The sequence below is a fragment of the Theropithecus gelada genome, chromosome 8 (genome assembly GCF_003255815.1).
Source record: "Theropithecus gelada isolate Dixy chromosome 8, Tgel_1.0, whole genome shotgun sequence".
NCBI lineage: Eukaryota > Metazoa > Chordata > Mammalia > Primates > Cercopithecidae > Theropithecus > Theropithecus gelada.
Window position 1 is genome coordinate 47718033 of NC_037676.1, and position 72089 is coordinate 47790121.

Here is a 72089-nt window from a genome sequence, read left to right on the forward strand (position 1 = left end):
CTTCTTTCTTGTTTTTTTCAGAGAATATTTCCTGTTTCACTACAGTCCTCAAAGCGATCCCAAATATCCTATTGCAGATTCCAAGATAAACGTGTTAACAAACGGCTCAGTGAAAAGAATGGTGTAACTCTGTGAGATGAAGTCACACATCACAAAGCAGTTTCTCAAAACACTTCTTTCTAGTTTTTATCTGGGGTATTTCCTTTGTCACCATAGGCCTCAATGCACTCTCAAATATCCCTTTGAAGATTCCATGAAAAAAAGTTAGCAAACTGCTACATGAATAGAAACGCATATCTCTGTGATATGATTTCACACATCACAAAGTAGTTTCTCAGAAAGCTTCTTTCTAGTTTTTGTCAGAGGATATTTCTTTTGTCACCATAGGCTTCATTGCAATCCAAAATATCCCTTCTCAGATTCCCCAAAAGCCATGCTACCAAACTGCTCCATGAAGAGAATCCTGTAACTCTGTGAGATGAATTCTCACATCACAAAGCAGTTCATCAGAAAGCTTCTTTCTAGTTGTTATCTGAGGATATTTCCTTTGTCACCGTAGGCTTCAATGCGCTCCCAAATATCCCGTTGCAGATTCCAAGAAAACACTGATAGCAAACTGCTCAGTGAAAAGAACAGTGTAACTCTGTGTGATGAATTCACACATCAGAAAGCAATTTCTCAGAAGGCCTCTTTTTGGTTTTTATCTGAGGATATTTTCTTTATCATCTGAGGCTTCAAGGCACTCCCATAGATCCTGTTGCATATTCCACAAGAACGGTGTTAGCAAACTATACCATGAAAAGAAATGTGTAACTCTAAGAGAGGAATTCATACCACACAAACCAGTTTCTCAGAAAGCTTCTTTCTAGTTTTTATATGAGGATATTTCCTTTGTCATCGTGAAATTCAATACGCTCCCAAATAACCTCTTGCAGATTCCCCAAAATCAGTGTTAGGAAACTACAACACAAAAAGAAATATGTAACTCTGTGAGATGAATTAACACAGCACAAACCGGTTTCTCAGAAAGCTTATTTCTTGTTTTTAACTGAGGATATTTCCTTTGTCACCATACACTTCAATGCACTCCCAAATATTCCATTGCAGATCCCAGGAAAACAGTGTTAGCAACCTTCTCAATGGAAAGAGCAAAGTAACTTTGTGAGATGAATTCACACATCACAAAGCAGTTTCTCAGAAAGTTTCTTTCTACTTTTTATGGGAGGATATTTCTTTTGTCACCAGAGTCTCATTCATTATGCAATCCAAAGTATCCTTTCTCAGATTCCAAAAAACAGTCCTACCAAACTGCTCCATAAAAGGAATCGCGTAACTCAGTGAGAAGAATTCACACATCACAAAACTGTTTCTCAGAAAACTTCTTTTTAGTTTTATCAGAGAATATTTCCTTTCTCACCTTAGGTCTCAAAGCGATGCCGAATATCCCACAGCAGATTCAAAGAAAAACGTGTGAAAAAATTGCTCAATGAAAAGAATGGTGTAACTGTGTGAGATGAATTCACACATCACAAAGCAGTCTCTTAGAAATTTTCTTTCTAGCTTTTATCTGAGGATATTTCCTTTGTCACCATAGTCTTCAATGCACTCTCAAATATCCGTTTGCGGATTCTACGAAAACAGTGTTAGCAAACTGCTCCATGAATGGAAACGTGTAACTCTGTGAAATGATTTCACACATCACAAAGAAGTTTCTCAGAAAATTTCTTTCTACTTTTTACCGGAGAATATTTCCTTTGTCACCATTGACTTCAATGCGCTCACAAATATCCTACTGCAGTTTCCATGAAAACAGTATTAGCAAACTGTTCCATGAAAATAATGGTGTAACTCTTTGAGATGCATTCACACATCACAAAGCAGTTTCTCATAAAGCTTCTTTCTAGTTTTCATAGGAGGATATTTCATTTTTCACAATAGGAGTAATACACTCCCAAATTTCCTCTTGCAGATTCCACGAAAACAGTGTTAGCAAACTGCTCCATGAAAAGACAGGTGTACCTCTGTGAGATAAATTGACACATCACAAATCAATTTCTCAGGAATCCTCTTTTTGGTTTTTATCTGAGGATATTTCCCTTGTCATCATAGGCTTCAAGGCGCTGTCACAGATCCTGTTGCAGACTCCATGAGAACGTTGTTAGCAATCTACTCCATGAAAAGAAATATGTAATGCTGAGACATGAATTCATACATCACAAACCAGTTTCTCAGAAAGCTTCTTTCTAGTTTTTATCAGAGGATATTTCCTTTGTCACCATAGGCTTCATTGCAATCCAAAATATCCCTTCTCAGATTCTCCAAAAGCAGTGCTACCAAACTGCTCCATGAAGAGAATCCTGTAACTCTGTGAGATGGAGTCACACACCACAAAGCAGTTTCTCAGAAAGCTTCTTTTTTTTTTTTTTGAGACGGAGTCTCGCTCTGTCACCCAGGCTGGAGTGCAGTGGCCGGATCTCTGCTCACTGCAAGCTCCGCCTCCCGGGTTTAGGCCATTCTCCTGGCTCAGCCTCCCGAGTAGCGGGGACTACAGGCACTCGCCACCTCGCCTGGCTAGTTTTTTGTATTTTTTAGTAGAGACGGGGTTTCACCGTATTAGCCAGGATGGTCTCGATCTCCTGACCTCGTGATCCGCCCGTCTCGGCCTCCCAAAGTGCTGGGATTACAGGCTTGAGCCACCGCGCCCGGCCAGAAAGCTTCTTTCTAGTTGTTATCTGAGGGTATTTTCTTTGTCACCATAGTCTTCAATGTGCTCCCAATATCCTACTGCTGATTCCAGGAAATCAGTGTTAGCAAACTGCTCCATGAAAATAATGGTGTAACTCTTTGAGATGCATTCACATATCACAAAGCAGTTTCTCAGAAAGCTTCTTTCTAGTTTTCATTGGAGGATATTTCCTTTTTCACAATAGGCGTAATACACTCATAAATATCCTCTTGCAGTTTCCACGAAAACAGTGTTAGCAAACAGCTCCATGAAAAGAGAGGTGTATCTCTGTGAGATGAAATAACACATTACAAAGATGTTTCTCAGAGGGTTTCTGTCTAGTTTTTATCTGAGCATGTTTCCTCTGTCACCATAGGCTTCAATGCGCTCCCAAATATCCCATTGCAGATTCCAAGAAAACAGTGTTAGCAAACTGCTCAGTGAAAAGAACAGTGTAACTCTGTGTGATGAAATCACACATCACAAGGCAATTTCTCAGAAAGCTTCTTTTTGGTTTTTATCTAAGGCTATTTCCTTTGTCACCATAGCCTTCAAGGGGTACCCATAGATCCTGTTGCAGATTCCAGGAGATTGTTGCTAGCAAATATGCCATGAAAAGAAATGTGTATCTCTGACAGATGAATTCATACATCACAAACTAGTTTTTCAGAAAGCTTCTTTCTGTTTTTTATATGAAGATATTTCCTTTGTCACCATGAGCTTCAATGCACTCCCAAATATCCTCTTGCAGATTCCACGAAAACGGTGTTAGGAAACTTCAACAAGAAAAGAAATGTGTAACTCTGTGAGATGAATTAACACAGCACAAACTGGTTTCTCAGAAATCTTATTTCTTGTTTTTAACTGAGGATATTTTCTGTGTCATCATACGCTTCAATGCACTCCCAAATATTCCATACCAGATCCCAAGAAAACAGTGTTAGCAAACTGCTCAAGGAAAAGAACAATGTAACTTTGAGAGATGAATTCACACATCACAAAGCAGTTTCTCAGAAAACTTCTTTCTAGTTTTTTTGGGAGGGTATTTCCTTTGTCACCATAGTCTTCAATGTGATCCAAAATATCCCTTCACAGATTCCCCAAAAAGAGTGCTATCAAACTGCCCCATGAAAAGAATCATGTAACTCAGTGAGATGAATTAACACATCACAAAACTGTTTCTCAGAAAGATTCTTTCAAGTTTTTATCAGAGAATATTTCCTTTTTCACCATAGGACTCAAAGCGATCCTGAATATCCCATTGCAGATTCCAGGAAAAACGTGTTAACAAACTTCTCAAAGAAAAGACTGGTGTAATTGTGTGAGATGTATTCACACATCACAAATCAGTTTATCAAAAAGATTCTTTCTAGTTTTTGTCTGAGGATATTTCCTTTGTCACAGTGAGCTTCAATGTGCTCCCAAATATTCCATTGCAGAACCCAAGAACAGTCTTAGGAAACAATTCAATGAAAAGAACAGTGCAACTCTGTGACATGAATTCGCACATCACAAAGCAGTTTCTCACAAGGCTTCTTTCTAGTTTTCATTGGAGGATATTTCCATTTTCACAAAGGGCATATTAAGCTCCCAAATTTCCTCTTGCAGATTCCACGAAAATAGTGTTAGAAAACTGCTCCATGAAAAGACAGGTGTATGTCTCTGAGAGGAATTCAAACATTACAAAGAATCTTCTCAGAGGGCTTCATTCTAGTTTTTATCTGAGGATATATCGTTTGTCACCATAGACTTCAATGCCCTGATAAATATCCTTGCAGATTCCAAGAAAACAATGTTAGCAAACTCCTCAGTGAAAAATACACTGTAACTCTGTGAGATGAATTCACACATCACACAGCAATTTCTCAGAAAGCCTGTTTTCGATTTTTATCTGAGGATATTTCCCTTGTCATCATAGGCTTCAAGGCGCTCCTAAAGATCCTGTTGCAGATTCCACAAGACTATTGTTAGCAAACTACTGCATGAAAAGAAATGTGTAACTCTTGGAGGTGAATTCATACATCACAAACCAGTTTCTCAGAAAGCTTCTTTCTAGTTTTTATATGAGGATATTTCCTTTGTCACCATGAGCTTTAATGCACTCCCAAATATCCCACTGCAGATCCCAAGAAAACAGTGTTAGGAAACTGCTCAATGAAAAGAACAGTGTAACTCTGTGGCATGAATTCACACATCACAAAGAAGTTTCTCAGACAGCTTCTTTCTAGTTTTTATCTGAGGATAATTCCTTTGTCAACTAAATAAGCCTCAATGCGCTCGCAAATATAAATTTGCAGATTCCACAAATATAGTGTTAACAAACAGCTCAATGGAAAGAAAGGTGTAACTGTGGGAGATGAATTCACACATCACAAAGCAGTTTCCCAGAAGGCTTCTTTTTGCTTTTTACCTGATCATATTTCCCTTATCACTGTAGGCTTCAAGGCACACCCAAACATCCTATTGCAGATTCCACAAAAACGGTGTTAGGAAACTTCAACAAGAAAAGAAATGTGTAACTCTATGAAATGAATTCACACATGACAAAGAGGTTTCTCAGAAATGCTCTTTCTTGTTTTTAACTGAGGATATTTCCTTTGTCACCATACACTTCAAAGTGCTCCCAAATATTCCATAGAAGATCCCAAGAAAACAGTGTTAACAAACTGTTCTATGACAGGAACAATGTAACTTTGTGAGGTGAATTCACACATCAATAACCAGTTTCTAAGAAAACTTTCTAGTTTTTATGGGAGGATATTTCCTTTGTCACTGTAGTTTTCAATGCCATCCAAAATATACCTTCTCAGATTCCCTCAAAAGAGTGCTACCAAACTGCTACATGAAAAGGATTGTGTAGCTCAGTGAGATGAATTCTCACATTGCAAAGCTGTTTCTCAGAAAGCTTCTTTCTAGTTTTTATCAGAGAATATTTCCTTTGTCACCATAGGCCTCAAAGCGATCCTGAATATCCCATTGCAGATTACAAGAAAAACCTGTTAACAACCTGCTCAATGAAAAATATGGCATATTATGCCTATTGTGAAAAAGGAAATATCCTCTGAAGAAACCTAGAAAGAAGCTTTCTGAGAAACTGCTTTGTGATGTGTGAATGCATCTCAAAGAGTTACATCATCATTTTCGTGGAGCAGTTTGCTAAGACTGTTTTTCTGGAATCGGCAGTAGGATATTGGGAGTGCATTGAAGCCTATGGGTGACAAAGGAAATATCCTCAGATAATAACTAGAAAGAAGGTTTCTGAGAAACTTCTTTGTGATGTGTGAATTCGTCTCACAGTTACACGTTTCTATTCATGGAGCAGTGTGTTAACATTGTTTTCGTGGAATCTGCAAAGGGATATTTGAGAGTGCATTGAGGCCTATGGTGACAAACGAAATATCCTCAAATAAAAACTAGAAAGAAGCTTTCTGAGAAACTGCTTTGTGATATGTGAATTCATCTCACAAAGCTACAACATTCTTTTCATGGCGCAGTTTTTTCACACGTTTTTCTTGGTATCTGCAATGGGACATTCGAGATCGCTTTGAGGCCTATGGTAAAAAGGGAAATATTCTCTGATAAAAACTAGAAAGAAGCTTTCTGAGAAACAGCTTTGTGATTTGTGAATTCATTTCACTGAGTTACATGATACTTTTCATGGAGCAGTTTGGTAACGCTCTTTTTAGGGAATCTGTGAAGGGATATTTTGGATCACATTGAAGACTATAGTGACAAAGGAAATATCCTCCCATAAAAACTAGAAAGAAGCTTTCTGAGAAACTGCATCGTGGTGTGTGAATTCATCTCACAGAGTTACACCATTCTTCTCATTGAAAAGTTTGTTAACACATTTTTCTTGGAATCTGCAATGGGATATTCGGGAGCGCTTTGAGGCCTATGATGAAAAAGGAAATATTCTCAGATAAACCCAGAAAGAAGCTCTCTGAGAAACAGCTTTGTAATGTGTGAATTCATCTCACAGCTGTACACCATTCTTTTCATTGAACAGTTTGCTGACACTACTTTCTTGAATTTGCAAAGGTATGTTCACGAGCGCCTTGAGTCCTATGGTGAAAAAGGAAATATCCTCAGTTAAAAACCAGAAAGAAGTTTTCTGAGAAGCCAGTTTGTGCTGTGTTAATTCATCTCACAGAGTTACACATTTCTTTTCATGGAGCAGTTTGCTAACACCGTTTTCGTTTTATCTACAAGACAATATTTGGGAACACTTTGAAGCCTATGGTGGCAAAGGAAAAATCCTCAGAGAAAAACTAGAAAGATGATTTCTGAGAAACTACTTTATCATGTGTAAATTCATCTCACAGAGTTACACGTTTGCTCTCTTGTTGAAGTTACCTAACACCATTTTCATGGAATCTACAATAGGATATTTGAGTGAACATTGAAGCCTATGGTGACAAGGGAAATATCAGGTGAAAACCAAAAAGAATCTTTCTGGGAAACTGCTTTGTGATGTGTGAATTCATCTCCCACAGTTACACCTTTCTTTTCATTCAGCACTTTACTAACATTATTTTTGTGGTATCTGCGAAGGTATATATGTGAGCACATTGAGGTCTATTCAGGTGAAAAAGGAACTTTTCTCAGATAAAAACTAGAAAGAAGCTGTCTGAGAAACTTCTTTGTGATGTGTGAATTCATGTCACAGAGTTCCACAGTTCTTTTCTTTGAGCAGTTTTCTAACACTGTTTTCTTGGAATCTTTCATGGGGTATTTGGGAGTGAATTGAAGCTCATGGTGATAAAGGAACTATCATCATATAAAAACTATAAAGAAGCTTTCTGAGAAACTGCTTTGTGATGGGTGAATTCATCACACAGAGTTACACCTTTCTTTTCATTGTGCAGTTTGGTAACACTGTTTTTGGGGAAACTGCAAAGGGATTTTGGGAGCCCATAGAGGTCTATGGTGAAAAAGGAAATATCTTCAGGTAAAAACTGAAGAGAAGGTTTTTGAGAAACTGTTTTGTGGTGTGTGCATTCACCTCATAGAGGTAAACCAATCTGTCAATCAAGCAGTTTGGCATCACTGCTTTTGTAGTGTCTGAGAAGGGATATTTGGGAGTGCATTGAGACTGATGGTGGAATAGTAAATACGTACAGATAAAAACTAGAAAGAAGCTTTCTGAGAGACTGTTATGTGATGGGTGAATTCATCTCACAGAGTTAAATCTTTCTTTTCATGGAGCAGTTTGGTAACACTGTTTTTGTGGTATATGCAAATGGATATTCGGGAGCAGATAGTGGCCAATGTGGAAAAAGGAAATATCTTCAGGTAAAAAGTGGAGAGAATGATTCTGATAACTCCTTTGTGATGTGTGCATTCATCTCATAGTGGTAAAACTTTCTGTTGTGAAAGCACTTTGGCATCACTGTTTTCATGATGTCTGAGAAGGGATATTTGGGAACGCATGCAAGCCGATGGTGGAAAAGGAAATATCCTGAGATAAAAACTAGAAGGAAGGTTTCTGAGAAATTTCTTTGTGATGGCTGAATTCATCACACAGAGTTACAACTTTGTTTTCTTTCAGTAGTTTGGTAGCACTGTTTTTATGGAATCTACAAAGGGACATTCAGAAACTCCTAGAGGCCTACAGTGGAAAAACAAATAACTTCAGATAAAAACTAGAGATAAACTTTGGAGAAACGGTTTTGTGATGTTTGTATTCATGTCAAAGTGTTTAACATTTTTGTTGATTGAGCAGTTCGGCATTACTGTATTTGTGGTATCTGAGAGGAGTTATTTTTGAGCACATTGAACCCTATGGTGAAAGAGGAAATGTCCTCAGATTTAAATTAAAAAGAAACTTTTTGAGAAATTGCTTTGTGATGGGTGAATTCATCTCACAGAGTTACACCTTTCTTTTCATTGAGTAGTTTGGTAACAGTTTTTGTGGAATCTGAAAAGGGATATTCGGGAGTGCATAGAGTTCAATGGCAAAAAAGGAATTATATTCAGGTAAAAATGGAGGGAAGCTTTCTGAGAAACTCCTTTGTTATGTGTGAATTCCTCTCATAGAGATAAACGTTTCTGTTGTGGGAGAACTTTGACATCACTGTTTGTGTGGTGTCTGAGAAGGGATATGTTTGAGCACATTGAAGCCTATGGAGGAAAAGGAAATATCTTCAGATAAAAACTAGAAGGAAACTTTCTGAGTAGTTGTTTGTGATGTGTGAATTAATCTCATAAAGTTACACCTTTCTTTTCATGGAGCAGTTTGCTAACACTGCGTTCATGAAATCTGCAAAGGAATATTTGGGAGTGCACTGAGGACTATAGTGAACAAGGAAATATTCTCAGATAAAAACTAGAAAGAAGCTTTCTGAGAAACTGCTCTGTGATTTGTGAATTCATCTCACAGAGTTACACAATCCTTTCCATGGAGCAGTTTGGTAGCACTGTTTTGGGGAAATCTAAGAAGGGATATTTTAGATATCATTGAAGCCTATGATGACAAAGGAAATATCCTCAGATAAAATCTAGAAGGAAACTTTCTGAGAAAGTTCTTTGTGATGTGTGAATTCATCTCACAGAGTTACACCATTCTTTACATTGACAAGTTTGCTAACACTGTTTTTTGGAATCTGCGATGAGATACTTGGGATCACATTGAGGAATATGGTGAAAAAGGAAATATCCTCAGATAAAAACTAGAAAGAAGCTTTCTGAGAAACAGTTTTATGATGTGTGAATTCATCTCACAGAGTTACACCTTTCGTTTCCTGGAGCACTTTGCTAACACTGTTTTCTTGGAATCTGCAATGGGATATTCCAGAGCCCTTTGATACCTATAGTGAAAAGTGAACTTTCCTCAGATAAAAACTAGAAAGATGCCTCCTGAAAAACAACTTTGTGATGTGTGAATTCGTCTTACAGAGTTTCACCATTCTTTTCATTGAGCAGTTTGATAACACTGTTTTCATGCAATCTGCAATAGGATATTTTGGAGTGTATTGAAGCCTATGGTGACAAAGGAAATATCCACAGATAAAAGTCCAAAAAGAAGCTTTCTGTGAAACTGTGTTGTGAGGTGTGAACTCATCTCACAGAGTTACACTGTTCTTTTCCTTGAGAAGTTTGCAAACACTCTTTTCATTCAATCTGCTATGGGATACTGGGGAGTGAATTGATTAATATGGTGAAATAGGAAATATACTCCAATAAAAACTAGAAAGATGTTTTCTGAGAATCATCTTTGAGATAAGTGAGTTCATATCACAGAGTTACCCTATTCTCTTCATGTAACAGTTTGGTAGCACTGTTTTTGGGGAATCTGAGAAAGGATATTTTGGGTCATATTGACGCCTATGGTGACAAAGGAAATATCCTCAATTAAAAACTAGAAAGAAGATTTCTGAGAAACTACTTCATCATGGGTGAATTCTTCTCACAGAGCTACACTGTTGTTTTCATTGATCAGGTTTGATAACACTATTTTTGTGGAATCTGCAATAGGATATTTGGGATTGCATTGAAGCCTATGGTGAAAAAGGAAATATTCTCCAACAAAAACCAAAAAGAACGTTTCTGAGAAACAGCTTTGTGATGTGTGAATTCATCTTACAGATTTACACCTTTATATTTAGGGAGCAGTGTACTAACACTATTTTTGTGGAATCTGCAAAGGGATATTCACAAGCACATTGATGCAAATGGTGAAAAAAGAAATATTCTCAGATAAAAACTAGAAAGAAGCTTTCTGGAAAGTTCTTTATGATGTGTGAATTCATCTCACGGAGTTACACCTTTCTTTTGAAGGAGCATCTTGCTAACACTGTTTTCACAGAATCTGCAAAGGGATATTTGGGAGTGTATTGAGGCATATAGTGAAAAAGGAAATATCCTCAGATAAAAACTAGAAAGAAGCTTTGTGAGAAACTGCTTTGTGATGTGTGAATTCATATCACAGAGTAACACTGTTCTTTTCATTGACCAGTTTGCTAACACTGTTTTCTTGGAACCTGCAATGGGATATTTGATAGTGCATTGTAGCTTATGGCGACAAAGGAAATATCCTCATTATAAAACTAGAAAGAAGCATTCTGAGAAACCGCTTTGTGACGTGATAAATCATCTCACAGAGTTTACGATTTTTTTCATGGAGTAGTTTGGTAGCACTGTTTTTGGGGAATCTGCAAAGGGATATTTTGGATCACATTGAAGTCTATGGTGACTAAGGAAATATCCTCAGGTAAAAACTAGAAATAAGCTTTCTGAGAAACTTGTTACTGATGTGTGAATTCAACTCACAGAGATACAACTTTCTCTTCATGGAACAGTTTTCCAGCAGTGTTTTCAGGGAATCTGAGAAGGGATCTTTTGAATTGCATTGAAGCTTATGGTGACAAAGGAAATATCCTCAGATAATAACTAGAAAGAAGCTTTCCGAGAAACTGCTTTGTGTTGTGTGAATGCATCTCACAGAGTTACACTGTTCTTTGCATTGAGCAGTTTGCTAACACTGTTTTCTTGGAATCAGCAATGGAATATTTCAGAGCATCTTGAAGCTTATGGTGACAAAGCAAATATTCTCATGCAAAAACTAGAAAAAAGCATTCTGAGAAATGCCTTTGTGATGTGCTAGTTCATCTCACAGGTTTATATGATTCCTTTAATGGAGCCGTTTGGTAGCACTCATTTGGGGAGTCTGAGAACGGATATTTTCGATTACATTGAAACCTATGGTTACTAAGGAAACATCCTCAGATAAAAAATTGAAAGAAGCTTTCTGAGAAAGTTCTTTGTGATGTGTGATTTCATCTTACAGAGTTACAACTTTCTTTCCATGGAGCAGCTTGCTAACACTGTTATTGTGAAATCAGCAAAGGGATATTTGGGAGCACGTTGAAGCCTATGGTGACAAAGGAAATATCCTCAGATAAAAACTAGAAATAAACTTTCTAAGAAAGTTCTTCGTGATGTGTAAATTCATCTCACAGTGTTACACCTTTCTTTTCATGGAGCAGTTTGCTAATATCATTCTTGTGGGATCTGCAAAAGGATATTTGGGAGCACATTGAGGCCTATAATGAAAAAGGAAATGTCCTCAGATAAAAACTAGAAAGAAGCTCTGAGAAACTCCTTTGTGATGTTTGAATTCATCTTACAGAGTTACACCGTTCTTTTCATTGAGCTGTTTGCTAAGAATATTTTCTTGGAATATGCAATAGGATATTTGGGAACGCATTGAAGCCTGTGGTGAAAAAGGAAATATCCTCACATAAAAACAAAAAAGATGCTTTCTGAGAACCTGCTTTGTGTTGGATGAATTCATCTCACAGAGTTACACTGTTCTTTTCATTGAACAGTTTGTTAAAACTTTTCTTGGAATCTGCAATGGGATATTTTTGAGTGCATTGAAGCTTTGGATGACAAAGGAAATATCCTAAGACAAGAGCTGAAAAAAAGCTTTCTGAGGAATTGCTTTACGATTTTTGAGTTCATCTCATAGAGTTACACGATTCTTTTCATGGAGCAGTTTGATCACACTGTTTTTGTGGAATCTGCAATGTGGAAAAAGGAAATATCCTTGGATTTAAACTAGAAGGAAGTGGATGGTGAAATAGGAAATCCCCTCAGATAAAAACTAGAAAGAAGCTTTCTGAGAAATTTCTTTGTGATGGGTGAATTCATCACACAGAGTTACACCTTTGTTTTCTTTGAGTAGTTTTGTTTTTATGAAATCTGCAAAGGGATATTTTGCAGTGTTTTTATGTTTTTATGGAATCTGCAGAGGGATATTCAGAAGCTCCTAGAGGCCTACGGTGAAAAATGAAATAAGTTCAGATAAAAACTGGAGAGAATCTTTGTGAGAAACGGTTTTTTGATGGGTCTGTTCATCTCATAGAGTTTGTCCTTCTTTTTTATTGACCAACTCTTCATCACTGTTTTTGTGGTATCTGAGAAGAGACATTTGGGAGTACATTGAAGCCTATGGTAAAAAAGGAAATATCCTCAGATTTAAACTAGAAAGAAACTTTCTGAGAAACTGCTTTGTGGAGGGTGAATTCATCTCACAGCATTCCATCATTCTTTTCATTGCGTAGCTTGGTAGCACTGTTTTTGTGGAATCTGCAGTGGAATATTTGGGAGCGCATAGAGGCCTAAGGTGAGAAAAGAAAATTCTTCAGGTAAAAACTGGAGAGAAGCTTTCAAAGAAACTCTTTTGTGATGTGTGCATTCGTCTCATAGAGCTAAACGTTTCTGTTGAAGGAGCACTTTGGCACCACTTTTTTTGTGGTGTCAGAGAAGGGATATTTGGGAGGGTATTGAAGCCTATAGTGGAAACGGAAATATCCTCAGGTAAAAGCTAGACAGAAGGTTCCTGAGAAACTGCTTTGTGATGGGTCAATTTATCTCACAGTTACATCATTCTTTTCATGGAGCAGTTCTTTAGCACTCTTTTTGTGGAATCTACAGAGGGATATTTAGGAGTGCATAGAGGCCTGAGGTGAAAAAATAAAATTCTTCAGGTAACAACTGGAGAGAAGCTTTCAAAGAAACTCTTTTGTGATGTGTGCATTCGTCTCATAGAGCTAAACGTTTCTGTTGAAGGAGCACTTTGGCATCACTTTTTTTGTGGTGTCAGAGAAGGGATATTTGGGAGGGTATTGAAGCCTATAGTGGCAAAGAAATATCCTCAGATAAAAACCAAAAAGAAGCCTTCTGAGAAACTGTTTTTTGATATGTGAACTCATCTCACAGAGTTACACCGTTCTCTTCTTCGAGCAGTTTGCTCACACTGTATTCTTGAAATCTGCAATGGGATATTTCGAAGTGCATTGATGCTGAAGGTGACAAAGGAAATATACTCATATAAAAACTAGAAATAAACTCTCTGAGAAACTGCTTTGTGATGTGTTAATTCATCTTCCAGTGTTACATGATACTTTCATGGATCAGTTTGGTAGCAATGTTTTTGTGGTGTCTGCGTAGGGGTATTTGGGAGTGCATAGAAGTCGACGGTGGAAAAGGAAATATCCTGAGATGAAAATTACAAAGAAGCTTTCTGAGAAATTTCTTTGGGATGGGTGAATTCATCACACCAAGTTACACTGTTGTTTTCTTTGAGCAATTTGCTAGCACTGTTTTAAAGGGATATTCGGGAGTTCCTAGAGACCTACAATGAAAAAGGAAATAACCACATAAAAACTGGAGAGAAGATTTTTGAGTAAGGGTTTTATGATGGGTGTATTCATCACATAGAGTTTAACCTTTTTGTTGATTGATCAGTTCAGCATCACTGTTTTGTGGTATTTGAGAGCAGATATTTGGGAGCACATTGAAGCCTATGTGCTTCAAAAGGAAATATCCTCAGATTAAAACTAGAAAGAAGCTTTATGAGAAACTGCTTTGTGATGGGTGAATTCATCTCACAGAATTACACCTTTCCTTTCATTGAGCCATTTGGTAACACTGTTTTTGTGGACTCTGCAAAGGGATATTCGGGAGTGCCCAGAGTCCAGTGGTGAGAAAGGACATATTTTCAGGTTAAAAACTGGGAAGAAGCTTTCTGAGAATCTCCTTTGTGATGTGTGCATTCATCTCATAGAGCTAAACGTTTCTGTTGAGGGAGCACTTTGGTATCACTGTTTTAGTGCTGCCTGAGAAGGGGCATTTGAGAGCACATTGAAGCCTCTGTTGGAAAAGGAAATATTCTTAGATAAAAATTAGAAAGAAGCTTCCTGAGAAATCGCTTGGTGATGTCTTAATTCATCTCACAGGGTTACGTGATTATTTTCATGGAGAAGTTTGGTAGCACTGATTTTGGGGAATCTGAGAAGGGATAATTTGGATCACCTTGAAGCCTATGGTGAAAAAGGAAATATACTCAGATAAAAACCAAAATGAAGTTTTCTGAGAAACTGCTTTGTGATAGGTGAATTCATCTCACACAGTTACACTGTTCTTTTCATTGAGGAGTTTGCTAACCCTGTGTTCTTGGAATCTGCAATGGGATATTTTTGAGCACATTGAAACTTAGAGTGACAAAGGAAATATCCTGAGACAAAAACTAGTAAGAAACTTTCTGAGAAACTGTTTTGTGATTTGTGAATTCATCTCACAGAGTTACCTGATTGTTTTCATGGAGCAGTTTGGAAGCACTGTTTAGGGGAATCTGAGAAGGGATATTTTTGATCACATTGAAGCCTATGGTGACAAAGGAAATATCCTCAGATAAAAACTAGAAAGAAGCTTTCTGAGAAGCCTCTTTGTGATATATGTATTCATCTGACAGAGTAACACCTTTCTTTTCATGCGACAGTTTGCTAACACTGTTTTCATGGAATCTGCAAAGGGATATTTGTGAGCACTTTCAGGCCTACAGTGGAAAAGGAAATATCCTCAGATAAAAACTAGAAAGAAACTTTTTGAGAAACTGCTTTGTGATGTATGAATTCATCTCACAGGGTTAAACTGTTATTTTCATTGAGCAGTTTGATAACACTGTTTTCTTGGAATCTGCAATATTTTGGAGCGCATTGAAGTCTATTGTGACAAAGGAAATATACTCCAATCAAAACCAAAAAGAAGCTTTCTGTGAAACTGCTTTGTGATGTGTCATTTCACCTCACACCATCACACATTCCTTCCATTGAGACGTTTGCTAAAACATTTTCCTTCAATCTGCAATGGGATATTCTGGAGTTCATTGAGGAATATGGTGGAAAAGGAAATATCCTCAGATAAAAACTGTAAAGCAGCTTTCTGAGAAACTACTTTGTTATGTGTCAATTCACCTCACAGAGTTACACCATTCTTTTCATGGAGAAGTTTTGTAGCACTGTTTTTGGGGAGTCTGAGAAGGGATATTTTGGATCACATTGAAACCTAAGGTGACTAAGGAAATATCCTCAATTTAAAACTAGAAAGAAGCTTTTGGAGAAACTTCTTTGTGATGTGTGTATTCATCTCACAGAGTAACACCATTCTTTTCATGGAGCAGTTTTCTAACACTGTTTTTGTGTAACCTACAAAGGGATATTTGGGAGCGAATTGAGGTCTATGGTGAAAAAGGAAATATCCTCAGAAAAAAACTAGAAAGAAGCTTTCTAGGAAAATTCTTTGTGATGTGTGAATTCATCTCACAGAGTTACACCAGTCTTTTCATGGAGCAGTTTGGTAGTCCTGTTTTTGGGGAATCTCAGAAGGGATATTTGGAATCGCATCAAAGCCTATGGTTTACAAAGGAAATATCCTCAGATAAAAACTAGAAAGAAGGTTTCTGAGAAAGTTCTTTGTGATGTGTGATTTCACCTCACAGAGTTACACCTTTCTTTTCATGGAGCCGTTTGCTCACACTGTTTTCATGGAATCTGCCAATGGATATTTGGGAGTGAATTTAGACCTATGATGAAAGAGGAAATATCCTCAGATTAAAATCAAACAGAAGCTTTCTATGAAACTGCTTTGTGATGTGTGAATTCATCTCACAGAGTTACCCCATTCTTTTCATTGTGAAGTTTTCTAACCCTTTTGTTGTGCAATCTGCAATGGGATATTCTGGAGAGCGTTGTGGAATATGGAAAAAAAGGAAATATCTGCAGATAAAATCTAGAAAGAAGTGGTCTGAGAAACAGCTTTGTGATGTGTGAATTCATCTCACAGAGTTACAGCATTCTTTTCATGGAACAGTTTGGTAGCACTGTTTTTGGGGAACCTGAGTTGGGATAGTTTGGATTGCATTGAAGCCTAGAGTGATGATGGAAATATAATCAGATAAAAACCAGAAAGAAACTCTCTGAGAAACTTATTTGTGATGTGTATATTCATCTCACAGAGTAACACCTGTCTTTTCATGGAGCTGCTTGCTAACACTGTTTTTGTGCTATCTGCAATAGGATATTTTGGAGTGCATTGAAGCCTTTGGTGGCAAGGGAAATATTCTCAGACAAAAGAAAAAAATAAGCTTTCTGTGAAACTGCTTAGTGATGTGTGAATTCATCTCACAGAGTTACACCTTTATTTTCATGATGCAGTTTGTTAGCACTCTTTTGGGGAATCTGAGAAGGGATATTTTGGATTGCATTGAAGCCTCTAGTGACAAAGGAAATATCCTCAGATAAAAACTAGAAAGGAGCTTTCTGAGAAACTGCTTTGTGATTTATTAATTCATCTCAGAGAGTTACATGATTCTTTTCATGGATCAGTTTTGTAGCACTGTTTTTGGGGAATCAGGGAAGGGTTATTTTCTATTGCAATGAAGCTTATGGTGACAAAGGAAATATCCTCAGATAAAAACCAAAAGAAGATTTCTGTGAAACTTCCTTGTGACGTGTGAATTCAACTCACAGTGTTACACCATTCCTTTCATTGAGAAGTCTGCTAACACTTTTTTCCTGAAATCTGCAATGGTGTATTCGGGAGTGCATTGAGGCCTATTTTGAAAAAAGGAAATATCCTTAGAGAAAAACTAGAAAGAAACTTTCTGAGATATTCTCTGTGATGTGTTAATTAATCTCACAGAGTTACACCTTTCTTTTCATGGAGCAGTTTGCTAACACAGTTTTTGTGGAATCTGCAAAGGGATATTTGGGAGTGCACTGAGGCCTGTACTGAAAAAGGAAATATCCTTATATGAAAACTAGAAAGAAATATTCTGAGAAACTGCTTTGTGCTGTGTGAATTCATCTTACATAATTATACCGTTCTTTTCATTGAGCATTCAGATAACACTGCTTTCATGAGATCTGCAATAAGGTATTTAGGAGTGCATTGAGGCCTATGGTGACAAAGGACATATCCTCAAATGAAAACCAAAAAGAAGATTTCTGTGAAACTTCTTTGTGATGTGTGAATTCATCTCACAGTGTTACACCATTCCTTTCATTGAGAAGTTTTCTAACACTTTTTTCCTGAAATCTGCAGTGGTGTATTCGGGAGTGCATTGAGGCCTATTTTGAAAAAGGAAATATTCTTAGAGAAAAACTAGAAAGAAGCTTTCTGAGAAACAGCTTTGTGGTGTGTGAATTCATCTCACTGAGTTACACCATTATTTTCATGAAGCAGTTTGGTAGCACTGTTTTTGGGTACTCTAAGAAGGGATGATTTTCATCGCGTTGAAGCCTATAGTTACAAAGGAAATATCCTCAGATAAAAACTAGAAAGAGACTTTCTGAGAAATTTATTAGTGATGATTTCATTTCACAGAATTACACAGTTCTTCTAATTGAGAAGTTTACTAACACTTTTCTTCTGGAATCTGCAATGGGATATTTGAGAACACATTGAGGCCTATGGTGAAAATGTAAATATCCTCAGATAAAAACTAGAAAGAAACATTCTGAGAAACCACTTTGTGATGTTTTAATTCATCTCAAAGAGTTACTCAATTCATTTCATGCATCAGTTTGGTAGCTCTGTTTTTGGGGAATCTGAGAAGGGATAATTTGGGTTGCCTTGAAGCCTATAGTGACAAAGAAAACATCCTCAGACAAAAAACAAAAGACAGCTTTCTGAGAAACTGCTTTGTGATGTGTGAACTCATCTCACAGATTTACACGTTTCTTTTCATGGAGTAGTTTGCTAACACTGGTTTTATGTAATCTGCAAAGGGATATTTGCTAGTGCATTGAGGCCTACAGTGAAAAAGGAAATATCCTAATACAAAAAATAGAAAGAATCTTTCTGAGGAACTGCGTTGTGATTTGTGAAGTCATCTCACAGCGTTTCCTGATACTTTTCAAGGAGCAGTTTGGTAGCATGTTTTTGGGGAATCTGAGAAGGGATATTTTGGATTGCATTGAAGCCTATGGTGACAAAGGAAATAGAGCAGATAAAAACTATAAAGAAGCTTTCTGAGAAACTTATACATGAAGTGTGTATTCACCTCACAGAGTAACACCTTTCTTTTCATGGAGTAGTTTGTAAACTCTGTTTTCCTGGAATCTACAATGTAATATTTGGGAGCAAGTTGAGACCTACGGTGAAAAAGTAAATATTCTCAGATAAAAAGTAGAAAGAGCTTTCTGAGAAACTTTTGTGATGTGTGATTTCATCTCACACATTTACACCACACTTTTCAAGGACCATTTTGCTAACACTGTTTTCGTGGATTCTGCAGGAGGATATTTTGAAGCACAGTGAAGCCTATGGTGACAAAGGATATATCCTCAGAAAGAAAACAAAAAGAAGCTTTCTGTGAAACTACTTTGTGATGTGTGAATTCATCTCACAGAGTTACATTTTTCTTTTCATGGAACAGTTTGGTAGCACTGTTTTTGGGGAATCTGAAAAGGGATATTTTGTATCACATTGAAGCCCTTGGTGACAAAGGAAATATCCTCAGATAAAAACTAGAAAGATTTCTGAGAAACTTTTTTGTGATGTATACATTCGTCTCACCGAGTAACCCTTTACTTTTCAGGGAGCAGTTTGCTAACACTGTTTTCATGGAATCTGCAACAGGATATTTGGTAAGGCTTTGAAGCCTATGGTGACAAAGGAAATATCCTCAGACAAAAACGAAAAAGAAGCTTTCTGAGAAACTGCTTTTTGATTGGTGAATTCACCTCACAGAGTGACAGGACAGTGTTCTTTTCATTGAGCAGTTTGCTAACACTGATTTCTTGGAATCTGCAATGGGATATTTCGGAGCACATTGAAGCTTATAGTGACAAAGGAAATATCCTCATACAAAAACTAGATAGAAGCTTTCTGAGAAACTTCTTTGTGATTTGTGAATTCATCTCACAGTGTTACATGATACTTTTCATGGAGATGTTTAGTAACACTGTTTTTTGGGAATCTGGGAGGCAATATTTGGGATTGCTTTGAAGCCTATGGTGACAAAGGAAATATCCTCAGATAAAAACTAGAAAGAAGCTTTCTGAGAAACTGCTTTGTGATGTGTGAATTCTTCTCACAGAGGTACACCTTTCTTTTCATGGAGCAGATTGATAACACTGTTTTCATGGAATCTGCAAAGGGATATTTGGGAGCACCTTGAGGCCTATGGTGAAATAGGAAACATCCTCAGATAAAAACTAGAAAGAAGCTTTCTGAGAAACTGCATTGTGATGTCTGAATTCATCTTACAGTGTTACACTCTTCTTGTCATTAAGCAGTTTGATAACACTGTTTTTGTGGAACCTGCAATAGGATATGTTGGAGCGCATTGAATTCTCCGGTGACAAACCGAAAAGAAGCTTTCTGTGAAACTGCTCTGTGTTGTGTGAATTCATCTCTCAAATTTACACCTTTTTTCCATTGAAAAGTTTGCTAACACTTTTTTCATAGAATCTGCAATCAGATATTTGGAAGCGTATAGAGGAATATGGTGAAAAAGGAAATATCCTCAGATAATAACTAGTAAGAAGCTTACTGAGAAACAGCTTTGTGATGTGTGAATTCATTTCACAGAGGTACCCCATTCTTTTCATGGAGCAGTATGGTAGCACTCTATTTGGGAAATCAGGGAAGAGATATTTGGGTGTGCATTGAAGCTTATGGTGAGAAAGGAATTATCCTCAGATAAAAACTACAAAGATTTTTTTCTGAGAAATTATTCGGGATGTGTGAATTCATCTCAAAGCGTTACACCTTTCTTTTCATGGAACACTTTGCTAACACTGTTTTCATGGAATCTGTGAAGGGACATTTGGGAGTGCATTGAAGCCTATAGTGTAAAAGAAAAATCCATGGAGAAAAACTAGAAAGGAGTTGCCTGATAAAATACATTGTGATTTTTTATTTCATTTGACAGGGTTACACAATTCTTTTCATGGAGAAGTTTGGTAGTACTGTTTTTGGGGGATCTGAGAAGGGTTGTTTTGAATTGCATTGAAGCCTATCATGACAAAGGAAATATTCTCAAACAAAGACTAGAAAGAAGGTCTTTGAGAGACTTCTTTGTGATGTGTGTGTGAGTTCGTCTCACAGAGTTATATGTTATATTTTATGGAGTAGTTTGGTATCACTCTTTTTGTGGAATCTGCAAAAGGATATTTGGGAGCGCCTTGATGCCTATGGTGAAAAAGGAAATATCCTCAGGAAAAAAATAGACAGAAGCTTTCTGAGAAACTGCTTTGTCTTGTGTGAATTCATGTTACAGAGTTACACTGTTCTTTTCATTGGGAAGTTTGCTACACTTTTTTTGTGGAATCTGCAATGGGATATTCAGTAGCACATTGAGGAATATGGTGGAAAAGGAAATATCCTCAGATAAATACTAGAAAGAAGCTTTCAAGGACACTGCTTTGTGTTGTGTGAATTCATCTCACAGAGCTACACCACTCTTTTTGTGGAGCAGTTTGGTAGCACAGTTTTGGGGGAATCTGAGAAGGGATATTTTGGATTACATTGAAACCTATGGTAACACAGGAATTATCCTCAGATAAAAACTAGAAAGAAGCTTTATGAGAAACGTCTTGTGATTTGTGAATTCACCTCACAATGTTACACCTTTCTATTCATCGAGCAATGTGGTAACACTGTTTTCATAGAATCTGAAAAGGGATATTTGGGAGCGTATTGAGGCCTATGGTGAGAAAGGAAATATCCTCAAATAAAAAAACAAGAAAGAAGTTTTCTGAGAAACTAGTTTACAATATGTTAATTCATCTCATGGAGTTACACTTTCCTTTTCATTGAGCAGTTTGAAAACACTGTTTTCTTGGGATCTACAATGGGATATCTCAGAGTTTATTGAAGCTTATGATGACATAGGAACTATCCTCCTATAAAAACTAAAAAGAAGCTTTCAGAGAAACCACTTTGTGATGTGTCAAATCACCTAACAGAATTATTCCATTGTTTTCATGGATCTGTTTGACAGCACTGTTTTTGGGGAATCTGAGAAGGGATATTTTGGATTGCTTTGAAGTCTATGGTGACAAAAGAAATATCTTCGGATAAAAACCAGAAAGAAGCTTTCTAAGAACCTTATCTGTGATGTGTGAATTCATCTCGCATATGTACACTCCTATTTTCATAGAGCAGTTTGATAACACTGTTTTGGGGGAATCTGCAATAGGATATTTGGGATCATATTAAAGCCTATGGTGACAAAGGAAATATTCTCAGATAAAAACCAAAAAGATGCTTTCTGAGAAACTGCTTTGTGATGTGCGGATTTATCTCACAGAGTTACACTGTTCATTTCTTTAGCAGTTTTCTAACATTGTTTTCTTGGAATATGTAATGGGTCATTTCAGAGTGTATTGAAGCTTATGGAGAGAAAGGAAATTTCCTCATACAAAAACTAGAAAGAAGCATTCTGAGAAACTGTTTTGTGATTTGTGAATTCGTCTCACAGAGTTACACCTTTCCTTTCATGGAGCAGGTTCCTAAAACTCTTTTCATGGAATCTGCAAAGGGATATTTGGGAGTGCATTGAGTCCTACGGTGAAAAAGGACATATCCTCAGATAAAAACTAGATAGAATCTTTCTGAGAAACTGCTTTGTGATGTGTGAATTCATCTCACAGAGTTACACTGTTATATTTTTGGAGCAGTTTGCTAGCACTGTTCTCATGGAATCTGGAATGGGATATTTCGGAGCACATTGAATCTTATGGTGACAAGGGAAGTATCCTCATTTAAAAACTAGAAAGAGGTTTCCTGAGAAACTGCTTTGTGATGTGTCAACATATCTCACAGAATTACATGATGCTTTTCATGGATCACTTGGTAGCACTGCCTTTCGGGAATCTGACAATAGATATTTTGGATCGCCTTGAAGTCTATGGTGACAAAGGAAATATCCTTACATAAAAACTAGAAAGAAGCTGTCTGAGAATGTTCTTTGTGATGTGTGAATTCATCTCACAGAGTTGCACCTTTCTTTTCATAGAGCAGTTTTCTGACACTGTTTTCGTGGACTCTGCAAAGGGATATTTGGGAGCCCATTGAGGTGTATAGTGAAAAGGGAAATATCCGCATATAAAAATGAGAAGGAAGTTTTCTGAGTAACTGCTTTGTGATGTGTGAATTCATATCACAAAGTTACACTGTTCTTTTCATTGAGCAGTTTGATAACACTGTTTTTGTGGAATTTTACATGTTATATTTGGGAGCGCATTGAAGTCTATGATGACAAAGGAAATATCCTCAGATAAAAACCAAAAAGAAGCTTTCTGAGAAAGTTCCTTGTGATGTACGAATTCGTCTCACAGAGTTACACTGTTCTTTTCATTGAGCAGTTTGCTAACAGTTTTTCATTTAATCTGCAATGGGATATTTGGGAGCACATTGAGGAATATGGTGAAAAAGGAAATATCTTCAGTTAAAAACTAGAAGGAAGCTTTCTGAGAAACAACTTTCTGATGTTTGAATGCATCTCACAGAATTACACCTCTGTTTTCATGCAGCAGTTTGGTAGCTCTGTTTTTGAAGCCTATGGTGACAAAGGAAATAACCTCAGATAAAATCCAAAAGTAGACATTCTCAGAAAGTTCCTTGTGATGTGTAAATTCATGTCACAAAGTTACACCTTTCTTTTCATGTAGCAGTTTTCTAACACTGCTTCCGTGGAATCTGGAAAGGGACATTTGGGAGCACATTGAGGACTGTAGTGAAAAAGGAAACATCCTCAGATAAAATGAGAACGAAGTATTCTGAGAAGCTGCTTTGTGATGTGTGAATTCATCTCATAGAATTACAAAATTCCTTTCATGGATTGTTTGGTAGCACAGGTTTTGGGGAATCTGAGAAGGAATTTTTTTGAATGGCGTTGAAGCCTATGGTGACAAATGTAATATACTCATATAAAAACTAGAAGGAAACTTTCTGAGAAAGAAAATTCTTTGTGATGTGAGATTTTATCTCAGAAAGTTACACCTTTCTTTTCCAGAAGTGGTTAGCTAACACTGTTTTCGTGGAATATGCAAAAGGATATTTGGGAGCACTTTGAGGTATATAGTGAAAAAGTAAATATCATCAGAAAAAAAACTAGAAAAGCTTTCTGAGAAACTGCTTTGTGATGTGTGAATTCATCTCAAAGATTTTCAACGTTCTTTTCATTGAACACTTTGTTAACACTGTTTTCGTGGAATCTACAATAGGATATTTGGGTGAGCATTGAAGCCTATAGTGATGAAGGAAATATCCTCAGATAAAAACCAAAAAGAATCTCTGAGAAGCTGCTTTTTGATGTGTGAATTCATCTCAGAGAGTTATACTGTTCTTTTCATTGAGCAGTTTGTTAACTGTTTTTCTGTAATCTGCAAAGGGATATTTGGGAGCACATTGAGGCCAATGGTGAAAAAAGAAATATCCTGAGATAAAAACTAGAAAGACACTTTCTGAGAAACTGCTTTGTGATGTGTGAATTCATCTCACAGTGTTACACTGTTCATTTCATCAAGACTTTCGCTAACACTGTTTTCATGGAATCTGCAATGGTATATTTCGCAGTGTGTTGAAGCTAATGGTGACAAAGGAAATATCCTCAGATAAAAAATTAAAGAAACTCTCTGAGAAATTCCTTTTTGATTTTTGAGTTTTCTCACAGAGTTACCCAATTCTTTTTATGGAACAGTTTGGTAGCACTGTTTTTGGGGAATCTGAGAAGAGGTATTTTGGATACTATTGAAGCCTATAGTGACAAAGGAAATAGCCTCCATTAAAACTAGAAAGAAGTTTTCTGAGATATTTCTTTGTGATGTGTGAATTCATCTCACAGAGTTACAGCTTTCTTTTCTTGGAGCAGTTTGCCAACACTGTTTTCATGGAATCTTCAAAGGGATATTTGGGAGCACACTGAGGCCTATGGTGAAAAATAAAATATCCTCAGATAAAATGATAAGGACACTTTCTGTGACACGACTTTGTGATGTGTGAAATGATCTCACAGAGTTACACGGTTCTTTCCATTGAGTAGTTTCTTAACTGTTTTCTTGGAATATGCAATGAGATATTTCAGAGTGCATTGAAGCTTAGGGTGACAAAGGAAATACCCTCAGGTAAAAACTAGAAAGAAGGCTTCTGAGGAAATGCTTTGTGATGTGTGAATTCATCTCACAGAGTTAAAGGATTCTTTTCATGTAGTAGTTTGGTTTCACTGTTTTTGGGGTATCTGAGAAGGGATATTTTGGATCACATTGAAGCCTATGAAGACAAAGGAAATATCCTCAGATAAAAACTAGAAGGAAGCTTTCTGAGAAAGCTCTTTGTGATGTGTGAATCGATCTCCTAGAGTTACAGCTTTCTTTTCATGGAGCAGTTTGCTAACAATCTTTTCATGGAAACAGCAAAGGGATACTTGGGAGCGCATTGAGGCCTACCTTGAAAAAGGAAGTATCCACAGATAAAAACTGGAAAGAAGCTTTCCTCAGAACTTCTTCATGATGTGTGAATTCATCTCACATAGTCACACCTTTCTTTTCATTGAACAGTTTTCTAACACTGTTTTCTTGGAATCTGCTAAAGGATATTTGGGAGTGCATTGAATCCTATATTGAAAAAGGAAATATCCTCAGATAAAAACCAAAAAGAAGTTTTCAGAGTAACTGCTTTGTGATGTGTCTATTCATCTCACGGAGCTATACTGTTCTTTTCATTTAAGAGTTTGCTAACACTCTTTTCTTGGATTCAGCAGTGGGATATTTCTGAGCGCAATGAACCTTACAGTGACAAATGAAATATCCTCAGATAAAAACTAGAAAAAAAGTTTCTGAGAAAGATTTTTGTGATGTGTGAATTCATCTTATAGAGTTGCACCTTTCTTTTCAGTTAGCATTTTGCCTACACTGTTTTCTTGGAATCTGCAATCTGATATTTTGGAGTGCATTGAAGCTTATGGTGACAAAGGAAATATCCTCATATAAAAACTAGAAAGAAGCTTCTGAGAAACTGCTTTGTGATGGGTGAATGCACCATACAGAGTTACACTTTTCTTTTCATTGAGCAGTTTGGTAGCACTGTTTTTGGGTAATATGCAAAGGGATTTTCAGGACCTCATAAAGGTCTATGATGAAAAAGGAATAATCTTCAGATCAAAACTGGAGACAAGGTTTTTGAATAACTGTTTGTGATGTGTGTATTCACCTCATATAGGTAAACCATTTTGTTGATTGAGCAGTTTGGCATCACTGTATTCGTGGTGTCTGAGAAGGGATATTTGGGAGTGTATTGAGGCTGATGGTGGAAAAGTAAATATGCAAAGATAAAAACTAGAAAGGAGATTTCAGAGATATTTCTTTGTGATGGGTGAATTCATGAGACACAGTTACACCTTTCTTTTCTTTGAGCAGTTTGGTAGCACCGTTTTTATGGAATCTGCAAAGGGATATTCTGGAGGCCTATGGTGAAAAAGGAAATAACTGCAGATAAAAACTTTTTTATGGTGTCTAAGAAGTGATATTTGGGAACGCATTGAGGCTGAGGGTGGAAAAGTAAATATGCACAGTAAAAACTGGAAAGGAGCTTTCTAGAAATTTCATTGTAATGGTTGAATTCATCTCCCAGAGGTAAACCTTTCTGTTCATTGAGCAGTTTGGTAACCCTGTTTTGTGGAATCTACAAAGTGATATTTGTAGCACAGAGAAGCCTATGGTGAAAAAGGAAATACCCTCTGATAAAAAATAGAAAGAGGCTTTCTGAGAGACTGTTTTGTGATGGCTGAATTCATCTCACAGAGTTAAATCTTTCTTTTCATTGAGCAGGTTGATAACACTGTTTTTTTGGAATATGGAAAGAGATTTTCGAGAGCAGATAGATGTCAATGTTGAAAAAGGAAATATCTTCAGGTTGAAACTTGAGAGAAAGCTTCTAATAACTCCTTTGTGATGCATGCATTAATCTCATAGAGGTAAAGCTTTTTGTTGAAAGAGCAGCTTGTCATCACTCTTTCTGTTGTGTCTGAGAGGGGATATTTGGGAACCCATGGAAGCCTATGGTGGAAAAGGAAATATCCTGAGATAAAAACTAGAAAGAAGCATTCTGAGAAATTTCTCTGTGATGGGTGAATTCATCAGACAGAGTTTCACCTATGTTTCTTTGAGCAGTTTGGCAGCACTCTTCTTACGGAATCTGCAAAGGGATATTCGGGAGCTCCTAGAGGCCTATGGAGAAAAAAGAAATAACATCAGATAAAAACTGGAGAGAAGCTTATGGAGAGAAATGGTTTTGTGATGTGTGTATTCATCTCATAGAGTTTAACCTTCTTGTTGATTGAGCAGCTCGGCAACACTGTTTTTGTGGTATCTAAGAAGAATTATTTGGGGGCACATTGAAGCCAATGGTGGAAAAGGAAATATCCTCAGATTGAAACTAGAAAGAAGCTTTCCAAGAAACTTCTTTGTGATGGTTGAATTCATCTCACAGAGTTACATCTTTCTATTCATTGCACAGTTTGGTAGCACTGTTTTTAGGGAAACTGAAAAGCGATATTTGGGAGAGCATAGAGGCCTAATATGAAAAAAGAAAATTCTTCAGGTAAAAACTGGAGAGAAGCTTTTGGAGAAACTCATTTGTGATGTTTTCATTCATCTCATAGGGCTAAACATTTCTGTTGAGGGAACACTTTGACATCACTGTTTTTGTGGTGTCTGAAAAGGGATATTTGGGAGTGCATTGAAGCCTATGGTGGAAAAGGAAATATCCTCAGATAAAAATTAGAAAAATGCTTTCTGAGAAACTACTTTTGGATGGGCGAATTCATCTCACAGAGATACACAGGTGATTCACTCAGCAGTTTGATAACAATATTTTCGTGGAATCTGCAATAGGATATATGGGAGCACATTGAAGCCAATGGTTACAAAGGAAATATCCTCAGACAAAAACTAAAAGGAAGCTTTCTGGGAAACTTCTTTGTGATGTGTGAATTCATCTCACAAATTTACACCTTTCTTTTCATGGAGCACTTTGCTAACTCTGTTTTCATGGAATATGCAAAGGGATATTCCCCTGTCCATTAAGGCATATAGTGAAAAAGGAAATATCCTCAAACAAAAACTAGAAAGAATATTTCTGAGAAATGGCTTTGTGATTTGTGAATTCATCTCACAGAGTTACACGATTCTTTTCATGGAGCAGTTTGGTAGCACTGTTTTTAGGGAATCTGAGAAGGGATATTTTGGACTGCATTGAAGAATATTCTGACAAAGGAAATATCCTCAGAAAGAAACTAGAAAGAAACATTCTGAGAAACTGCTTTGTAATGTTTGAATTTATCTCACAGAGTTTCACCTTTCCTTTCATGGAGCAGTTTGCTAACACTGTATTAGTGGAATCTGCAAAGGGATATTTTGGAGTGCTTTCAGACCTATGGTGAAAAAGGCAATATCCTCAGATTAAAACTATAAAGAAGCTTTCTGAGAAACTGTTTTGTGTTGTGTGAATTCATCTCACAGAGTTACACTGTTATTTGCATTGAGCAGTTTGCTGACAATGTTTTCATGAAATATTCAATACTATATTTTGGAGCACATTGAATCATACGGTTACAAAGGAAAAATCCTCAGATAAAAACCAAAAAGAAGCTTCTGAGAAACTGCCTTGTGATGTGTGAATTCATCTCACAGAATTACACTGTTCTTTTCATTGAGCAGTTTGCTAACACTGTTTTCTTGGAATCTGCAACAGGATACTTCAGAGTGCATTGAAGCTTATAGTGACAACAGAAATATCCTCAGACCAAAACTAGAAAGAAACTTTCTGAGAAGCTGCTTTGTGATTCGTGAATTCATCTCACAGAGTTACATGAATTTTCTCATGGAGCAGTTTGTTAGCACCGTTTTTGAGGAATCTGAGATGGGATATTTTGGATCAGATTGAAGGCTACACTGACAAAGGGGATATCCTCAGATAAAAACTCGAAACAAGCTTTATGAGAAAGTCCTTTGTGATGTTTGAATTCATGTCACAGAGTTACACCTTACTTTTCATGGAGCTATTTGCTTACACTGTTTTCGTGGAACCTGCAATTTGATATTTTGGAGCGCATTGAAGCTTATGGTAACAAAGAAATATCCTCACACAGGAACCCAAAAGAACCTTTCTGAGAAACCGCTTTGTGATCTGTGAATTCATCTCACAGATATACACCTTTCTTATCATGGAGCCGTTTGCTAACACTCTTCGTGGAATCCGCAAAGGGATATTTACTAGTACCTTGAGGCAAATAGTGAAAAAGGAAATATCCTCAGACAAAAGCTAGAAAGAACCTTTCTGAGAAACTGCTTTGTGATTTGTGAATTCATCTCACAGAGCTACACGATTCTTTTCATGGATCAGATTGGAAGCACTGTCTGTGGGGAATCTGAGAAGAGATATTTTGGATCGCATTGAAGCCTATGGTGACCAAGGAAATATCCTCAGATTAAAAACTAGAAAGAATCTTTCTGAGAAACTTCCTTGTAATGTGTGAATTCATCTCACAGAGTTTCACCTTTCTTTTCATGGAGCAGTTTGCTAACACTGTTTTCATGGAATCTGCAAAGGGATATTTGGGAGTGTCTTGAGGTCAATAGTGAAAAATGAAATATCCTCAGATTAAAACGAGAAAATAGCATTCTGAGAAACCATGAATCTTTTCATGGATCATTTGGTAACACTGTTATTGGGGAATCTGGGAAAGGATATTTTGGATTGCATTGACACATATGGTGACAAAGGAAACATCCTCAGATAATAACTAGGAAGAAGCTTTCTGAGAAACTGCTTTGTGTTGTGTGAATACATCTCACAAAGCTACATATTAATTTTCATGAATCAGTTTCCTAACATTCTTTTCGTGGAATCTGCAAAGGGATATTTGGGAGCACATTGAAGCCTATGGTGACAAAGGAAATATCCTCTGATAAAAACCAAAAAGATGCTTTCTTAGAAAGTGCTTTGTGATGTGTGAATTCATTTCACAGAATTACGCTGTTCCTTTAATTGAGCAGTATGACAACACTGTTTCCTTGGAATCTGCAATGGGATATTTCAGAGCACATTGAAGTTCATGGAGATAAAGAAAATATCCTCAGACAAAAACTAGAAAGAATCTTCCTGAGAAACTCCTTTGTGTTTTGTGAACTCATCTCACAGAGTTACACATTTCTTTTCTTGTAGTAGTTTGGTAGCACTGTTTTTGGGGAATCTGAGAAGGGATACTTTGGATTACATTAAAGCCTATATTGACAAAGGAAATATCCTCACATAAAAACTAGAAAGAAGGTTTCTGGGAAACTTCTTCTTTATGTATGATTCATCTCACAGAGTTACACCTTTCTTTTCATAGAGCAGTTTCATAACACTGTTTTCGTGGAATCTGCAAATGGATATTTTGTAGCACATTGAGGCCTATGGTGAAAAAGGTAATATCCTCAGATAAAAACTAGAAACAAGCTTTCTGAGAAACTGTTTTGTGATGTGTGAATTCACCTTGCAGAGTTACTCTGTTCTTTTCATTGAACAGATTAATAACACTGCTTTCGTGGAATCTGCAATAGGATATTTGTTAGCATCCTGAAGCCTATGGTGACAAAGGATATATCCTCAGATATAAACCAAAAAGAAACTTCTGAGAAACTGCTTTGTGATTTGTGAATTCGTCTCACAGAGATACGCCATTCTTTCCATTGAGATATTTGCTATAATTCTTTTCATGGAAACTACAAAGGGATATTTGGAAATGAGTTGAGGCCTATGGTGAAAAATGAAATATCCTCAGATAAAAACTAGAAAGAATCTTTCTGAGAAACTGCTTTGTGTCGTGTGAATCCATCTCACAGTGTTGCAGCACTCTTTTCATGCAGCTCTTTGGTAGCACTCTTTTTGGGGAATCGGAGAAGTGATATTTTGAATTGCATTGAAGCCTGTGGTGACAAAGGAACTATCCTCAGACAAAAACTAGAAAGAAGCTTTCTGAGAAACTGCTTTGTGATATGTGAATTAATCTCACAGAGTTACACTGTTTTTTTCATTGAGCAATTTGCTAACCCTGTTTTCTTGGAATCTGTAATGGCATATTCCGGAGCACATTGAAGCTTATGGTGACAAAGGAAACCTCTTCAGTCCAAAAGTAGAAAGAAGCTTTCTGAGAAAATGCTTTCTGATTTCTGAATTCATCTCTCAGAGTCACACCTTTCTTTTCATGGAGCAGTTTGTTAGCAGTTTGAAGTTTATGGAGACAAAGGAAATATCCTAAGACAAAAACTAGAATCTTTCTGAGAAACTGCATTGTGATTTGTGACTTCATCCCACAGAACTACACGACTCTTGTCATGGAGCAGTTTATTAGCCCTGTTTTTGGCAAATCTGAGTAGGGAAATTTTGGATTGTATTGAAGTCTATGTTGACAAAGGAAATATCCTCAGATAAAAACTAGAAAGAAACTTTCTGAGAAACTTCTTTGTGATGTGTGAATTCATCTCACAGAGTTACACCGTTCTTTCATTGAGCAGTTTGATAGCACTGTTTTCGTGGAATCTGCAACAGAATATTGGGGAACGCATTGAAGCCTATGATGACAAAGGAAATATCCTCAGATGAAAATCAAAAAGAAGCTTTCTGAGAGAATGCCTTGTGATATTTGAATTGAACTCACAGAGTTACACTGTTCTTTACATTGTGTAGTTTACTAATACTGTTTTCTTGGAATCTGTAGTCAGATATTTCAGAGCACATTGAAACTTATGGTGACAAAGGAAGTATCCTCAGAAAAAAAATAGAAAGGAGCTTTCTGAGGAACTTCTTTGTGATGTGTGAATTCATCTCACAAAGTTACACCTTTTTTTGTATGGAGCAGTTTTCTAACACTGTTTTCATGAAATCTGTAAAGGAATATTTGGGAGCACATTAAGGCTTATATTGAAAAAGAGAATATCCTCAGACAAAAACTGGAAAGAAACTTTCTGAGAAACTACTTTGTGATGTGTGAATTCATCTCACAGAGTTACACCATTCTTTTCATTGAGCTGTTTGAAAACACTCTTTTCGTGTCATCTGCAAAGGGATATTTGGGAGCACATTGAGGCCTATGTTGAAAAATGAAATATCCCCAGGTAAAAACTAGAAAGAAGCTTTCTGAAAAACTGCTTTTTGATGTGTGAATTCATCTCGCAGAGTTACACTGTACCTTTCATTGAGCAGTTTGTTAATACTGTTTTCTTGGAATCAGCCATAGGATATTTCGGAGCACATTGAAGGTTATGGTGAAAAATGAAATATCCTCAGGCAAAAACTAGAAAGAAGCTGTCTGAGCAACGGCTTTGTGATTTGTGACTTCATCCCACAGAGCTACATGACTCTTGTCATGGAGTAGTTTATTAGCCCTGTTTTTGGCAAATCTGAGTAGGAAAATTTTGGATTGTATTGAAGTCTATGTTGACAAAGGAAATATCCTCAGAAAAAAACTAGAAAGAATCTTTCTGAGAAACTTCTTTGTGATGTGTGAATTCATCTCACAGAGTTACACCGTTCTTTTCATTGAGGAGTTTAATAGCACTGTTTTCGTGGAATCTGCAACAGAATATTTGGGAGCACATTGAAGCCTATGATGACAAAGGAAATATCCTCAGATGAATATCAGAAAGAAGCTTTCTGAGAGATTGCCTTGTGATATTTGAATTGAACTCACAGAGTTACACTGTTCTTTACATTGTGCAGTTTACTAATACTGTTTTCTTGGAATCTGCAGTCAGATATTTCAGAGCACATTGAAACTTATGGTGACAAAGGAAGTATCCTCAGAAAAAAAATAGAAAGGAGCTTTCTGAGGAACTTCTTTGTGATGTGTGAATTCATCTCACAAAGTTACACCATTTTTTATATGGAGCAGTTTTCTAACACTGTTTTCATGAAGTCTGCAAAGGAATATTTGGGAGCACATTAAGGCTTATACTGAAAAAGGGAATATCCTCAGACAAAAACTGGAAAGAAGCTTTCTGAGAAACTACTTTGTGATGTGTGAATTCATCTCACAGAGTTACACCATTGTTTTCATTGAGCTGTTTGAAAACACTCTTTTCATGTCATCTGCAAAGGGATATTTGGGAGCGCGTTGAGGCCTATGTTGAAAAATGAAATATCCTCAGATAAAAACTAGAAAGAAGCTTTCTGAAAAACTACTTTTTTATGTGTGAATTCATCTCACAGAGTTACACTGTACCTTTCATTGAGCAGTTTGCTAACACTGTTTTCTTGGAATCAGCAATGGGATATTTTGGAGCACACTGAAGCTTATGGTGAAAAATGAAATATCCTCAGGCAAAAACTAGAAAGAAGCTGTCTGAGCAACAGCTTTGTGATTTGTGAATTCATCCCTCAGAGCTACACAACTCTTGTCATGGAGCAGTTTATTAACCCTGTTTTTGGCTAATCTGAGTAGGGAAATTTTGGATCATATTGAAGCCTATGGTGACAAAGGAAATATCCTCAGATAAAAACAGGAAAGAAGCTTTCTGAGAAAGTTCTTTGTGATGTGTGAATTCATCTCACAGAGTTTCACCTTTCTTTTCGTGGAGCCATATGCTAACACTGTTTTTGTTGAATCTGAAAAGGGATATTTGGAAACGTATTGAGGTTTATGGTGAAAACCTAAATATCTTAAGATAGAAATTAGAAAGAAGCTTTCTGAGAATCTGCTTTGTGATTTTTGAATTCCTCTCACAGTGTTACATTGTTTTTTTCATTGAGCAGTTTGCTAACACTGTTTTCATGGAATCTGCAAAGAGATATTTGAATGCACATTGAGGCCTAAAGTGAAAAAGAAAATATGCTCAGATAATGCATATAAAGAAGCTTTCTGGGAAACTGTTTTGTGATGTGTGAAAACATCTCACAGAGGTACATGATTGCTTTCATGGATCACTTTGGTAGCACTGTATTTGTGGAATCAGAGAAGGGATACTTTCATCGCATTGAAGCCTATGATGACAAACGAAATATCCTCAGATAAAAACTAGAAAGAAGTTTTCTGAGAAAATTCCTCATTATGTGTGAATTCATCTCACAGAGGTACATCTTTCTTTTCATGGAGCAGTTTGCTGACTCTGTTTTTGTGGATTCTGCTGAGGGATATATAGGAGCGCATTCTGGCATATGGTGAAAAAGGAAATATCCTCAGATAAAAACAAGAAAGAAACTTTCTGAGTAATTGCTTTTAGATTTCTGAATTCATCTCACTGTGTTACACTGTTCATTTCATTGAGCAGTTTTCTAACATTGTTTTATTCAAATCTGGAATGGGATATTTTGGAGCATATTGAAACTTATGGTGACATAGTAAATATCCTCATAGAAAAAGTAGAAATCAGCTTTCTGAGAAACTGATTTGTGATGTGTTAATTCATCTCTCCGAGTTAAATGATTCTTTTCATGGATCAGTTTGGTAGCACTGTTTTTGGAGAATCTTAGAGGGAATATTTTGTATCGCCTTGAAGCCTATGGTGACAAAGGAAATATCTTCAGGTGGAAACTAGAAATAAGCTTTCTGAGAAAGTTATTTGTGATGTGTGAATTCACCTCACAGAGTTACATGGTTCTTTTCATTGAGTAGTTTGCTAACACTGTTTTCTTGGAATCTGCAATGGGATATTTTGCAGTTCATTGAAGATTATGGTGACAAAGGAAATATCCTCAGACAAAAAACTAGAAAGAAGTTTTCTGAGAAATTTCTTTGTGATTTGTGAATTCACCTCACAGAGTTACATGATTCATTTCATGGAGCAATTTGGTAGCACTCTTTTTGGGGATCTGAGAAGGGATATTTCAGATCACACATAAGTCTATGTTGACAAAGGAAATACCCTCAGATAAAAAGTAGAAAGAAGTGTTCCGAGAAAGTTCTTTGTGATATGTGAATTCATCTCACAGAATTACATCTTTCTTTTCATGGAGCAGTTTGCTAACACTGTTTTCATAGAATCTGCAAAGGTATATTTGGGAGCACATTGAGGACTGTTGTGAAAAACTAAATATCGTCAGCTTTCTGAGAAACTGCTTTTTGATGTGTGAATTCATCTCACAGAGTAACACTGTTCCTTTCATGGATCAGTTTGGTAACACTGTTTTTGGAGAATCTGAGAAGGGATATTTTGGATCACACTGAACCCTATGTTGACAAAGGAAATACCCTCAGATAAAAGCTAGAAAGAAGTGTTCCTAGAAAATTCTTCATAATGTGTGAATTCACCTCACAGAGTTACACCGTTCTTTTCATGGGGCCGTGTGCTAACACTGCTTTCATATAATCTTCAAAGGCATATTTGGGAGTGCACTGAGGAATATACTGACAAAGGAAATACTCTCACATAAAAAGTAGAAAGAATCTTTCTGAGAAACTGTTTTTTGATGTGCGAATTCATCTCACAGAATTACACTGTTCTTTTTATTGAGCAGTTTGCTAACACTGTTTTCATGGAATCTCCAATGGTATATTTTGGAGTGCATTGAAACTTTTGGTGGCAAAGAAAATAGCCTCAGATAAAAACTAGAAATAAGCTTTCTGAGAAACTGCCTTGTGATTTGTGAATTTATCTCACAGAGTTACACCATTCTCTTCATTGAGTTGCTTGAAAACACTATTTTAGTGGAATCTGCAAGGGAATATTTGGAAGCACATTGAGGCCTATGGTGAAAAAGGAAATATCCTCAGATAGAAACTAGAAAGAATCTTTCTGAGAAACTACTTTTTGATGTGTGAATTCATCTCACAGAGTTTCAGTGTTCTTTTTATTCAGCAGTTTGCTAACCCTGTTTTCTTGGAATCTGCAATGGGAATTTTTGTAATGCATTGAAAATTACAGTGATAAATGAAATATCCTCAGACAAAAACTACAAAATAGCTTCCTGAGAAACTTCTTTGTGATTTGTAAGTTCATCTCACAGAGTTACACGATTCTTTTCATGGAGCAGTTTCGTAGCACTGTTTTTGGGGAATCTGAGAAGGTATATTTGGGATCGCATCAAAGCCTATGGTGACAAAGGAAATATCCTCAGATGAAAACTAGAAATAAGCTTTCTGAGGAAGTGCTTTGTGATGTGTGAATTCATCTCACAAAGTTACAACTTTCTTTTCATGGAACTGTTTGCTAACACTCCTTCCGTGGAATCTGCTAAAGGATATTTTGCAGTGCTTTGAGGCCTACAGTGAGAAACTAAATATCCCCAGATAAAAACTAGAAGGAAGCTTTTGAGAAACTGCTTTGTGATGTTTGAATTCATCTCACAGAGTTACACTGTAATTTTCATTGAGCTGTTTGATAACACTGTTTTCATGGAATCTACAACAGATATTTTGGGGAGCATTGAGGCCTATGGTGAAAAAGTAAATATCTTCACATAAAAACTAGAAAGAAGCTCTCTGAGAAACTGCTTTGTGATGTTTGAATTCATCTCACAAATTTACACTGGTGTTTTCATTGAGCAGTTTTCTAACACAGTTTTCTTGGAATCTGCAATGGGATATTTCAGAACGCATTGAAGCTTATAGTTATAAACAAAATATCCTCAGACAAAAACTGGAAAGTGGCTTTCTCAGAAACTGCTTTGTGATGTATGTATTCATCTCACAGAATAACACCTTTCTTTTCATGGATCAGTTTGCTAACAGTATTTTCTTGGAATCTACAAAGGTATATTTTGGAGTGTGTTGAGGCCTATGATGAAAAAGGAAATATCCTCTGAAGAACACTTGAAAGAAGCTGTCTGAGAAACTGCTTTGTGATGTGGGAATTCATCTCACTCATTTACACCACTCTTTTAATGGAGAAGTTTTGTAGCACTGTTTTTGGTGAATATGAGAACGGATACTTTGAATCGCATTGAAGCCTATGGTGACAAAGAGAATATCCACAGATAAAAACTAGAAATAAGCTTTCTGAGAAATTTCTTTGTGATGTGTGAATTCATCTGCGAGAGTTACAAAATTCTTTTCTTGGATCAGATTAGTAAAACTGGTTTTGGGCAAACTGAGAAGGGATATTTTGGATCGCATTGAACCCTACGGTGACAAAGGAAATATCCTCAGATAAAAACTAGAAATAAATTTTCTGAGAAATTTGTTTGTGATTGTGAATTTGCCTCCTGGAGTTACACCTTTTTTTTCATGGAAAAGTTGCTAACCCTGTTTTCAGGGAATCTACAAAGCGATATTTGGGAGTGCCTTGAGGCCTATGGTGAAAAAGGAAATATCCTCTGATAAAACCAATAAGAAACTTTCTGTGAAACTGGTTTGGGATGGTTGAAATCATCTCACAGAGTTACACCTTTCTTTTCATATAGCTGCTTGGTAATGCTGTTTTCCTAGAATCTGCAATAGGATATTTGGGAGTGCCTTGAGGCCTATGGTGAAAAAGGAAATATCCTCTGATAAAACCAATAAGAAACTTTCTGTGAAACTGGTTTGGGATGGTTGAAATCATCTCACAGAGTTACACCTTTCTTTTCATATAGCTGCTTGGTAATGCTGTTTTCCTAGAATCTGCAATAGGATATTTGGGAGTGCATCAAAGCCTATGGTGACAAACGACTTATCCTCAGAGAAAAACATAAAAGAAGCTTTCTGTGAAACTACTTTTTGATGTGTGAATTCATCTCACAGAATTACATCTTTCTTTTCATGGAGCAGGTTGGTAGCACTGTTTTTGGGGAATCTGAAAAAGGATATTTTGGATTTCATTGAAACATATGGTGACAAAGGAAATATCCTCAGAAAAAAACTAGAGGGAAGTTTTCTGGCAAACTTCTTTGTGATGTGTCTATTCATCTCCCAGAGTAACACCTTTCATTTCATGGAGCCGTTTGCAAACCCTGTTTTCATGGAATCTAGAAAGGGATATTTGTGAGGAGTTGAGGCCTACAGTGGAAAAGGAAATATCCTCATATTAAACGTAGATAGAATCTTTGTGAGAATCTGCTTTATGTTGTGTGAATTCATCACACAAATTTACACTGTTTTTTTTTCATTGAGCAGTTTGCTAACACTCTTTTCTTGGAATCTGCAAAGGGATATTTTGGAGTGCATTGAAACTTATTTTTACAAAGGAAATATCCTCACATAAAAACTAGAAAGAAGCTTTCTGAGAAAGTTCTTTGTGGTGTGTGAATTCATCTCACAGTGTTACCATTTTTTTTTTTCATGTAGCAGAAGCTAACACTGTTTTCACGGAAAACAATAAAATATTTGGGAGCACATTGAAGCCTATGGTGACAATGGAAATATCCTGAGACAAAAACAAAAAAGAAGCTTTCTGAAAACTGCTCTGTGATGTGTGAATTCACCTCACAGATTTACAACTTCCTTTTCATGAAGGAGTTTACTAACACTAGTTTTGTGGAATCTGCAAAGGGATATTCACGTGTGCCTTGAGGAATACTGTGAAAGAGTATATATCCTCAGATAAAAACCAAAAAGCAGCTTTCTGAGAAACTGCTTTGTGACGTGTGAATTCATCTCACAGAGTTACACTGTTCTTTTCATTGAGCAGTTTGGTAACACTGTGTTCTTGGAATCTTTAATGGGATATTTTGGAGCACATTGAAGCTTATGGTGACAAAGGAAATTTCCTCTGACAAAAACTCGAAAGAAGCTTTCTGTGAAATTGCTTTGTTATGTCTTAATTCATCTCACAGAATTACACCTTTCTTTTCATGTAGCAGTTTGGTAGCACTCTTTTTGGGGAATCAGAGAAGGGATAATTTGTATCGCATTGAATCCTATGTTGACAAAGAAAATATCCTCAGATAAAACTAGAAAGAAGCTTTCTGAGAAACTTTTTGGTGATGTTTGAATTCATCACACAGAGTTACAGCTTTCTTTCCAAGGAGCAGTTTGCTAACACTGTTTTCATGGAATCTGCAATTGGATATTTGGGAGCGCATTGAGTTCTATGGTGAAAAACAAAATATTCTCACATAAAAACTGGAAAGTACCTTCATGAGAAACCGCTTTGTGATGTGTGAATTCATCTCACAGTGTCACACAGTTCTTTTCATTGAGCAGTTTGTTAACACTGTTTTCGTGGAATCTGCAAAGGGATATATGGGAGAGAATTGAGGCCAATGGAGAAAAAAGAAATATCCTCAGTTAAAAACTAGAAAGAAGCTTTCTGAGAAGCTTCTTTGTGATGTGTGAATTCATCTCAGAGTGTTACAGTGTTCTTTTCATTGAGCAGTTTGCTAACACTCTTTTCTTGGATTCTGCAATGGGATATTTCAGAGTGCATTGAATCTTCTGGTGACACAGAAAAAATCTTCATGGATTAAGTAGAAAGAAGCTTTTGGAAAAACCACTTTGTGATGTATTAATTCATCTCACAGAGTTACATGATTCTTTCCATGGATCTGTTTGGTAGCACTATTTTTGGGGATTCTGAGAAGGGATATTTGGGATTGAATTGAAGCCTATGGAGAAAAAGGAAATATCTTCAGATGAAAGATAGAAGGAAGCTTTCTGAGACAGTTTTTTGTGATATGTGAACTCATCTCACAGAGTTACACCATTATGTTTATTGAACAGTTTGATAACACTGTTTTTGTGTAATCTGCAATAGGATATTTGGGAGCACTTTGTAGCCTATGGTTACAAAGGTAATGTCCTCAGAAAAAAATCAAAAAGTAGCTTTCTGAAAAACTGCTTTGTGATTTATGAATTCATCTCACGGAGTTACACCTTGTTTTTCATGGAGCCATTTGCTAACACTGTTTTTGTGGAATCTGCAAAGGGATATTTGGGAGCACATGGAGGACTATAGTTAAAAAGGAAATGTCCTGAGATAAAAACTAGAAAGTAGCTTTCTAAAAAACTGCTTTGTGAACGTTTGAGTTCATCTCACAAAGTTACACCATTGTTTGCATTGAGCAGATTGATACACTATTTTCATGGAATCTGCAATAGGATATTTGGTAGTACCTTGAAGCTTATGGTGACAAAGGAAATATCCCCAGATAATAACCAAAAAGAAGCCCTCTGTGAAACTGCTTTTTGATGCATGAATTCATCTCACAGATTTACTCCTTTCTTTTCATTGAGAAGTTTGCTAACACTTTTTTCATGGAATCTGCAATGGGATATTCAGGAGTGCAGTGAGGAATATGATGAAAAAGGAAATATCCTCAGATAATAACTAGAAAGAATCTATCTGAGAAACTGCTTTGTGATATTTGATTCATCTCAGAGAGTTACAATGTCGTTTTCATTGACCAGTTTGCTAACACTGTTTTCTTGAACTCTGCATTTGGATATTTCAGAGCGCATTGAAGCTTATGGTTACAAAGGAAATATCTTCATATAAAAACTAGATAGAAGCTTTCTGAGAAATTCTCACTCATAGGTGGGAATTGAACATTGAGATCACTTGGACATGGGAAGGGAAAGATCACACACCGGGGCCTATTGTAGGGATTGGGGAGGAATGACATTGGGAGCTATACCTGATGTAAATGACGAGTTGAAGTGTGCTGACGAGTTGATGGGTGCAGGACACCAATATGGCACATGTATACATATGTAACAAACTTGCACATTGTGCACATGTACCCTAGAACTTAAAGTATAATGAATAAAATAATAATAAACAAAATACTACTTCTAACAATAGACTAGGTGCAGGGGATATAGTACTGAAAAAAGAAATATATATATATATATATATATATATATATATATATATATATATATATCCTAATATAAAAACTAGAAAGAAGCTTTCTGAGAAATTTCTTTCTGATGTGTTAAATCATCTCACAGAGTTACCCATTTTTTTTTTTTTTTCATGGAGCAGTTTGTTAGTACTGTTTTTGGGTAATATGAGCAGGGATATTTTGAAACATATTGAAGCCCATGGTGACAAAGGAAGTATGCTAATATAAAAACCGGAAAGAAGAATTCTGAGAAACTTCTATGTGATGTGTGAATTCATCTCACAGAGTTACACTGTTCTTTTCATTGAGCAGTCTGGTAACACTGTTTTCATGGAATATGCAATAGGATATTTGGGAGTGCATTGAAGCCTATGGTGACAAAGGAAATATCCTCAGATAAAAACGGAAAAGAAGCTTTCTGAAAAACTGCATTGAGATGTGTCAATTTGTACCACAGAGTTATATTGTTATTTTCATTGATTAACTTGCTAACACTGTTTTCCTGGATTCTGCAATGGGATATTTCAGAGTGCATTGAAGCTTATGTTGACATAGGAAATATCCTCAGACAAAAACTAGAAAGAAGTTTCTGACAAACTGCTTTCTAATTTGTGAATTCATCTCACAGAGTTACAAATTTCCTTTCATGGAGCAGTTTGTTAGCACTGTTTTTGGGGAATCTGAGAAGGGCTATTTTGGATCACATTGAAGCCTGTGGTGCTAAAAAAAATCCTCAGATAAAAAACAGAAAGAAGCTTTCTGAAAAACTGCTTTGTGATGGGTGTATTCATCTCACAGAGTAGCACGATTCTTTTCTTGGAGCAGTTTGGTAAAACTTTTTGTGGAATCTGTAATAGGATATTTGGGAGTGCATTGAAGCCTATGGTGACCAAGGAAATATTTTCAGACAAAAAAAAACAAAAAGCAGCTTTCTGAGAAACTGTTTTGTGATGTGTGAATTCATCTCACAGATTTACACATTTCTTTTTGTGTAGCAGTTTGATAACACTATTTTCATGGAATATGCAATGAATATTCATTAGCACAATGAGGCCTGTGGTGAAAAAAGGAAATATCCTCAGACAAAAACTAGAAAGAAGGTTTCTTTGAAAATGCTTTCTGATGTGTGAATACATCTCACAGATTTACAAGATTCTTTTCATGGAGCATTTTGGTAGCACTGTTTTTGGAGACTCTGAGAAGGACTATTTTGGATCACATTGAAGCCTACAGTGAAAAAAGGGGTTTTCTCAGATAAAGACCAGACAGAAACTTTCTTAGAAACTGCTTTGTGATGTGTGTATTCATCTCACAGAGTAGCACAATTATTTTCTTGGAGCAGGTTGCTGAAACTGTTTTCATGAAATCTGCAAAGGAATACTCAGGAGCACATTGAGGAATATGGAGAAAAAGGAAATAGACTCAGGTAGAAACTAGAAAGAGGCTTTCTGAGAAACAGTTTTGTGATGTGAGAAATCATCTCACAGAGTTACACCACACTTTTCATGAAGCGGTTTGGTAGTACTGTTTTTGGAGAATTTGAGAAGGGATATTTTGAATTGCAATGAAGCCTATGGTGACAAAGGAAATATCCTCAGATTAAAACTAGAAAGAAGCTTTCTGAGAAATTGCTTTGTGATGTGTTAATTCGTCTCACAGAGTTACATGATTCTTTTCATGGATAAGTTTGGTAGCACTGTTTTTGGGGAATCTGCAATAGGATATTTGGGAGCACATTGGAGCCCATGGTGACAAAGGAAATATCCTAAGACAAAAACTAAAAAGAAACTTTTTGAACAACTGCTTTGTGATGTGTGAATTCATCTCAGAGATTTACACCTTTCTTTTCATGGAGCAGTTTGCAAACACTATTTTCGTGGAATATGCAAAGGGATATTCATGAGCACATTGAGGCCTTTTTGGAAAGAGGAAATATCCTCAGACAAAAACTAGAAAGAAACTTTCTGAGAAACTCCTTTGTGATTTGTGAATTCATCTCACAGTGTTACACAATTCTTTTCATGGAGCAGTTTTTTAACACTGTTTTCTTGGAATCCACAATGGGATATTTTGGAGTGCATTGAAGCTTATGGTGAAAAAGGAAATATCCTAACATAAAAAATAGAAAGAAGTTTTCTGAGAAAGTCCTTTGTGGTATGTTAATTCATCTCACAGAATTACCCATTTTTTCCCATGGTGCAGTTTGTTAGTACTGTTTTTGGGGAATATGAGAAGGGATATTTTGGATCACATTGAAGCCCATGGTGACAAATGAAATATCCTCAGATAAAAACTGGAATGAAGCATTCTGAGAAACGTTTTTGGGATGTGTGAATTCACCTCACAGAGTTACACTGTTCTTTTCTTTGAGCAGTCTGCTAACACTGTTTTCGTGGAATCTGTAATAGGATATTTGGGAGCGCATTGAAGCCTATGGTGACAAAGGTAATATCCTCAGATAAAAACGGAAAAGAGGCTTTTGGAGAATCTGCTTTGTGATGTGTCAATTTGTCTCACTGAGTTACACTGTTCTTTTCATTGACCAGTTTGCTAACACTGTTTTACTGGAATCTGCAATGGGTTATTTCAGAGTGCATTGAAGTTTTGGTGACAAAGGAAATATCCTCAGACAAAAACTAGAAATAAACTTTCTGACAAACTGCTTTCTAATTTGTGAATTCATCTCACAGAGTTACACCATCCTTTTCATGGAGCAGTTCAGTAGCTCTGTTTTTGTGGAATTGAGAAGTGATACTTTGCATCACATGGAAGCCTATGGTGAAAAAGGATATATCCTCAGGTAAAAACTGGAAAGAAGTTTTCTGAGAAACTGCTTTGTGATGTGTGAATTAGTCTCACAGAGTAGCATGATTCTTTTTTTGGAGCAGTTTGGTAAAACCGTTTTTGTGGGATCTGCAATAGGATATTTGGGAGTGCAATGAAGCCTATGGTGACCAAGGAAATATCCACAGACAAAAAAACCATAAAGAAGCTTTCTGAGAAAGTGCTTTGTGATGTGTGAATTCATCTCACAGATTTACACGTTTCTTTTCATGGAGCAGTTTTCTAACACTATTTTCGTGGAATCTGCAAAGGGATATTCACGAGCACAATGATGCCTAGGGTGAAAAAGGAAATATCCTCAGACAAAAACTAGAAAGAAGCTTTCCATGAAAAAGCTTTCTGATTTGTGAATTCATCTCACAGATTTACACGATGCTTTCCATGGAGCATTTTGGTAGCACTGTTTATGGAGAATCTGAGAAGGGCTATTTTGGATTTCATTGAAGCCTGTGATGAGAAAAGGAATATTGTCAGACAAAAAATAGATAGAAGTTTTCCGAGAAACTTCTTTGTGCTGTATGTATTCATCTTGCAGAGTAGCACAATTCTTTTCTTGGAGCAGGTTGCTAAGAGTGTTTTTGTGTAATCTGAAAAGGGATATTTGGGAATGCATTTAGGAATATAGTGAAAAAGGAAATATCCTCAGATAAAAACTAGAAAGAAGCATTCTGAGAAACAATTTTGTGATGTGAGAATTCATCTCACAGAGTTACACCACACTTTTCATGAAGCAGTTGGTAGCCCTGTTTCAGGGGAATTTGAGAAGGGATATATTAAATTGCGTTGAAGCCTCTGATGCCAAAGGAAATATCTTCATATAAGAGCTAGAAAGAATCTTTCTGAGAAATTGCTTTGTGATGTGTGAATTCATCTCACAGAGTTACACCGTTCTTTTCATAGAGCAGTTTTATAACACTGTTTTCGTGGAATCTGCACTAGGACGTTTGGTAGTGCATTGAAGCCTATGGAGACAAATTAAATATCGTCAGATTGAAACCAAAAAGAAGCTTTCTGTGAAACTGCTTTGTGATGTTTCAATTTATCTCACAGAGTTACACTGGTATTTTCACTGAGAAGTTTGCTAACACTGTTTTCTTGGAATCTGTAATGGTATATTTCAGAGTGCATTGAAGTTCATGGTGACAAAGGAAATATCCTCAGACAAAAACTATACAGAAGACTTCTGAGAAACTGCTTTGTGATGTGTTAGTTCTGTTCACAGAGTTACATGATTGTTTTCATGGATCATTTTGGTAGCACTGTTTTTGGGGAATCTGAGAAGGGATATTTTGGATCACATTGAAGCCAAAGGTGAGAAAGGAAATATCCTCAGAGAAAAACTAGAAAGAAGCTTTCAGGGAAACTTCATTGTGATGTGTGAATTCATCTCACAGAGTTACACCTTTCTTTCCATGGAGCAGTTTGCTGACACTGTTTTCGTGGAATCTGCAAAGGGATATTTTGGTGCACATTGAAGCCTATGTGAAAAGGAGATATCCTCAGATAAAAACTAGAAAGAAGCTTTCTGAGAAATTTCATTGTGATGTTTGAATTCATCTCATAGAGTTACACCTTTCTTTTGATGGAGCAGTTTGTTAACACTGTTTTCATGTAATCTGCAAGGTGATATTTGGCAGTGCATTGAGGCCTATGGTGAGAAACTAAATATCCTCAGATAAACATAGAAAGAAGATTTTTGAGAAACTGCTTAGTGATGTGTGAATTCTTCTCACCATGTTATACTGTTCTTTTCTCTGAACAGTTTGCTAACACTGTTTTCATGGAATCTGCAAAGTGATATTTGGGAGCACATTGAGGCATATAGTGAAAAAGGAAATATCCTCATATAAAAACTAGAAAGAAGCTTTCTGAGAAACTGCTTTGTCATGTGTGAATTCATGTCACAGTGTGACACTGTTCTTTGCATTGAGAAGTTTGCTAATACTGTTTTTGTGGAATCTGCAATGTTATATTTCTTAGCATATTAAATTTATGGTGACAAAGGAACTATTCTCAGACAGAAACTACAAAGCAGCTTTCTGAGAATGTGCTTTGTGATTTGTGAATTAATCTCACAGAGTTACACTATTATTTTAATGGATCAATTTGGTAGAACACTTTTTGGGGAATCTGAGAAGGTATATTTGGGAGAGCATTGAAGCCTAGGGTGAAAAGGAAGTATCCTCTGATAAAAGCTAGAAAGAAGCTTTCTGAGAAAGTTCTTTGTGATGTGTGAATTCATCTCGTAGAGTTACACCTTTCTTTTGATGGAACAGTTTGCTAACACTGTTTTTGTGTAATCTCCAAGGGGAGATTTGGGAGTAAATTGAGGCCTATGGTGAAAAACTAAATATCCTCAGATAAGCACTAGAAAGAAGGTTTCTGAGAAATTGCTTTGTGATGTGTGAATTCATCTCACCATGTTACATTGTTCTTTGAGTAGTTTGCTAACTCTGTTTTCATGGAATCTGCAAAGTGATATTTGAGAACACATTGAGGCATATAGTGAAAAAGGAAATATCCTCACATAGGAACTAGAAAGAAGCTTTTTGAGAAACTGCTTTGTGATGTGTTAATTCATCTCACAGCGTTACACTGTTCTTTTCATTGAGCAATTTGCTAAGATTGTTTTCATGGAATCTGCAATGTTATATTTTGGAGTGCATTTAAGCTTATGGTGACCAAGGAAATATACTCAGACAAAAACTAGAAAGCAGCTGTCTGAGAAACTGCTTTGTGATTTGTGAATTAATCTCAGAGAGTTACACAATTCTTCTAATGGATCAGTTTGTTAGAACATTTTTTGGTTAATCTGAGAAGGGATATATGGGATAGCATTGAGGTCTATGGTGTAAAGGAAATATCCTCAGATAAAAACTTGAAAGAAACTTTCTGAGAAAGTTCTTCACGTTATGTGAACTCATCTCACAGAGTGACACCATTCTTTTCATTGTGCCATTTGACAACACCATTTTCATGGAATCTACGCATGGGTATTTTGGAGCGCATTGAAGGTTAAGGTGACAAAGGAAATACCCTCATATAAAAACTAGAAAGACGCTTTCTGAGGAAATGCTTTCTGATGTGCTAATTCTTGTCACAGAGTTACAGGATTCTGTTCATGGAGCAGTTTGGTTACACTGTTTTTGTGGAATCTGAGAAGGGACATTTTGGATTGTTTTGAAGCCTATGGTGACAAAGGAAATATCTTCAGATAAAAATTGGAAAGAAGATTTCTGAGAAAGTTTTTTGTGATGTGTGAATTCATCTCAGAGAGTTACACCTTTCTTTCATGGAGCAGCTTTCTGACACTGTTTTTGTGGAATCTGCAAAGGAATATTTGTTAGCACATTGTGGCCTATAGTGAAAAAGCGGGTATCCTCAGATAAAAACTAGAAAGAAGCTTTCTGTAATACTGCTTTGTGATGTGTGAATTCAGCTCACAGAATTACATCATTCTTTCCATTGTTCAATTTGCTAATGCTGTTTTCTTGGAATCTGCAATGGGATATTCTGGAGTGCATTGAATCTTATGGTGACAAAGGAAATATCCTGAGACAAAAATTAGAAAGAAGGTTTCTGGGAAACTGTTCTGTGATTTGTGAATTTATCTAACAGAGTTACATCTTCTTTTCATAGAGCAGTTTGCTAACACTGATTTCGTGGAACCTGCAAAGGGATATTTTGGTGCACATTGAGGCCTATGCTGAAAAGGAGATATCCTCAGATAAAAACTAGAAAGAAGCTTTCTGAGAAATTTCATTGTGATGTTTGAATTCAACTCATAGAGTTACACCTTTCTTTTGATGGAGCAGTTTGCTAACAGTTTTCGTGTAATCTGCAAGGGGATATTTGGGAGTGCACTGAGGCCTATGGTGAGAAACTAAATATCCTCAGATAAACATAGAAAGAAGATTTTTGGGAAACTGCTTAGTGATGTGTGAATTCTTCTCACAATGCTACACTGTTCTTTTCATTGAGTACTTTGATATCACTGTCTTCATGGAAACTGCAACAGGATATTTGGGAGTGCATTGAAGCCTATGGTGAAAAAGGAAATATCCTCAGATAAAAATCAAAAAGAAGCTTTCTGAAAGACTGCTTTGTGATGTGTGAATTCATCTCACAGAGTTACACAATTATTTTCATTGAGAAGTTTACCAACACTGTTTTCTTGTAATCTGCAATGGGATATTTAGGAGTGCATGGAAGCTTACAGTGACAACGGAAATTTCCTCAGGCAAAAACTAGAAAGAAGATTCTTGAGAAACTTCTTTGCAATTTGTGAATTCATCTCAAAGAGTTACACCACTCTTTTTATGGAGAAGTTTGGTATCACTGTTTTTGGGGAATCTGAGAAGGGATATTTTACATGGCATTGAAGCCTATGGTGACAAAGGAATTATCCTCAGATAAAAACTAGAAAGAAGCTTTCTGAGAAACTGCTTCATGATATGTGAATTCATAGCACAGAGTTACACCTTTCTTTTCATGCAGCCGTTTGCTAACACTGTTTTCTTGGAATCTGCAAAGGGATATGTGGGAGCGCATTGAGGCCTATAGTGAAAAACTAAATATCCTAAGATAAAAACCAGAAAGAAGCTTTCTGAGAAACTGCTTTGTGATTTGTGAATTGTTCTCAGAGAGTTACACTACTCTTTTCGTGGACGAGTTTGGTAGCACTGTTTTTGGGGAATCTGAGAAGGGATAATTTGTATGACATTGAAGCCTATGGTGACAGCGGGAATATCCTCAGATGAAAAATGGAAGGAAGCTTTCCAAGAAACTTCTTGGTGATGTGTGAATTTATTTCACAGAGTTGCACCTTTCTTTTCATGGAGCAGTTTGCTAACACTGTTTTCTTGGAATCTGCAATGGAATGATTTGGAGTGCAATTAAGCTTACGGTGACAAACGAAATACACTCATATAAAAATTAGAAAGAAGGCTTCTGAGAAACCGCATGCGATGTTTGAATTCATCTCACAGAGTTACACTGTTCTTTTCATTGAGCAGTTTCTAAAGCATGTTTTCATGGTATCTGCAATGGAATATTTCGGAGCACTTTGAAGCTTATGGTGACAAATGAAATATCCTCAGACAAAAATTAGAAAGAAGATTTCTGAGAAAATACTTTGTGATGTCTTAATTCATCTCACAGAGTTACACGAATCTATTCATGGATCAGTTTAGTAGCACTGTTTTTGGGGAATCTGAGAAGTATTTTGGATCGTATTGAAGCCCATGGTGACAAAGGAAATATCCTCAGATAAAAACTAGAAAGAATCTCTCTGAGAAACTTCTTGGTGATGTGTGAATTCCTCTCACAGAGTTTCAGCTTTCTTTTCATGGAGCAGTTTGCTAACACAGTTTTCATATAATCTGCAAAGGGATATTTGGGAGCACATAGAGGCCTATGGTGAAAAAGGAAATATTCCCAGAGTAAAACTAGAAAGAAGCTCTCTGAGAAACTGCTTTGTGATGGTTGAATTCATCTCACAGAGTTACACCATTGTTTTCCTTGAACTGTTTGTTAACACTGTTTTTGAGGAATGTGCAATAGATTATTTGAGAACACATTGAAGCCTATGGTGAAAATGTAAATATTCTAAGATAAAAACTAGAAAGAAGTTTTCTGACAAAGTTCTTTGTGAAGTATGAATTCATCTCACAGTGTTACACCTTACTTTACATGGAGCAGTTTGCTACCACTGTTTTCATGGAATCTGCAAAGGGATATTTGGGAGCGTACTGAGGACTATGAAGAAAAAGCAAATATCTTCAGAAAAAAAGTAGAAAGAAACTTTCTGAGAAACTATTTTGTGATGTGTGAATTCATCTCACAGAGTTACACTGTTCTTTTTATTGAGCAGTTTGCTAACACTGTTTTCAAGGAATGTGAAATAGGATATTCGAGAGTGCATTGAAGCCTATGGAGACAAAGGAAATATCCTCAGACAAAAACTAGAAAGAACCTTTCTGAGAAACTACTTTCTGATTTGTGAATTCATCTCACAGAGTTACACCTTTCTTGTCATGGAGCAGAGTTTTAGTACTGATTTTGGGAAATCTGAGAAGAGATATTTAGGATGGTGTTGAAGCCTATGGTGACAAAAGAAACACCTCAGATAAAAACTAGACAGAAGCTTTCTGAGAAACTGCTTTGTGATGTTTGAATTCATCTCACAGAGTTACACCATTCTATCCATGGAGTCATTTGCTAACACTGCTTTCATGGAATCTGCAAAGGGATATTTGAGAGCACATTGAGGCATATGATGAAAAAAGAAATATCCTCTGAATAAAAACTATAAGGAAGTTTTCTGATAAACCGCTTTGTGATGTGTGACTTCATCTCACACAGTTACACCATTCTTTTCATTGAGCAGTTTGTTAACACTTTTTTTCTTGGAATCTGCAATGGGATATTCATGATCGCTTTGAGGCCTATGGTGAAAAAGGAAATATTCTCTGATAAAAACTAGAAAGAAGCTTTCTGTGAAACTGCTTTCTGATGTGTGAATTCATCTCACTGAGTTACATGGTTCTTTTCTTGGAGCAGTTTGGTAGCATTCTTTTTGGGGAATCTGTGAAGGGATATTTTGGTTTGCATTGAAGCCTATGTTGACAAATTAAATATCCTCAGATAAAAACCAAGAAGACGCTTTCTGGGAATGCTCTTCATGATGTGTGAATTCATCTCACAGAGTTACATCTTTCTTTTCCTGGAGCAGTTTGCTAACACTGTTTTCATGGAATCTGCAATGGGATATTCTGGAACCCTTTGATGCCTACAGGGAAAAATGAACTTTCCTCAGATAAAAACTAGAAAGGAGCCTTCTGAAAAACAGCTTTGTGATGTGTGAATTCATCTTACAGGTTTTCTCCATTCTTTTCATTGAGGAGTGTGATAACACAGTTTTCCTGCAATCTGCAATAGTATATATGGGAGTGCATTGAAGCCTATGGGGTCAGGAAATATCCACAGATAAAAGTCCAAAAAGAAGCTTTCTGTGAAATTGCTTTGTGATGTGTGAACTCATTTCACAGAGTTACACCATTCTTTTCATTGAGAAGTTTGCCAACACTTTTTTCAATTAATCTGCTATGGGATATTGGGGAGCACATTGATTAATATGGTGAAAAAGGAAATATACTCAGATAAAAACTAGAAAGTTTTCTGAGAAACATCTTTGCAATATGTGAATTCATCTCACAGTGTTACACCCTTTTTCTCATGTAACAGTTTGGTAGCACTGTTTTTGGGGAATCTGAGAAGGGATATTTTGGGTCACATTGAAGCCTATGGTGACAAAGGAAACATCCTCAATTAAAAACTAGAAAGAAGATTTCTGAAAAACTACTTCATAATGTGTGAATTCATCTCAAAGAGTTACACTGTTGTTTTCATTGAGCTGTTTGATAACATGGTTTTCGTGGAATCTGCAATAGGATATTTGGTAGAGCATTGAAGCCTATGGTGACAAGGGAAATATCCTCATAGAAAAGCTGGAAAGAAGCTTTCAGAAAAACCACTTTGTGATGTGTTAATTCACCTCACAGTGTTACATCTTTCTTTTCTTGGAGCACATTGCTATTATTGTTTTCGTGGTGTCGGCAAGGGAATATTTGGGAGCATATTAAGGCCTTTAGTGAAAAAAGAAATATCCCTAGATAAAATCTAGAAAGAAGCTTTCAGAGAAACTGCTTTGTGATGTCTGAATTCATCTCACAGTGTCACACTGTTTTCTTCATGGAATAGTAGGCTAACAATGTTTTCTTAGAATCTACAATGGGGGGCGGAGCAAGATGGCCGAATAGGAACAGCTCCAGTCTCCAACTCCCAGCGCGAGCGACACGGAAGACCGGTGATTTCTGCATTTTCAACTGAGGTACTGGGTTCATCTCACTAGGCAGTGCCGGACAATCAGTGCTGGTCAGCTGCTGCATCCCAACCAGCGAGAGCTGAAGCAGGGCGGGGCATCACCTCACCTGGGAAGCGCAAGGGGGAAGGGAATCCCTTTTCCTAGCCAGGGGAACTGAGACACACAACACCTGGAAAATTGGTTAACTCCCACCCCAATACTGCGCATTAAGGAAACGGGCACAACAGGAGATTATATCCCACACCTGGCCAGGAGGGTCCCACGCCCACGGAGCCTCCCTCATTGCTAGCACAGCAGTCTGTGATCTACCAGCAAGGCAGCAGCGAGGCTGGGGGAGGGGCGCCTGCCATTGCTGAGGCTTAAGTAGGTAAACAAAGCCGCTGGGAAGCTCAAACTGCGTGGAGCTCACAGCAGCTCAAGGAAACCTGCCTGTCTCTGTAGACTCCACCTCTGGGGACAGGGCACAGTAAACAATAACAAACGCAGCAGAAACCTCTGCAGATGCAAACGACTCTGTCTGACAGCTTTGAAGAGAGCAGTGGATCTCCCAACATGGAGGTTGAGATCTGAGAAGGGACAGACTGCCTGCTCAAGTGGGTCCCTGACCCCTGAGTAGCATAACTGGGAGACATCTCCCACTAGGGGCAGTCTGACACCCCACACATCACAGGGTGGAGTACCCCCCTGAGAGGAAGCTTCCAAAGCAAGAATCAGACAGGTACACTCGCTGTTCAGCAATATTCTATCTTCTGCTGCTGACACCCAGGCAAACAGCGTCTGGAGTGGACCTCAAGCAATCTCCAACAGACCTACAGCTGACGGTCCTGACTGTTAGAAGGAAAACTATCAAACACGAAGGACACCTACACCAAAACCCCATCAGTATGTCACCATCATCAAAGACCAGAGGCAGATAAAACCACAAAGATGGGGAAAAAGGAGGGCAGAAAAGTTGGAAATTCAAAAAATAAGAGCACATCTCCCCGGGCAAAGGAGCGCAGCTCATTGCCAGCAAGGGATCAAAGCTGGACAGAGAATGACTTCGACGAGATGAGAGAAGAAGGCTTCAGTCCATCAAACTTCTCAGAGCTAAAGGAGGAATTATGTACCCAGCGCAAAGAAACTAAAAATCTTGAAAAAAGAGTGGAAGAATTGATGGCTAGAGTAATTAATGCAGAGAAGGTCATAAACGAAATGAAAGAGATGAAAACCGTGACACGAGAAATATGTGATAAATGCACAAGCTTCAGTAACTGACACGATCAACTGGAAGAAAGAGTATCAGCGATTGAGGATCAAATGAATGAAATGAAGCGAGAAGAGAAACCAAAAGAAAAAAGAAGAAAAAGAAATGAAAAAAGCCTGCAAGAAGTATGGGATTATGTAAAAAGACCAAATCTACGTCTGATTGGGGTGCCTGAAAGTGAGGGGGAAAATGGAACCAAGTTGGAAAACACTCCTTAGGATATCATCCAGGAGAACTTCCACAACCTAGTAGGGCAGGCCAACATTCAAATCCAGGAAATACAGAGAACACCACAAAGATACTCCTGGAGAAGAGCAACTCCAAGACACATAATTGCCAGATTCACCAAAGTTGAAATGAAGGAAAAAATCTTAAGGGCAGCCAGAGAGAAAGGTCGGGTTACCCACAAAGGGAAGCCCATCAGACTAACAGCAGATCTCTCGGCAGAAACTCTACAAGCCAGAAGAGAGTGGGGGCCAATATCCAACATTCTTAAAGAAAAGAATTTTCAACCCAGAATTTCATATCCAGCCAAACTAAGTTTCATAAGTGAAGGAGAAATAAAATCCTTTACAGATAAGCAAATGCTTAGAGTTTTTGTCACCACTAGGCCTGCCTTACAAGAGACCCTGAAGGAAGCACTAAACATGGAAAGGAACAACCGGTACCAGACATTGCAAAAACATGCCAAAATGTAAAGACCATCGAGGCTAGGAAAAAACTGCATCAACTAACGAGCAAAATAACCAGTTAATATCATAATGGCAGGATCAAGTTCACACATAACAATCTTAACCTTCAATGTAAATGGACTAAATGCTCCAATTAAAAGACACAGACTGGCAAACTGGATAAAGAGTTAAGACCCATCAGTCTGCTGTATTCAGGAGACCCATCTCACACGCAGAGACATACATAGGCTGAAAATAAAGGGATGGAGGAAGATTTACCAAGCAAATGGAGAACAAAAAAAAGCAGGGGTTGCAATACTAGTCTCTGATAAAACAGACTTCAAAACATCAAAGATCAAAAGAGACAAAGAGGGCCATTACATAATGGTAAAGGGATCAATTCAACAGGAAGAGCTAACTATCCTAAATATATATGCACCCAATACAGGAGCACCCAGATTCATAAAGCAAGTCCTTAGAGACTTACAAAGAGACTTAGACTCCCATACAATAATAATGGGAGACTTCAACACTCCACTGTCAACATTAGACAGATCAACGGGACAGAAAGTTAACAAGGATATCCAGGAATTGAACTCATCTCTGCAGCAAGCAGACCTAATAGACATCTATAGAACTCTCCACCCCAAATCAACACAATATACATTCTTCTCAGCACCACATCGCACTTATTCCAAAATTGACCATGTAATTGGAAGTAAAGCACTCCTCAGCAAATGTACAAGAACAGAAATTATAACAAACTGTCTCTCAGACAGCAGTGCAATCAAACTAGAACTCAGGACTAAGAAACTCAATCAAAACCACTCAACTACATGGAAACTGAACAACCTGCTCCTGAATGACTACTGGATACATAACGAAATGAAGGCAGAAATAAAGATGTTCTTTGAAACCAATGAGAACAAAGATACAACATACCAGCATCTCTGGGACACATTTAAAGCAGTGTGTAGAGGGAAATTTATAGCACTAAAGGCCCACAAGAGAAAGCAGGAATGATCTAAAATTGACACTCTAACATCGCAATTAAAAGAACTAGAGAAGCAAGAGCAAACACATTCCAAAGCTAGCAGAAGGCAAGAAATAACTAAGATCAGAGCAGAACTGAAGGAGATAGAAACACAAAAAACCCTCCAAAAAATCAATGAATCCAGCAGTTGGTTTTTTGAAAAGATCAACGAAATTGACAGACCACTAGCAAGACTAATAAAGAAGAAAAGAGAGAAGAATCAAATAGACACAATAAAAAATGATAAAGGGGATACCACCACCGAGCCCACAGAAATACAAACTACCATCAGAGAATACTATAAACACCTCTATGCAAATAAACTGGAAAATCTAGAAGAAATAGATAATTTCCTGGACACTTACACTCTTCCAAGACTAAACCAGGAAGAAGGTGAATCCCTGAATAGACCAAGAGCAGGCTCTGAAATTGAGGCAATAATTAATAGCCTACCAACCAAAAAAAGTCCAGGACCAGATGGATTCACAGCCGAATTCTACCAGAGGTACAAGGAGGAGCTGGTACCATTCCTTCTGAAACTATTCCAATCAATAGAAAAAGAGGGAATCCTCCCTAACTCATTTTATAAGGCCAACATCATCCTTATAACTAAGCCTGGCAGAGATACAACAAAAAAAGAGAATTTTAGACCAATATCCCTGATGAACATTGATGCAAAAATTCTCAATAAAATAGTGGCAAACCGGATTCAGTAACACATCAAAAAGCTTATCCACCATGATCAAGTGGGCTTCATCCCTGGGATGCAAGGCTGGTTGAACATTTGCAAATCAATAAACATAATCCAGCATATAAACAGAACCAAAGACAAGAACCACATGATTATCTCAATAGATGCAGAAAAGGCTTTTGACAAAATTCAACAGCCCTTCATGCTAAAAACGCTCAATAGATTCGATATCGACGGAACGTACCTCAAAATAATAAGAACTATTTATGACAAACCCACAGCCAATATCATACTGAATGGGCAAAAACTGGAAAAATTCCCTTTGAAAACTGGCACAAGACAGGGATGCCCTCTCTCACCACTCCTATTCAACATTGTGTTGGAAGTTCTGGCTAAGGCAATCAGGCAAGAGAAAAAAATCAAGGGTATTCAGTTAGGTAAAGAAGAAGTCAAAATGTCCCTCTTTGCAGACGACATGATTGTATATTTAGAAAACCCCTTTGTCTCAGCCCAAAATCTCCTTAAGCTGATAAGCAACTTCAGCAAAGTCTCAGGATACAAAATTAATGTGCAAAAATCACAAGCCTTCTTATACACCAGTAACAGACAAACAGAGAGCCAAATCATGAATGAACTTCCATTCACAATTGCTCCAAAGAGAATAAAATACCTAGGAATACAACTTACAAGGGATGTAAAGCACCTCTTCAAGGAAAACTACAAACCACTGCTCAGTGAAATAAAAGAGGACACAAACAAATGGAAGAACATACCATGCTCATGGATAGGAAGAATCAATATCGTGAAAATGGCCATACTGCCCAAGGTAATTTATAGATTCAATGCCATCCCCATCAAGCTACCAATGAGTTTCTTCACAGAATTGGAAAAAACTGCTTTAAAGTTTATATGGAACCAAAAAAGAGCCCACATTGCCAAGACAATCCTAAGTCAAAAGAACAAAGCTGGAGGCATCACGCTACCTGACTTCAAACTATACTACAAGGCTACAGTAACCAAAACAGCATGGTACTGGTACCAAAACAGAGATATAGACCAATGGAACAGAGCAGAGTCCTCAGAAATAATACCACACATCTACTGCCATCTGATCTTTGACAAACCTGAGAGAAACAAGAAATGGGGAAAGGATTCCCTATTTAATAAATGGTGCTGGGAAAATTGGCTAATTGGCTAGCCATAAGTAGAAAGCTGAAACTGGATCCTTTCCTTACTCCCTATACGAAAATTAAGTCAAGATGGATTAGAGACTTAAATGTTAGACCCAATACCATAAAAATCCTAGAGGAAAACCTAGGTAGTACCATTCAGGACATAGGCATGGGCAAAGACTTCATGTCTAAAACACCAAAAGCAACGGCAGCAAAAGCCAAAATTGACAAATGGGATCTCATTAAACTAAAGAGCTTCTGCACAGCAAAAGAAACTACCATCAGAGTGAACAGGCAACCTACAGAATGGGAGAAAATTTTTGCAATCTACTCATCTGACAAAAGGCTAATATCCAGAACCTACAAAGAACTCAAACAAATTTACAAGAAAAAAACAAACAACCCCATCAAAAAGTGGGCAAAGTATACGAACAGACATTTCTCAAAAGAAGACATTCATACAGCCAACAGACACATGAAAAAATGCTCATCATCACTGGCCATCAGACAAATGCAAATCAAAACCACCATGAGATACCATCTCACACCAGTTAGAATGGCAATCATTCAAAAGTCAGGAAACAACAGGTGCTGGAGAGGATGTGGAGAAATAGGAACACTTTTACACTGTTGGTGGGATTGTAAACTAGTTCAACCATTATGGAAAACAGTATGGCGATTTCTCAAGGATCTAGAACTAGATGTACCATATGACCCAGCCATCCCATTACTGGGTATATACCCAAAGGATTATAAATCATGCTGCTATAAAGACACATGCACACGTATGTTTATTGTGGCACTATTCACAATAGCAAAGACTTGGAATCAACCCAAATGTCCATCAGTGACAGACTGGATTAAGAAAATGTGGCACATATACACCATGGAATACTATGCAGCCATAAAAAAGGATGAGTTTGTGTCCTTTGTAGGGACATGGATGCAGCTGGAAACCATCATTCTTAGCAAACTCTCACAAGAACAGAAAACCAAACACCGCATGTTCTCACTCATAGTTCGGAACTGAACAATGAGATCACTTGGACTCGGGAAGGGGAACATCACACACCGGGGCCTATCATGGGGGGGAGGGGTGAGGGATTGCATTGGGAGTTATACCTGATGTAAATGAGGAGTTGATGGGTGCTGACGAGTTGATGGCTGCAGCACACCAACATGGCACAAGTATACATATGTAACAAACCTGCACGTTATGCATATGTACCCTAGAACTCAAAGTATAATTTAAAAAAAATGAAAAAAAAGAAAAAGAATCTACAATGGGATATTTCAGAGCACATTGAATCTTATGGTGAAAAGGGATATATCCTCATAGTAAATTAGAAATATGTTTTCTTAGAAACTGATTTGTGATGTGTTAATTCATCTCATAGTGTTATACGATTCTTTTTATCGATCCGTTTGGTAGAAATGGATTTTGGGAATCTGAGAAGGTATGTTTTGGATTGCATTAAAGCCTATAGTGACAAAGGAATTATCCTCAGATAAAAAACTAGAAAGAAGCTTTCTGAGAAACTCCTTTGTGATGTGTGAATTCATCTCACAGAGCTACACTGTTCTTTTCATTGAGCACTTTGAAAACACTGTCTACTTCGAATCTGCAATGGGATATTTCGGAGTGCGCTGATGCTTACAGTGACAAATAAAATAATATATAAAAACCAGAAAGAAGCTTTCTGAGAAACCTCTTTGTGATGTGTTAATTCATCCCACCGAGTTTCACGATTCTTTTCATGGATCAGTTTGCTAGCAGTGCTTTGGGGGAATCTGAGAAGGGATATTTTGGATTGCATTGCAGGCTATGGCGACAAAGGAAATATCTACATATAAAAACTGGAAAGAAGTTTTCTGAGAAACCACTTCGTGGTGTATTAATTCACCTCACAGATTCATACCTTTCCTTTCTTGGAGCACTTTGCTATCTCTGTTTTCATGGAATCTGCAAAGGGATATTTTGGAGGGCATTGAGGCCTGTAGTGAAAAAGAAAATATCCTCAGATAAAAACTAGAGAAAAGCTTTCTGAGAAACTGCTTTGTGATGCGTGAGTTCATCTCACAGAGTTACACCATTCTTTTCATGGACCAGTTTGTAGTACTGTTTCTGGTGAATCAGAGAAGGGATATTTTGGATTGAATTGAAGCCTTTGGTAACAAAGGAATTATCCTCAGATAAAAACTAGAAAGAAGCCTTCTGAGAAACTTCTTTGTGATGTGTGAATTCACCTCACAAGATTACAGCTTTCTCTTCATGAAGCAGTTTGCTAATACTGTTTTCGTGAAATCTGCAAATGGATATTTGGGAGCGCATTGAGGTTTATATTAAAAATGGAAATATCCTCAGATAAATGTTAAAAAGAAGCTTTCTGAGAAACTGCTTCATGATGTGCGAATTCATCTCACAGGGTTACACATTTCTTTTTGTTGAGCAATTTGCTAACACTGTTTTCTTGGAATCTGCAATGGGATATTTGGGAGCACCTTGAAGCTTATGGTGACAAGGGATATATCCTCAAATAAAAACGAGAAAGAAGCATTCTGAGAAACTGCTTTGTGATGTGTTAATTCATCTCGCAGAGTTACACGATTCTTTTCATGGAGCAGTTTGGTAGTACTGTTTTTGGGGAATCTGAGAAGGGGCATTTTGGATCGCATTGAAGCCTATGGTGACTATGGAAATATCCTTAGGTAAAAACTGGAAAGAAGCTTTCTGAGAAACTTATTTGTGATGTGTGAATTTACCTCACAGAGGTAAACCTCTGTTTTCTTGCAGCAATGTTGTAGCACTGTTTTTGGGGAATCTGAGAAGGGATATTGTGAACTGCATTGAAGCGTATGGTGACAAACGAAATATCCTCAGATAAATATTAGAAAGAATATTTCTGAGAAACTGCTTTGTGATGTGTGAATTCATCTCATGGGGTTATACCATTCTTTATATTGAGCATTTTAATAACACTGTTTTCGTGGAAACTGCAATAAGATATTTGGGAGTACTTTGAAGCCTATGGTGACAAAGGAACTTTCCTCACATAAAAAACAAAAAGAAGCCTTTTGAGACACTGGTTTGTGATGTGTCACTTCATCTTACAGGGTTACACTCTTCTTTTCATTGAGCAGTTTGCTAACACTGTTTTTCTGGAATCTGCAATGAGACATTTCGGAGTGCATTCAAGCTTATAGTGACAAAGGAAAGATTCTTAGATGGAAACTAGAAAGATGCTTTCTGAGAAACTGCTTTGTGATTTTTGAATTCTTCTCACAGTGTTACATGATATTTTTCATGGAGCAGTTTGGTAGCATTGTTTTTGGGGAGTCTGAGAAGGGATACTTTAGATAGCATTGAAGCCTACAGTGACAAAGGAAATATCCTGAGATGAAAACTAGAAAGAAGCTTTGTGAGAAAGTTCTTTGTGATGTGTGAATTCGTCTCAGAGAGTGTTACACCTTTCTTTTCATGGAGCAGTTTGCTGACTCTGTTTTCATGGAATCTGTGAAGGGATATTTGGGAGCACATTGAGGCATATACTGCAAAGTTAAATATCCTGAGATAAAAAATAGAAAGAAGCTTTCTGAGATACTGCTTTGTGATGTGTCAATATATCTCACAGAGTTACACTGTTATTTTCAATGAGATGTTTGCTAATACTGTTTTCTTGGAATCTGTGATGAAATATTTCAGAGTGCCTAGAAAATTATGGTGACAAAGGAAATATCTTCATGTAAAAACTAGAAAGGGGCATTCTGAGAAACGGCTTTGTGATGTGCTAATTCATCTCACAGGGATACATGATTCTTTTCATGAGGCCGTTTTGGTTGCACTGTTTTTAGGGAATCAGAGAAGGGATATTTTGGATCACATTGAAGATTATGGTTACTAAGGAAATATCCTCAGATAAAAATGAGAAGGAAGCTTTCAGAAAAAGTTCTTTGTGATGTGTGATCTCATCTCACAGAGTTAAACCTTTGTTTCCATGGAGCAGTTTGCTAACACTGTTTCTGTGAAATCTGCAATGGAATATTTGGGAGCACATTGAGGCCTATGGTGACAAATGAAATATCCTCAGACAAAAACTAGAAAGAAGCTTTCTGAGAAACTGCTTTGTGATTTGTGAATTCATCTCACAGAGTTACATTGTTCTTTTTATTGAGAAGTTTGATAACTCGTTTTCGTGGAATCTGCAATAGGACATTTGGGATCTCATTGAACTATATGATGACCAAGGAAATATTCTCAGATAAAAACCAAAAAGACGCTTTCTGAGTAACTGCTTCATGATGTTTGAATTCATCTCAAAGAGTTACACTGTTCTTATTTAGCAGTTTGCTAACACTGTTTTCTTGGAATCTGCAATGGGATATTTCAGAGCACATTGCAGCTTATGATGACAAGTGAAATTTCTTCAGACAGAATCAAGAAAGAAGAATTCTGAGAAACTACTTTGTGACTTGTGAATTCATCTCACTGAGTTACAAGATCCTTTTCATGGAGCAGTTTGGTAGCACTGTTTTTGGGCATTCTGAGAAGGGTTATTTTGGATCACATTCAAGCCTATGGAGAGAAAGGAGATATCCTCAGATAAAAACTAGAAAGAAGCTTTCTGAGTAACTTCTTTGTGATGTGTGAATTCATCTCACAGAGTTACACCTTTCTTTTCATGGAGCAGTATCCTAACACTCTTTTCATGGAATCTGCAATGGGATATTTGGGAGCGCTTTGAGGCCTATAGTGAAAAAGGAAATATCCTCAGGTAAAAAATTGAAAGAAGCTTTCTGAGAAACTGCTTTGTGATGTGTAAATTCATCTGACAGTGTTACAGTGTTCTCTCCATGGAGCAGTTTGCTAACACAATTTTCTTGGAATCTGTAATGAGATATTTCACAGCGCATTGATCCTTATGGTGAAAAGGAAATATCCTAATATAAAAACTAGAAATATGCTTTCTGAGAAAGTGATTTGTGATGTGTTAATTCCTTTCACAGAATTACGTGATTCTTTTCATGTATCAGTTTGGTAGCACTGTTTTTCGGGAATCTGAGAAGGGATATTTTGGATCACATGGAAGCCTAGGGTGAAAAGAAAATATCCTCAGATGAAAACTAGAAAGAAGCTGCCTGAGAAAGTTCTTTGTGATATGTGAATTCATCTCACAGAGTTACACCTTTCTTTACATGGAGCAGTTTTCTAACACTGTTTTCATGGAATCTGTGAAAGGATATTTGGGAGCACATTGATGCGTATAGTGAAAAGTAAAATATCTACATACAAAAACGAGAAATAACTTTTCTTAGAAACTGTTTTGTGATGTGTGAATTCATCTCACAGAGTTACATTGTTCTTTTCATTGAGCAGTTTGATAACACTGTTTTCATGAAATCTGCCATATTTTATTTGGGAGCACATTGAAGCCTATGGTGACAAAGGAAATAGCCTCAGATAAATACTATAAAGAAGCTTTCAGAGATATTTCCTTGTGATGGATGAATTCATCACACAGAGTTACACATTTGCTTTCTTTAAGCAGTTTGGTAGCACTGTTTTTATGGAATCTTCAAAAGGATATTCAGGAGCTCCTAGAGGCCTATGGTGAAAAAGGAAATAACTTCAGATAAAAACTGGAGAGAAGCTTTTCGAGAAACGGTTTTGTGATGTGTGTATTGATCTCATAGAGTTTAACCTTTTTGTTCATTGAGCAGTTCGGCATAACTGTTTTTGTGGTATCTGAGAGAAGATATTTGGGAGCACATTGAAGTCAGTATTGAAAAAGGAAATATCCTCAGATTTAAACTAAAAAGAAGCTTTCTGAGGAACTGCTTTGTGATGGGTGAATTCACCTCACAGAGTTACATCTTTCTTTTCATTGAACAGCTGATCTACACTGTTTGTGTGGAAACCGCAAAGGGATATTCAGGAGCGCTTAGAGTCCAATGGCAAAAAGAAAATATCTTCAGGTACAAACTTGAGAGAAACTTTCTGAGAAACTCCTTTGTGAAGTGTACATTGATCTCATAGAGTTAAACATTTCTGTTGAGGGAGCACTTTGGCTTCACTGTTTTGTGGTACCTGAGAAGGGATACTTGGGAGAGCATTGAAGCCTATGGTGGAAAAAGAAATACCCTCATACAAAAACTAGAAAGAAACCTTCTGAGAAACTGCTTTGTGATGTGTTTATTCATCTCACAGAGTTACATGATTCTTTCTCTGGAGCCATTTGGTAGCACTCTTTTTGGGGAATCTGAGAAAGGATATTTTTGATCACATTGAAGCCTATGGTGACAAAGGAAATATCCTCAGATAAAAACTATAAAGAAGCTTTCTGAGAAGCCTCTTTGTGATGTGTGTATTCATCTCACAGAGTAACACCTTTCTTTTCATGGAGCAGTTAGCTAACACTGTTTTTGTGGAATCTGCAAAGGGATATTTGTGAGCACTTTGAGGCCCACAGTGAAAAAGGAAATATCCTCTGATAAAAACTAGAAAGAGACTTTCTGAGAAACTGCTTTGAGATGTGTGAATTCATCTCACAGATATACACTGTTATTTTCATTGAGCAGTTTGATGACACTGTTTTCTTGGAATATGCAATAGGATATTTGGGAGTGCATTGAAGTCTATTGTGACAAAGGAAATATCCTCAGATCAATACCAAAAAGAAGCTTTCTGTTAAACTGCTTTGTGATGTGTCAATTCACCTCACAAAGTCACACAGTTCCTTTCATTGACAAATTTGCTAACAGTTCTTTCCTGGAATCTGCAATGGGATATTCCAGAGCTCATTGAGGAACATGGTGAAAAGGGAAATTGCCTCAGATAAAAGCTGAAAAGAAGCTTTCTGAGAAAGTGGTTTGTTATGTGTCAGTTCATCTCACAGAGTTACACCATTCTTTTCATGGAGCAGTTTTGTAGCACTGTTTCTGGGTAGATTGAGAAGGGATATTTTGGATCGCATTGAAGCCTAAGGTGACAAAGGAAATATTCTTAGATTAAAACTAGACGGAAACTTTCTGAGAAACTTCGTTGTGATGTGTGTATTCATCTCACAGAGCAACACCATTCTTTTCATGGAGCAGTTTGCCAACACTATTTTCATGTAACCTACAAAGGGATATTTGGGAGCCAGTTGAGGCCTATGGTGAAAAAGGAAATATTCTCAGAAAAAAACTAGAAAGAAGATTTCTGAGAAACTGCTTTGTGATGTGTGAATTCATCTAACAGAGTTACACCACTCTTTTCATGGGGAAGTTTGGGAGCACTGTTGTTGGGGAATCTGAGAAGGGATATTTTGAATCACATCGAAGCCTGTGGTTACAAAGGAGATATTCTCGGATAAAAACTAGAAAGAAGGTTTCTGAGAAAGTTCTTTGTTGTGTGGGAATTCATCTCACAGAGTTACACCTTTCTTTTCATGGAGGAGTTTGCTTATACTGTTTTCGTGAAGTCTGCAAAGGGATATTTGGGAGTGCATTGAGGCCTAGAAAATATCCTTAGATAAAAACTAGAAAGAAGCGTTCTGAGAAACAACTGTTTTGGGGGAATCTGAGAAGGGATATTTTGGACTGCATTGAAACCTAAGGTGACAAAAGAAATATCCTCAGATAAATCTAGAAAGAAGCTTTCTGAGAAAATTCTTTTTGATGTGTGAAATCATCTCACAGAGTTACGCCTTTCTTTTCATGCAGCTGTTTGATAACACTCTTTTAGTGGTATCTGCAATAGGATATTTGAGAGCACATTGAAGCCTATGGTGACAAAGAAATATGCTCAGATAAAAGTCAAAAAGAAACTTTCTGTGAAACTGCTTTGCATTGTGTGAATTCATCTCAATGAGTAACACTCTTCTTTTCATTGAGAAGTTTGCTAACACTTTTTTCGTTTAATCTGCAATGGGATATTTGGGAACAAATTGAGGAATATGGTAAAAAAGGAAACATCCTCAGATAAAAACTGGAAAGAAGCTTTCAGAGAAATTCCGTTGTGATACGTGCATTCATCTCTTAGAGCTAAACGTTTCTGTTGAGAGAGCACTTTGGCATCAATGTATTTGTGGTGTCTGAGAAGGGATATCTGAGAGCACGTTGAAGCGTATGATGGTGAAGGAAATATTCTCAGACAACAACCAACAAGAAGCTTTCTGAGAACCTGCTTTATGATGTTTGAATTCATCTCACAGATTTACATCTTGCTTTCCATGAAACAATTTGCTAACACTATTTTCATGGAAACTGCAAAGGAATATTCATAAGTGCATTGAGGAAAAGGGTGAAAAAGGAAATATCCTCAGACAAAAACTAGAAAGAAGCTTTCTGACAAACTGCTTTGTGATTTGTGAATACATCTCACAGAGTTACAAGATTCTTTTCATGGAGCAATTTGGTAGCACTGTTTCTGGAGAATCTGAGAAAGGATAATTTGGATCACATAGAAGACTACGGTGACAAAGGAAATATTCTCACATAAAATCTAAAAAGAAACTTTCTGAGAAACTTGTGCTTTGTGAATTCATCTCACACAGTTTTACCGCTCTTTTCATTGAGAAATTTGCTAACACTTTTTTCATGGAATCTGCAATGGGATGTTATGGAGGGCATTGAGGCCTATGGTGCAAAAGGAAATATCCTCAGATAAGAACTAGAAGAAGCTTTCTGAGAAACTGCATTCTGATGTGTGAATTCACCTCACCTCACAGAGTTACACCATTCTTTTCATGGAGCATTTTGGTAGCACTGTTTTTGGGGAATTTGAGAACAGATATTTTGGATCACATTGAAGCCCATGGTGACAAAGATAATATCTTCCAAAAAAAAAAAAGAAAGAAAGAAGCCTCTGAGAAATTTCTTTGTGATGTGTGAATTCATCTCTACCTTTCTTTTCATGGAAGAGTTTGCAAACTGTTTCACGGAATCTGCAAAGTGATGTATGGGAGCATAATGAGGCCTATCATGTAAAAGGAAATATCCTCAGATAAAAACTGGAAAGAAGCTATCTGAGAAGCTAACTATGGATGGGTGAATTCATCTCAGAGATACACTGTTGTTTTCATTGAGCAGCTTGATAACACTGTTTTCATGGAATCTGAAATAAGATATTTGGGAGCACATTGAAGCCTATGATGACAAAGTACATATCCTCTGATAAAAAATAAATAGAAGCTTTCTGATAAACTGCTTTGTGATGTGTGCATTCATCTCACAGATTTATACCTTTCTTTTCATGGAGGAGTTTTCTAACACTTTTTTTCTGGAATCTGCAAAGGGTTATTCATGAGTGCATTGAGGCCTCTGGTGACAGAGGAAATATACTCAGAAAAAAACTAGAAAAAAGCTTTCTGAGAAACTGCTTTGTGATGTGTGAAATCATCTCACAGAAGTACACCTTTCTTTTCAATGAGGAGTTTGATACCACTGTTTTCGTGGAATATGCAGTAAGATATTTGGGAGCGCATTGAAGCCTATGGTGACAAACGAACTATCCTCAGATAAAAGCCAAAAAGAAGCTTTCTGTGAAACGGCTTTGTGATTTTTGAATCCACCTCATAGAGTTACACTGTTTCTTTCACTGATAAGTTTGCTAACAATTTTTTCGATTATTCTGCAATGGGATATTCGAGAGCACCTTGAGGAATACGGTGAAAATGGTAATATCCTCAGATAAAACTAGAAAGAAGGTTTGTGAGAAACAGCATTGTGATATGTGAATGCATCTCACAGAGTTACACCTTTCTTTTCATGGAGCAGTTTGCTAACACTCTTTTCTTGGAATCTGCAAAGGGATATTTAGGAGTGCACTGAAGCCTATAGAGAAAAAGGAAATATCCTCATATAAAAAGTAGGAAAAATCTTTCCGAGAAACTGTCTTGTGATGTGTGAATTCATCCCACAGAGTTCCACCATTCTTTTCATTGAGCAGTTTGCAAACACTGTTTTCTTGGAATCTGCAATGGGATATTCCAGAGCTCATTGAGGTCTATAGTGAAAAAGGAAATATTCTTAGATAAAAACTAGAAAGAAGCTTTTGGAGAAACAGTTTTGTGATATTTCAATTCATCTTACAGAATTACACCATTCTCTTCATTGAGCAGTTTGATAACACTGTTTTCCTGGCATCTGCAGTAGGATATTTGGGAGTACATTGAAGCCTCTGGTGACAAAGGAAATATCCTCACACAAAAAACAAAAAGACGCTTTGTGAGAAACTGCTTTGTGATGTGTGAAATCATCTCACAGATTTACACCTTCCTTTTCATGGAGCAGTTTGCTAACACTATTTTCCTGGAATCTGCAAAGGGATGTTCACGAGCGCATTGAAGCAAAAGGTGAAAAAGGAAACATCCTCAGACAGAAACTAGAGAGATGCTTTCTGAGAAACTGCTTTGTGATTTGTGAATTCACCTCACAGAGTTACACAATTCTTTTCATGGAGCAGTTTGGAAGCACCGTTTTTGGGGAATCTGAGAACAGATATTTTGGATCACATTGAAGCCCATGGTGCAAAAGGAAATAATCTCAGATGAAAGCTAGAAAGAAACTTTCTAGGAAACTTCTTTATGATGTATGAATTCATCTCACAGAGTTACACGGTTCTTTAAATTGCATAGTTTGGTTACACTGTTTTCTTGGAATCTGCAATCTGATATTTTGGAGCGCATTGAAGCTTATGGAGACAAAGGAAATATCCTCATATGAAAACTAGAAAGAAGCTTTCTGAGAAACTGCTTTGTGATTTGTGAATACATCTCACAGAGTTACATGATTCTTTTCGTGGATCAGTTTGGCAGCACTGTTTTTGGGGAATCTGAGGAAGGATATTTTGGATTGCATTGAAACCAAGGGTGACAGAGGAAACATCCTTAGATAAAAACGAGAAAGAAGCTTTATGGGAAAGTTCGTTGTGATGTGTGAATTCATCTAACAGAGCTGCACCTTTCCTTTCATGGAGCAGTTTGCTAACACTGTTTTCGTGGAATCTGCAAAGGGACATTTGGGAGTGCAATGAGGACTATAGTAAAGAAGGAACCATCCTCAGATTAAAAACTAGAAAGAAACTTTCTGAGAAACCTCTTTGTGATGTGTGAATTCATCTCACAAAGTTAAACCTTTCTTTTCATGGAGCAGTGTGTTAACACTGTTTTCCTGGAATCTGCAAAGGGATCTTTGGGGGAGCATTGAGGCCTATGGTGAAAAAATAATATCCTCAGAAAAAAACTAGAAAGAAGATTTCTAAGAAAGTACTTTATGATTTGTGAATTTGTCTCACAGAGTTACACTGTTCTTTTAATAGATCAGTGTGCTATCACTGTTTTGTTTTTTTTTTTAATCTTCAATGGGATATTTCAGAGCACATTGAACCATGTGGTGAAAATGGAAATATCCTCATATAAAAACTGGAAAGAATTTTTTTGAGAAACTGCTTTGTGATTTGTAAATTCATCTCACAGAGATACGCGATTCTTTTCATGGAGCAGTTTGGTACCAGTGTTTTTGGGGAGTTTGAGAAGTGATGTTTTGGATTGCTTTGAAGCCTATGATGACAAAGGAAATATACTCATATGAAAACTAGAAAGAAGCTTTCTGAGAAAGTTCTTTGTGATGTGTATTTTCGTGTCACAGAGTTACATCTTTCTATTCATGGAGCAGTTTTCTAACACTGTTTTCGTGGAATCTGCAAATGTACATTTGGGAGTCATTGAGGGCTATAGTAGAAAGAGAAATATCCTCAGATAAAAACTAGAAAGAAGCTTTCTGAGAAGCTGCTGTGTGATGTGTGAATTCATCTCACAGAGTTACACCTTGCTTTTCATTGAGCAGTTTGATAACACTGTTTTCATGGAATCTGAAATAGGATTTTTGGGAGTGCAGTGAAGCCTATGGTGACAAAGGAAATATCCTCAGATAAAATCTATAAAGAAACTTTCTGAGGAACTTCTTTGTGATGTGTGAATTCATCTCACGGTGTTATACCTTTCTTTTCATGGAGAAGTTTGGTCATATTGTTTCAGGGGAATTTGAGAAGGGATATTTTGAATTGCATTCAAGCCTATGGTGACAAAGGAAATATCCTCAGATGAGTAATAGAAAGAGGCTTTTTGAGAAAGTGCTTTGTGTTGTGTGAATTCATCTCACAGAGATACACAATTCTTTTATTGCAGCATTTGGTAACACTATCTTCGTGGAATCTGCAAAGGGATATATGGGAGTGCTTTGAATCCGATGGTGACAAAGGAAATATCCTGAGATAAAAACCTAAAAGAAGCTTTCTGATAAGCTGCCTTGTGATGTGTGAATTCATCTCACAGAGTTACGCTGTTCTTTTCATTGAGCAGTTTTCTCACACTGTATTCTTGGAATCTGTAATGGGACATATCAGAGAACATTGAAGCTTATGGTGACAAAAGAAATATCCTCAGACAAAAACTCTAAAGAAACTTTCTTAGAAACTGCTTTGTGATTTGTGAATTAATCTCACAGAGTTACACGATTCTTTTCATGTAGCAGTTTGGTAGCACTGTTTTTTTGGAATCTGAGAAGGGATATTTTGGATCACGTTGAAGCCAAGGGTGACAAACAAAATATTCGCAGATAAAAACTAGAAAGAAGCCTTCTGAGAAACTTCTTTGTTTGTGTGAATTAGTCTCACAGAGTTACACTGCTTTTTTCATTGAGCAATTTACTAACACTCTTTTCCAGGAATCTGCAAGGGGATATTTTTAGAGACTTGAGGCCTATCTTGAAAAAGAATTATCCTCAGACAAAAACTAGCAAGAATCTTTCTGAGTAACTGTTTTGTGATGTGTGAATTCATCTCACGGAGTTACACTGTACTTTTCATGCAGCAGTTTCCTAACACTATTTTCTTGGAAACTGCACTGGGGTACTTTGGAGCGTGTTGAAGGCCATGGTGACAAAGGAAATATCCTGATAAAAACCAAAAAAATGCTCTCTGAGAAACTGCTTTGTGATGTGTGAATTCATCTCACAGAGTTACACCTTTCTTTTTCATGGAGTAGTTTTCTAACACTGTTTACGTGGAATCTGCAAAGGGATATTTGTGAGTGCACTGAGGCCTATAGTGAAAAAGGAAATATCCTCAGATAAAAATGAGAAAGAAGCATTCTGAGAAACGACTTTGGGTTGTTTTAGTTCATATCACAGAGTTGCATGATTCTTTTCATGGATCATTTGGTAAAACTGTTTTGGGGGGATCAGAGAAGGCATATTTTGGATCGCATTAAAGCCTGTGTTGACAAGGGAAATATCCTCAGAATTAAACTAGAAAGAATTTTTCTGAGAAAGTAGTTTGTGATTTGTGAACTCATCTCACAGAGGTGCATGGTTCTTTTCACTGATCAATTTGAAAACACTGTTTTTGTGGAATCTGCAATAGGATATTTGGGAGCGCATTAAAGCCTATGGTGACATAGGAAAAATCCTCAGATAAAAACTCAAAAGAAGATTTCTGAGAAACTGCTTTGTGGTGTGTGAATTCATCTCATAGAGTTACACTGCTCTTCTCATTGAGCAGTCTCCTACCACTCTTTTTGTGGAATCTGAAAATGGATATTTTGGAGTGAATTGAGGCCTATGTTGAAAAAGGAATTATCCTCAGATAAAAACTAGAAGGAAGATTTCTGGGAAACTGCTTTGTACTGTGTAAAATCACCTCACAGAGTTACACTGTACTTTTCACTCAGCAGTTTGCTAACACTGTTTCCTTGGAATCTGCAGTGGGATATATCAGAGCCCATTGAAGATTATGATGACAAAGGGAATATCCTCAGATTAAAAACCAAAAATAAGCTTTCTTAGTAAATGCTTTGTGGTGTGTGAATTCATCTCACAGAGTTATACCGTTCTTTTCATTGAGTAGTTTGCTAACACTTTTGTCATTTAATCTGCAGTCTAATATAAGGGCACACATTCAGGAACATAGTGACAAAGGAAATATCCTCAGATAAAAACTAGAAATAAGATTTGTGAGAAAGTTCTTTGTGATGTGTGCATTCATCTCAGAAAGTTACACACTCCTTTTCATGAATCAGTTTCCTAACATTGTTTTCATTTGAACTGCCAAGGGATATTTTGGAGCACTTTGAGGCCTATAATGAAAAAGGAAATCTCATCAGAAAAAATGGAGAAAGGAGCTTTCTGAGAAACTGCTTTGTGATGTGTGAATTCATCTCACAGAGTTACACCATTCTTTACATTGAGCAGTATGATAACACGGTTTTTGTGGAATCTGCAATAGGATATTTGGGAGTGCTTTGAAGCCTATGGAGACAAATGAAATATCCTCTGATAAAAACCAAAAGATGCTTTCTGAGAAACTGCTTTGTGATTTGTGAATTCATCTCAGAGTTACCATGTTCCTTTTTGAGCTGTATGCTAACACTGTTTCCTTTGAATCTGCAAAGGGCTATTTCAGTGCACATTGAAGCTTATTGAGGCAAAGGAAATATCCGCAGACAAAAACTGGAAAGAAGTTTTCTGAGAAACCACTTTGTGGTGTGTTAATTCATCCGACAGAGTTACTCGATTCTTTTCATGGAGCAGTTTGGTAGTACTCTCTTTGGGGAATCTGAGAAGGGATGTTTTGGATCATATTGACACCTGTGTTGTAAAGGAAATATCCTCAGATAAATCTAGAAAGAAGCTTTCTGAGAACGTTCCTTGTGATGTGTGACTTTATCTCACAGAGTTACAACTTTCTTTCCATGGAGAAGTTTGCTAAACTGTTTTCATGTAATCTTCAAGGGGATATTTGGGAGCACATTGAGGCCAATTGTGAAAAACTAAATGTCCTCAGATAAAAACAAAAAAGATGCGTTCTGAGAAACTGCTTTGTGATGTGTGAATTCATCTCCCAGTGTTACACTTTCCTTTTCATTGAGCAGTTTGCTAACAAAGTTTTCTTGGAATCTGCAATGGTATATTTCAGAGTGAATTGAGGCCTATGTTGAAAACGGAATTATCCTCAGATAAAAAGTAGAAAGAAGCATTCTAAGAATCTGCTTTGTGATGTGTGAATTCATCTCATGGAGTTACACTGTACTTTTCACTCAGCAGTTTGCGAACACTGTTTACTTGGAATCTGCAGTGGGATACACTGGAGAACTTGAAGATTATGGTGACAAAGGAAATATCCTCAGATGAAAACCAAAAATAAGCTTTCTGAGAAACTGCTTTGCAATGTGTGAATTCATGTCACAGAGATACACCATTCTTTTCATTGAGAAGTTTGCTAACACTTTTCTCATTTAATCTACAATGGGATACTCAGGCTCACATTCAGGAATATAATGAGAAAGGAAATATCCTCAGGAAAAAAAACTAGAAACAAGCTTTCTGAGAAAAAGCTTTGTGATGTGTGAATTAATCTCACAGAGCTACACCACTGTTTTCATGGAGCAGTTTGGTAGCACTGTTTTTGGGGAATCTGTGAAAGGATATTTTGAATTTCATTGAAGACTATGGTGACAAAGAAATATCCTCAGACAAAAACTAAAAGGAAGCTTTCTGAGAAAGTTATTTGTGATCTGTGAATTCATCTCACAGAGGTACACCTTTCTTTTCATGGAGCAGTTTTCTAACACTGTTTATGTGGAAACTGCAAAGGTATATTTGTGAACGCATTGAGGCCTATAGCGAAAAAGCAAATATCCTCAGATAAAAACTAGAAAGAAGATTTCTGAGAAACTGCTTTGTGATGCCGTAATTCATCTCACAGTGTTGCACAATTCTTCTCATGGATCATTTGGTAACACTGTTTTTGAGGAATCTGAGCAGGCATATTTAGGATCACATTGAAGCCTGTTTTGACAAAGGAAATATCCTCAAAAAAAAAAAAAAACTAGACAGAAGTTTTCTGAGAAAGTAGTTTGTGATGTGTGAATACATCTAACACAGTTACATGGTTCTTTTCACTGAGCAGTTAGATAACGCTGTTTTTGTGGAATCTGCAATAGGATATTTGGGAGCACATTAAAGCCTATGGTGATGTAGGTAATATCCTCAGACAAAAACCAAAAAGAAGCTTTCTGAAAACTGCTTTGTGATATGTGAATTCATCTCACAGACTTACACTGTTCTTTTCATAGAGCAGTTTGCTAACATTGTTTTCTTGCAATCTGCAAGGGGATATTTCAGAGCACATTGAAGCTTATGATGGCAAGGAAATATTCTCACACAAAAACTAGAAAGGTGCTTTCTGAGAAACTGCTATGTGATTTGTGACTTCATCTCACAGAGTTACACGATTTTTTTTGGAGCAG